Raw genomic sequence first — 71,757 nt, 5'->3', positions numbered from 1 at the left:
TTTAATAACTTGTCTCTGCTTCGGCAGATCCAGCACTCACATAGCAGCTATTAAAACTGAATTGCTTTCATTAATACGATTTCCACATTCCTTCTGTGCATGTATCCCTATGTCCTCTATAAACAAACACTGAGCTTTACCATAAGAACTGACAGCAGAAAAATATCCCCATTTTATAAGGTGTGACAGATGCAAGAGACTCGCAATGTTCGGGCTAGAACACATAATCAGGAGTGCTACCTCATGTTTCATCATACCATGTTCCTCCCATAGGCTGCCAGTATTTTGCTGAGACCCATGGCCTGAATATGTTACTGAGCAAAAAAGAGCAAAGCAGTTATGAAGCCAAGAACTCCAAAATGGCTCTTAAAACTGTGGCCACATTTTCAAGCAATTCTCCTCTTCGTAGTACCCATTCAGAAAAACTGTTGGCAATGGGCAGGCAGTTCTGCAAGCAGCCTGTGCAACTTCAAAAACCTGCCCTAAGAGATGGGGTCTATTCCTAATGTGGCACGGGACTAGAAATACTCTGTAATAGAAGGAACGACTGGCAGAGTGTTTATTGCTGCTAGTGATGAAGGAGGCAGAGGAAACCCACCTTGACTTTCAGATTCCATTTTGAATCTGCAGGACTGCACCTAGGGCTTTTTTTTTTAACCTGTAAATGAAGTGAAGCTGATCTGTAGTCACTGAAACAAACCTGGAATCTATAATGCTAACTATCTATCTAGCAAGATATAAATAATGAAATGCAAACTATTAATTTTCAAAAGAGAAGCATCCTTTAGGACGAATGTTCAATCATTCATTAAAACAAGAAAGGTAGAAGTGGGATCAGCTGGTATTAGTTATAAAGGATTAAATTGCCTGCAAAGTCAGATGCCCTTTAGAAAAGCATTTCTAGTTCCATCTGATTAAATAGGAGCTACGTTCTCTAACCTTCTTGCTCTAATGCCAATAGAGTTTGAAGCTGCCCCAAGGAATCTTTCTTCTAGAACTGCCCAGTGTAAGGCCTCAATCACTCTGGGAACTCAGGTCAGGACTCAGAAAAGCTTTTTTTTTTTTCTCTGTTACCTGAACGAGAGGTACTCTGATGAGTAAAGGCAGGGGGAGATGTCAAAGGTGGCATTTTATATTCAGTGTGTGTGAATATCTCAGAATGATACTGTGAGAATAGACCTTGATTATACCTAACGATCAAGTGAGATTATGTAAATTCAAACTAAACTATCTGCATTATTTTAAGAAGCCCCACGATGTAGGATGAAGGTACTGAATAACTAGGCTACAAACATAACCAAGTAAATTGAGTTATTACTTCCAGTGAGTAGAGATTCTGCAATACCATAACTACTACAGAGAGACGAACTGCAATCTTGATATAAAAGGTAATTTAGAATGTGGCTCATGTTGTAACATTGTCCTGGAAATAAGTTTAGAGCAGTTCCTAGTGCCAGGAGGAGTTGCTGCCTCTGCTGTAGATGTTATGTGACCCTGAATAAATTACTCAGACTTCCAGTTTATCAGCCTATACCATAAGGATGACATGCATCTCAAAGGTGTTTAAAGAATTAACTCCTTAATGTTTGTAAAATGATTTGAGATCCCTCTCTAGACGGTGCTGTAGAAGGGCAGACTTATTACTGCAGTCATTACGGCTTTCAATAGATTTTAACTATGATAAGGAAAGCTCCTGCAGGAATGCACTGCTAGGAAACTTAATGCAGCTGTTAATCCTGGAAGGCTCTGATTTGCAGAACTATGTCCAGAATGTGCAAAGAGTTGGGCTGTGAATAAAAATGACCTTTTACATTCTCAAGCTTTTACTACTGTAAAACTATGGAGCATCACATATATTTCAAGTATAAAAAGAGTATTCATGCTCCCAGATGGCCAGCAGGCCCCTCCACCAATTTGCCAGGCCCAGAAACGAGGCAAAAGGAGTTCTAATAAAGCAAAAAGGCTAACTGGCAAGCAGGGCTAAGGAAGGACCAAGAATTTGGAGTGTAGAGATCTTTGCAGAACAAGACTGGGATGCCTTAGCAGAGGAAGCATGTGTAACAGCTAGCAAAAGGTGAGAGGCCTCCATTTTCAGAAGCAATAAATTTAATGAAGATCCAAACTGACAATCTGAATATGCATCTATCTTCGCCTTTTCTCCTTCCTGCCTGTATCATTTCCTTGGGGAAGATTTCAGTTCTTGTTCACCTCTGTTGTGATTCCCTTGAAGTCTCAGCTGTTCCAGGGAAAGTAAATAGAGTTTAAAATTAATTATCAATTAAAATGAGGTTAATCAGCACCAGGCTTGTCATCTATTATCCTTGTAAGTGAGACAATCCTGTCCTCCTGCAAAACCCCTACAAGGAACAAGGCCAATAAGACTCAGCAACAAAGCCTGTTCCCTTGTGACCTTTGCTATGTTTAGGAAGAACAGCTAAAATAAGCTCTAATCCTCAGCCAGGCCAAACACTGTTGAGAACAACTATATTTAACCCTTTTGATGCACTGTGTATGCAAAGTGTCTGAACAGCAGAATGTGTTTATTGTCCTATACCGCTTGTTGCTATGTTAGTTAGCATTCACTGGATATGGCCTTCCTAGCATGGAAGGAGTTAACTTCTCCAAAGCCCTTAGCCACTACATCAGAACATGTCATACCCTGGATTTTTTGGTCCTAATGGGATATTCTGGCTTATACAATCATTTACACAAGGCCTTTGTTTCAAATGCCTTCCACATTTACTGTGGTGATCTCCCTATTCAGATGAAAAGGACTATGCAGGCAGCTTCCTAGAAAGCCAAAAAGTCTGAATACACTTACCTGCAATTTTGAATTGTTAAAGAAGGAAGAAATCTCACCACTGACACATGCAATCTATGAAATGTAACACTTTCCCAGACATATAGCAGATATATAGCATGCCTGGGCTCTGGCCTGCGCAAATGACTTATCTGCCTTTATATCCAAGAAATCTTTTAAGGAACAACTTAATTTTTACCTATCAGTTTCCATATCCATAAAGTGAGAAAGTATTTAGCAGGGTAAAAAAAAAAAATTTTGTATAATAAGGAGAAAATATCTATGAATGCAGGATATACCTGCGTCTCAGGATTCAGATTTACGCATATTTCTATTAACCAGGGGATAGGCACAGACATGTGACAGGATGCCTTGTGTAGTGCCAATGCTGCTTCAGAAGCACCCTTGTCTAATAATCCCCGTGAGTCCCCAAAGCTTTTCTTAGAATTTTATTGCTTGCTACAAATATGGAGAAGGAGACTTTCAGAGGCAGAAGTGAGAGTTGAAAGAACTCAAATCCTATTGAGTTGAAAAGACAACATGAGCACTTTGCTCCATTTTGCATGTTTAAAATCTCCCAGAATCGGTTTTGGACCTTGAACCTTTAACACTGCATTAGAAAAGAATGCTGATTTTTCTGAATCTGGGCATTGCCTGCTCTTCCTTGCATTCAAAACCATCAAACAGAACAGAAAGATACATGTCCCTTCTTTAGCGTCTCTTTGACCTTTATGTTCATCTGTTTTTTTCTGTTCCTATTTTAAAATAATTCAGTAGTGCGTGTGTGCATGCACTAAACTTTACTCTCAAAATATGTATTTAAAAAAAAAAAAACAAACAAACCACAAGAACAATTTGTTCCAATCTGCCTCTGCAAGTTGTTAAGGGGGAAGCTCAGCTGTCACTGCCCTAATGGGCTTTATGCAAAGAGCTTCCTGCCAAGAACTGCCACAGAGCTCCAGCCTTTGCCTTTGCTAAGGCTTCCTGTAGGTCCTCAAATAAATGGAGTTGATCTATATGATCTGGAGAACAGCATACCAGAGGATGCAAAAGCAATAGATTCCAAAACTGGAAAACCTTGATGCTCAGCTATGCAAAGGTGGACCTAGCCCCTATTTGTGAATAGGAGATGCTACAGAGAAGCCCCAAGGAACAGAGTACAAATGGAGAGGGTACACAAGAGACAGGGTATGCAAAGGATATGGAGTCAATTAACAGGATGGGAAAGCAACAAGTTCTCTAGATTCCTTCACTACAGTCCTTTGACCCTGATGTAAAGATGGCAGAGACAGAAAAGAAAGAAAGCAAATATGGTTGTGGTGAGGCTTCATGTGAGAACCAAACCTGTGTGAAGCCCCACATGAAAACATGTTTGCCTGCTGCAATTTCTTCTCTAGTGTGACATAGATACCCATATATGATTATTGTAAAATAGCTTTGTTGATTCGCTAAATTTCGTTAAAAGAAAACTTTTACTTAAGAGAAGCCTTGGCATGATAACATAGGGTTACACGGTAGGAAAGAAAAGAATTAGACTTTGCAGGGATTTACAGCAAGGAAATTCTGGAGAGCCCAGGGTATCAATGTCAATGGTTTCCCACAGGCAGGTTACTCAACTAACAGATTCCAGTCTAAGACCAGTTCACGGATGAGTTTTGCCTGGGCCTCAGTGGGACACATAAAGTATGTTGTTTCATGAATTTCTGCTGAAGATCCTCTATTTTTACAATTCTTTCACCGAGCAGCTGCTATCACGGCCAGTGGGCCCCACCTGGCTGTCTCACTGGAGCCAGAGCTGTACACTGCTTCTTTGTGGAGCAGGTCTTAGTAAAATTATGTGGTAAAAGTTAATTCGTTATCTCTCTTCTAGGAGAAGAGTGAGATATGGAAACAGGTCCATATTGTAGAGTAGTCTGCTCAATATCAGCGAACAGACATTACATTCTCTATCTTTTGGGCACCCAAAAGTGGACCTTAAAATCTGCCTTCAGAGGCAGACACATATAACCACCTTCTAAAGATCTCGGCTAACCACCACTGCTCTGGGAAACACAAGGGCTGGGATGCAGATGTGCACTCTTGGAATCCCACTGTGACTTGGATTTCTGTATCCAGTTACTGTCTCAACAAAGACATTTGTAAAATGAAGCTGTCTTCACCCTCCCCCTTCTCTCTTGCTGCATTACTGGTATCTATTTTTGGTCGGGGGTTTTTGTTGGTTTTTTTTTTTCAAGTGTTCCACTTAGAACATTTTGCTGTGTTCTTTGCCACAGTGCTTGAGACCTCTGTGCTCAGGATGCAAGCAGTGTGTACCTGGCTTCTTTCACGGAAAGCTGGAATCAGAAAGGGGTTCTCCTTGACTTACAAATTCCAATCTTTTAAGTCTTAGTGAACTGAGGAAAAGCAGGGGAGAAAACCCCTGCTGATCTGGATGCTTTCATTTTGTGTAATCTTTCATGCATACCAAATATTATATTGCTTTATTTATTCTAGTCTAGTTAAAAAGGTAATATTCCTACCCACCTATGCATGTGCACATGTACACAGAATACCGAAGATTTATACTAACAACTGTTCCTGAACAGAAACGGTCGGTTATACTTCAGCACCGGTACAATAGCATTTACAGTACAGACTGGATACACGTATTACTATTTTATAAGGAAAATCACACCTTTATTCAATCAGTTTTACACACAGAAAACCTCCATGCAGACAAAGCCCAGGGAGCAGAATGGAGTTGAGGGACTCCACTTGCTTGCTTGCCTACCCCCGCCCCGTCACCCTGGGATTTGCTCCTGGCTCCGGCTGTGAGGAGGTGTGGGATGCCCCCTAGTGATGCAATGTTCCTATCTTTGGAAATACGTTTTTGCTTCCCGTGTGGCTTTTGAGGTCTCTGGACAAACAGCAGCTCGTGGCCTAAGCAAGGCAAAGCAGTTAAAAGCATTAGTGATAATACCACCACATCCTCAGCCTTGGGGAAAAAGAGGCACTGTGCACATGTCACTTGGCTGTTGCGAGTCCTGCTTTTCTGACAGGACTGTGCGGACCAGGGTTGGCAGGCTGCAGAAGGAACCTTACACAGAGCACCTCTGTCAGAAGGAATGTCTCTGTGACACCTCGCAGGAAGAAGGGAGATTGAGGGAAGGGTGGCCTGCGTCCTCTTAACCTTTGGTTAATGACTGTCTCTGGCAGAAACTCTTGTCTGGGAAGGTGGATTTTAACGATGGGCCTCTAATGGGCAAGAATGTAAGAGCAGAAGAATTAGGTACAGGTAAGAAGGCTGTAGACAATATTACAAGAGAGAGGAAGCAGTGACCCAGTGCTTGAGTGGTCAGCGGGGCACAGGCTCTAACTTCAAATCAGTGTTTAGTCATTGGGGAATATATGTACACAAGGCTGTAATTTCTATTTGTTTATCGTGCCTCTAACTTCCATTAGACAGGTGATATTTACACACACTGACAACTGCCAGTCTAAGGACTTGGTTCATGTTGAAACCCATTGTTCCTACTTCTCATGAACCCCATGATCAGACCCTCCACCTGAGCCTGGAAAAGCAGTAGCAATTAGGACAAGCCTCTCATCATTCTGCAGGCACAGAATGCATACGACATTGATAGATAATGGAAAGTGAGTATGAAGCACACTCCAGAGACTTTTTGCAGCATACTGACATCTGTGAGGATGCTGTCATTTCCCAGCAGCTAAGCAGGTATTCTTCAACAGACTCCCCTAAGGATACTAAGGCACTCCCAAACTGAACTGTTGCTGTCAGTACCAACTTTAGTAAATCCTAATTTCTTCTAATTGTTAAGGATCACAGGGTACTTGCCATATTGGAAGTGTTTACTCAGATAAACCTGGCCAAATTAGAGTTAGTGTACCTATCTTCACGTTCAGCTGAATATTTTCTTTTCAAGAGGTTTTAGAGCAGCTTAGAAGAGCCAAGATCAAGGGGGATGGAGTGTGCCCTTGTATGACTGGATCAGCTCCATCGCAATTATTCGATTCCACAAGAGGTCACTAACAATCTGTGCCCTGCGCCTCTGCCAGGACGCAGCAGAGAGCGGCCGCTGCCTCCTCTTTGGCACCAGAAGAAGCATCATGGTGCCAGACACAAAACAGAAGATCACTTCCTGAAAGGCGAGCTATAGCCAAGTGTCCAGCTGCACTGCCTTCAAAATGTATGAAAAACATGTAGCATTAGAAAAGCACTGTGGAAGACGGCAATTAAAGCTCATCTACACACTAACTAGGATTAAGTCAGTTTTAAGATACTACAGCCAAAGGAGATAGGTACACACAGACTTGCATTGAAATAATTGTCAGAATAAATCAAAACAGATTTTGGTTAATTTAGTTTAAGGTGTAAGTAGACAAGCCCTGGCTTTTGGAACCACAGTAGAAGAAACAAATTAAACTTGCCTCCAAGTAAGATAAGCAGTAAATATTTTGATGTGCTCAGGGTCCCACTAAACTAGGAGATCTGAAATCCATCAAGCAAACTCTCTTACATCATACAAATAATAGCAAAAAACTTGGTGACATTCATCATTTTCTTTTAAAATGTCAAACAAGAGTGCAAGACTGATAGCCTGGCAATGCTGCTGCTGCTGTCAGCAACTCATTTAATCAATGGAGATGTTAATTCTAATAATGTCCTGGACTCCATTTAATTTTTATTACATCATTGTTTTTTCTCAGTCAAATTGTGCACTGCTCAAATAAGTGCTTTGTTTTACAAATAAGTGCTTTGTATTTGATATTGTCTTTCTCCATCTTGAACCTTCTTCTCTGCCACTTACACTTTTGCTTAGCTTACATATTATTTGGCTGAGATTTGAAAAGCTAAAGCTCCATCTGCTCTGATACTGAAGATCCAACGGTACATTTAATTTTGAATAGCCTTTTGCCCCAGATTCTTGGTTAAGATTCTGCCCATGGATAATATCCACAGCATGCTAGTTCCATTGTCACCTTCTTTCCCCTAGACATTGGTGCATTTCAGTGACACTATCAAATATGAAATACTGCTATTCTTGACACATCTTGTATTCTTGTTCTTTCAGGTCTTTTGATCCCTCACCATTTGCATAGCTTCCTTACTTTAACACCAATAATCCAAGCTAAACTACAGTGCAAGCCAATAGGGAAAATAGCTCCAGACCTTGGATAATAAGAAAAACTAAATTATTTGGTATCTTAGCCGCTCAGCAGCTTATATGAAAGCAAATAAAACAATGTTCCTCATTATCTGAAGCATATCAGGCAATTCCTTTCAGAAGACAAGTTGCGAATTATTTCTAGTGAAATGATAACTCTTCTTTAAGGGTCAGCAGCTCTTTTAGGGCCCTTCCCACCCCTCTCCACCCTCCATGAAATGGATTTTAAAACAGAAGATACAAAAATCCAATAATTTGTCTTGCTTGTATGAGTAAAATTATCCTCCAACATAAACACACAGATATGCTAAATGCAAGTTGAATGTGGCCAGAAGGGATGAAAAACAAAGAAAGAATTAAATTAAAAGCAAATGGAGAAATGGGAAACTAGCAAATGTAACTTTTAAAATAGCTCCTGTGGTGATTGCAGGTCTTCAAAACCACTTGAATACAGCCAGAATGTTTATCACCTCAGAAGAAGCAATCTTGTGAAATCCAGGTCTCGTAGTTTTTTAATAGCAGATTGCTGAGTTTTTTAAGTATCAGTTCAGTAATTAAAAGTCCAGTTGTTTTATATAGGAGCAGATTAAGAGATTTCCACACTTGCTGCTTTGCTTCTAAAGCCAGAAGAATGACAACACTGTCAAAAACAGGTGCTACTGCAACAATCTTCCTAGATTTCTCTTGGACTTAAAAATTTATATCTGTTTATGTTAATATTATGTTAATAATTTCTCAGTTTTGCTAAAGACACATAAAATTTATACGTGATTTCCCAACACACATGAATGTGTGGAAGTGATCCCAAGGCTGAAATTCTGTATAATTGCCTTTGCGGCAGAGTTCATCCTTCCTACTCAGGTACTGTAACTAATTTATTACATGTGTCTTATGTCTGAGTTTGTCAGCACTTAATTATATCCTAAAGAACTGGCTCGTCTGTCCTGACAAACTACTGCTCTCCATGTTGCTGTTCTTATTAGGACATGGAACACTTGTAGCTCAACATTATATAACCAGTAATGCAACAGCAGATCAGCTCAGGATGGACTGCAGCCTCCTGTAAGCCAGAGCTGTGTCATCTAAATAGAGCATGAGGTTTGGTCTCTGCAGCCACCTTCAGCATTCCCAAATAACAGTAGCAGCTGGGACCCAAACCTTCGGTTCAGGCAATCACTCAGTCAGCCAGGCAAACTCAGTCACCGATTGTCAGGCTGGAAATTGCATTCACGCAGGTACTTACATACATAGGCTCTCAGGTTTAAAACATTCAGTCTCACCAAAATTCATGTAATTTAAGGCCAGTATATACCTTTAAGTAGCTTTAACTGACCTTTTAAAATCAGACAGCTATATTTCAGCCACTCAGCTTGTGTTTGGCTAAAGCATGTCTCTCCAGAAAGGCTTGTAGTTTAGATTCATAACAAAGTGCCAGCTTTGGGATCTTGAGAATCAGTACAAGGCAACTTCATTTGAACAATGTTAAATTTTCAGTGGCTGCAACAATGCAGTTTAAAACATATGTGCCATTTTGCAGAATTATTCGGGTTTGTTTTATTTAAGCCTTAACAGTAACTATTTTACTTCACTTTTGGCAGAGTTTTGTACTATATGTAGAGATAGGGTCAGTCTGTTCATTACGAATGGTTCAGTTTAAATTAGACACAGTAAAGCACTCAGTCCAGGGCAGGACTACTTAAATTATTAATTGCTAAATATATTTTTCTCCCACTCACCCTTTTTTTTTTTTTTAAACATTTAGTACTTTAGTTTTTAACAGTGTCATGCCACTGCTGCTACAGACACCCCACTTTTCCATTTTCATAATAAACAGACCCAACCGTTGCTCGAAGAGCTGGTCCTGTAATGCCACATTTCCTGTGCCCCTCTCTTCCACGGAAGCATTGAGATTGTAGGGAGGATCTGTATGTTTGGGTTTGGATGCTGTGACTTACTGGGAAAAAAGAAAGTAGACATTGCTCCTTCATGTGAAATTCTCTAGGCAGGCCACATACATGCAAGAGCAGACAGAAGAATATGCTTTGTCACATAAACTTCTATACACACAGGAGCACTGAAACGTTGAATAGATCACACAGCCTGAAAGTGGCTTAGAGAAATCATTTCTGGATAGTTTAATGTCTATGCCAATAAAGCCATTGGTTGAGCTGGTCTTTTTAATGCTTTGTGTGCCTTGGAACACACTTTTACTACATGCAGTAGTGTATCTTTGAAGGCAGCAAAGCTTTTGGATTGGCACAGTTATAGTGCTGGGTGAATTGTAACATCCTGGAAAATCCCTTTTAAATGCCAGACTAGGACTTGGAATATATCCAAGCATTTGCAGCAGGCACAGCAAAACAGCTTTTGGAATTTAGCCTCCGTACTATGCAGACACTTAAAACGGTATAGACACGTTCAGTAAAGCTAAGAGCACTTGAAGTCAAGCAGCATAAAATAACCCGGGACACTGGATTAACTGGTGTAAGATTCTGTATGGGGAAATTATGTGCTTGCCTGCTGGGTGAACAGGGGAGGGGGAGACTGCTTAGGAAGCTAAGCCTCAGGTTCATAATAAACACACTTACAGCAATATCAATTCTTCCGCAGTGCCTGGATAGGGATTTCTGGAGGAAGACTTTTTAACTAGAAGTTCTAGCTGTTGGCAGGGACTAATGGTCTGAGTATCCCAAGTGCTAATTGATAATGAGAGCAGATCTCATTCCACAATGTGCTACTACTCATGCTAGCGAGAGCCCTCCTTTCTGGCTGCAGTCAGCTGGCCGTTCAACAGAGGAGCTGTTTCAGCTTCAAGCTGCCAGCTGGTAGGAAACTTACAGATGATCCCCTGCCATCAGCCATGGCCTGAGCAGGAACCTCTACAGCTATGAATGCATTTGGGATCTTCCCCAAAATCAGTAAGTCTGGAGCTAAACCTATAGCTACAGATCTCCAGATCCCTAAACCACATCTGGCTAGCTATAAGTAGCTCATTTTCTTTTAGGTGAAGAGCAGCTATAAAACATCAAGCCCAGTCCCTCAATTACCTTTCCAAAGTTAGATTGTTTACAGAAATTAAAATTAATCCTATTTTCTATTATATTTCTGGGTCCTGCAAATCAATGGTCAAGCTGTGGGCATTGCAAAGCAAGCTCAGTTTTTGTTAAGAGTAGCTATATACCTTTAAAGCATTCTTTGCCCTAGGAATGCCTCACCCTTGCTGTTACACACCGTGTTATGTCATCATTAGCTAGCTCAATGCTTTGAAGGGATATTGTCTGGTACACTTGGGCAACACTGGCAGGTTTTACTAGTGTCTCGCATGCTAGTTTTTATAAGTATTTCTGAATCTCAGTGTTTGAAGAATTGTCTTTGTAAGTGCTAAGTATGGGTTTATAACAAACAGTCTGAATTTATAGGACTACTACTACCATGCTTATTGCAATGCGAGTTTAGCGATAAGAATGTGTGCCCTGGTTTCTGACTCTTTCCTGATCTTCTGAAGCCACCTTTATTTGATGTTACCTTTGCAAGATGAAATAATATTAAAGTGTATCCACGTCCCTTACTTTTCTTTCCACCATCTACTCCTCAATGGGTACAGTAATATCTTTAGGCACATGCCAATCACTTCTCATGGGTTCCTTTTTGTGACCTAAGGTAGTCATTACAGATAATTTTCCAAGTGATCACAGAAAAACTTGCATTTCTTCTTTTCTTTGATTAGACTAAGAAATGCTAGAGAGACCTGGAAATATTTCAGAGAGTTTGCTTCTCTAGATGGCATAGATCATAGCTGTTTGGTGATTTGAGCCCTTCCCATGCTTACAACTTTAGTATAGCTCAGTGCCTGTTACCCTGGGGCACTGTTATCGCTGCTCATCTGAAATACTACCAAAAAAAGACAGACTGCTTTAAGCCAGGGTGGCACAAACTAATGGAAATGAGGAAGCCAAAAACTCTTTTACAGAGTTTTGAGAGCTTTGCTTAATACTTACTCACAAGTAGTAGAACACTAGTTATGAAGCCTTAGTGGTTTGTGACATTGGTACACAGATACATTTTTTGAAGCATGTATTTCAACATCCATGATAAAGTAACCTAAGAATAACACTACAGAAAAAAGGAAGTTATTACATAAGTGAAAGGACACTTCTCTGCTCACTAGAAGTTTTATACAAACTGTCTATGGAACATCTAGTATGATGCAAGCTTGTATTTAATGCAGTGTTAACTGATTTAGGGTTGCGTCTTGTGCAACTCTCATGTCCCTAAAAGGCTAAAATGCCAGGGTTTCAGCAGCACATAAAAGAAAAAGAGAAAAGCAAGTGTGGATGTGACAGTGTGGATGAGGAACTGATGACAAATTGAGCAATGTAAACCAGTTTTCTACTCTGTTCTAAAAAACTGAAAGTTCAGAGTCATCATCTCACCAGGAACAAATCTGTTTTCCCCAGCTCCTGGAAAAGCTTGTTTTCCTATATAATTCTAGAACAGCTGTATGCTACTAGGACAGTGAGATTCTGTGATCCTATAAAGGTGATGCCCAGTGGCTAAGGCATAACATAAGCCATGTTGAATATGAGGAAGAGACCTTGAGCTCTGCTAGTGAACCTGGGAAATCAACATAGTGAGGCAGTGAGATGCTCTGTCGGTAGATAAATGGCTGCTTTTTATACACAAGGCAGGAACTGAAGGTCACAAATGCACGTGTCAAACTTGCATTTGTTGCGATACGTCCTTTTGCCCACTTGCAACTTAAATTTTTGTGGCATTTATAGCTACTCAGGTGCCAAAAGCACTGGTAATGTAAAAGACGAGATAGTAGGCAGAACAATAATACTCTAATACACAGGTTGAGTAAGACAGAGACGAATCCCAGACTTAATAGGAAACCATAGGTCACAGAAGATGAAAATGAACACTTGATGTGGTGATACAGTGTCCATCTGTTCTCTTTCACTCTGTCCTATGTACAATGCTCCTAACTGTTTTGCTACAATTTCTGCTCACTGGGTAGACATCTTTTTGAATTAAATATTTGCACAGACTGCTCAATATTTCCTTAGAGGATATGGGAAGCTTGAAGTCCATCAGCATACTACATAGAAAATGCCTAGATTATTTTTGACTGCATGTAGTACTTGACATGTAGCCAAATGAAATTTCATCAACTGTAATAATGATTGTCCCAGTGATTTACTTATCTTTGCATGGACATTACAAGCTCCATAGCTTTTATCCACAAATTTTGAAAGCTTATGGTCCATTTTTTCCAGGTCATTAATAAATCTAAGATGTCAATCTCAACAGCAAACCCTAGAATGCTCAATTATTACTTTTGTTTCACTGCAAGATGCAGTCATTCCTAACAACTATTTTCCTTAATACTGCATTTTGTGTTGAAACCACACATTTAACCTCCTGTTCTAAGTGCTATCATTTAGGTGTTATCTTTGTGTCAAAACAGTGAAGATTCCAGACAATGTGTAAATTTATACTACAGAGTCCTCCTCAGTATTTGTTGAGGTTCTGGCTCCAAAAGATCATCTGAAGATGTGTTCACAAAAAAATACTGTTGGTCAAACTTGGAAATCATTCAAGAAAAAGAAAACCCTGATATACTGGGGTTTTTATCTAGCAAGGGAGGATTAGCAGGAAATTTTCTATGGAAAATAATATATTGAGTGGTCTGCTGTAGCATTCTTACATCAGAGTATCTTCATTGGCTGTGGTTAGAAATAGGATGTTTGCAATTGCTTATGTGACATGAAAACTCTAAACAACTCTCAGTGGCTGCTTAGCATTCCCTCCAAAACTTGTAAAGGAGCCCTGAGCTGAATGTCTGCTGGGGTCAGCCCATGCTGCGAAGTCAGAATTATGGACCTAGTTGGCCATGGAAGAGACAACCTTCCACACTGGCAGTCTCTCTTGGTTTTATGCCACTAGGCAGCCAGTTGACAAAGTTACTTTATGGGGTTTTGGGCTTTAACTGGAAGCATTTACTTTTGAAGTAACATAAAAGAAAGCCTCCAGAGTTTTTCCCCTTTCCCTCCAAGAGGATTTTTAGGTCCTGACTAGCATATACAAACAAAAGATGATTGATGAGAATATTCATCCTCTGCTGCTTGTTTCATTTACTAAGCACTTGGGAAGCAGAGAAAAAATGTAAACCAAAACCAATTCCTAATATTTCATGTGCGAGAGAGGAAAATTTTTCTGTAGAATGCTCTGATAGTCCTATAAAAATGTTATATCTGGAAAATAACAGCAGCTCTTTGGGAAAGGGATTTGTTGTTGAGGTGACTGACTTCCCAAATCCTTCCTCAGAGTTCATGATTCATATCTGTGAGCCCTCAGTCAGAAACGGAAGACATTCAGACAACTCATTACGATACTAGCACACCTCTAGCAGGATATTACCAAGGTGTTTCACGGAGCACTCTTCGTCCGTTGATGGCAGAGGTTAGCATATGCTGACAGACAGTACTTCACTTCTCTTTCTTCACATCACTAAGTAAGAGTTTCCCAGTGGGAACCTCTTGATACCTGATGCCATGAAGACACAAGTAAACGGTCAATTTTTATAACCAATTTATTTCTCTTATCATCATAAGCTGCCAATGCTGCCCCATGCACAGGTACTCTACAACTGCCCACTCACACAGAAGAGCAGCATCTACGGTGCAGTTTTTGCTGATGGACAGAGTTAACTACCTCAGCAACAGGACGAAATTAAAACTTATTTATGGCAAATACTATGTCATTCTGAAAGATGCAATCCTGTTTACTCTTACTGCACTGGCAGCCAAGCTCCAACTGCCCCAGATGGAGCAGATTAATGTTGATGCATTCCTCCTCTCTGAATGTCATTCACTGATCGTGGCTCTGCAGTCCAAAAGCTTCACTCGTAACTATCGAGTGTCAGAAATTATGGTATTTATTAAATCTCATTCTACATTTAAGATTGGTGATAGTTTAAAGAGTAGGATTATATATCTTACAAGGTCAAAGAGAGTCATAAAACAATACAATAAACAAGGCAGGCTGTGCTTATCTTGAATCATGTGTCACTGGGGAAAAAGTGTCCCCCAGAAGGGAAGAGCAAACCAAGTGTACGGAAGGCAGAATTGGAAAGACCACCGCAAAACAAGCATATTCCATTTTCCCTTTAGAGGCCTCCCATCTGGAACAGTACGGGAAAGAGGAACAGTTCATATTGTTTGTGGCCCATTGCTAGCTGCCATCTGCTGATCTACGCAGCTGTGTTTATAGCCTTCAAGGTAAAGCAGTCATCCATCTTTTCTCACAGCCTGCTCTTATTTCAGTGTACGCTGGTACATGAGAATATGAAATGTAGTGTCTACTCATCTGTGCTACAGTCAAGCAGAAGCCAAAGCCAAAACCACAGGATATCAAAGTGCAGCTGACCATTACATTAAGATGCTTGGATCTCTGTCAAAAAGCCGTTCGCTAGACTTACAGCTTTGAATCATGACAAAAAAAAAAAAAAAAAGACAGTTTACCCTAAAGTAGCTTCCTGCAACCAACAGAAAGTGGTTCTTGATGCAGGCCAGCAAATTGCTGCCTTTCCCAGTACTGCTCAAGCTGCTGAGGAGTTCCATAATCTAGCACAGTTAACCCCTTCTTCCTATGCAGGCAGTCCCTACATTTGTGATGTGCAATTGTTTGCTTCCCTCTGCCCAGAGCTAGCATTCTTCCAGCAATTCTTCCTGTGCACGAGTACTGACAGAGCATGTGGCCAGCTGTACAATTCCATTAGGCAAATGACAATGCTGATAATTAAAAGTGTTTATCAAGTAACCACAGAGGAAAAGGGCTCTCCTCCATGACCAAGCCACACTCTTCATCGTTGTGGGACTACATAATGTGCCTATCTGTTATGTTTCCTACAATTGTCTAGTAGTTATCCAAGACACTGGCTGACAGTCAGTATTTTTCTAGGATATGACTGATTTTCATAGGATGTTGACAAAATAAGGGGTCTGGCATTTGCGATTTGGCATTTAACATCTGGAAATTAGCTTTGAAAATCCAGCCTATTTCTCCCTCCTTTTCTAAAGAAATTGACTTTTGAAAGATGAGAGCTTCAGCTAGAAAAATAGAAGGGCATGCCTGTCCAGGTCATATGCAGAAAAGAAGTTTCTATGGGACCTACTGTAATGTTGGTGTTTTCTCAGATCTCTTTCGAGAAAAAAAGACAAAACTCCACAGAAAATCATAAATCAAGATGGCTTTTGAGTATCCACCAACAATGTAAAGCTTCAAAGGAAGGGAGAATAGAATGAAGTACTAAAATTCTGAAACTGTTTGACTTTCACACAGGAATATGTTATCACAGATTTTTCACTCATAACCACTTTCTATAAATGGAATTCAAGGGCAAAATGATGTGGAATTCATCTGAAAGGAAAAATTGGAGAGAAAAAACTGGGAGTGAGTTCAGAAATTTAAAAGCAAAGAAACCAAAGCAGGTCAACAAGCAGAGAAGTCCTGAGAGAGAGGGACCAGCTGGGGAGACTGGAAAACTTGTATCACATTTGTCCATATTGCTTGTGCAGCCTGAGCAGTAACACCATTCATTCCACCAGCGGAGTGACATAATCTTGTAATTGAGTAACCAGATGCCTTTGGAAGGAGATGATGTTTTACTTTACGTATCTATGAAGAACTAATTCCCATTTCTTTGATTAGCCTTAAGGTTCCAGCTGGGATTCAACCAGCTATTTCCTGGGGAATAAAATTCTAACCTACCAAGTGACTGTCAAGCACACAAAAAAGCTATCAGAGTGTAAAACCTATTATATTTCATCGAAATTATTTTCTCAAAAATTTCAAAACTAATTAACAACGTGCCAAAACCAAAACAAATTTAGTAATGCTTTTGATGACCCTGATAAGACTTTTCAAGACAATGTTATGGCCAACATTTTCCAGATATCCTGTCTCCCAGTTGCTAGCACTTTAAAAATAACAAAGATCTAGAATTGATTTTTATTGTAATGAAGTTATTTCACTCCTTTCTTGCTACAGATGTGATATGTTATTTCCTATATTAATTTTGAATTTTTTTAGGGCATAAGAACAGCGCCAACATCAGCATAACAACAAATAAGTGGGAACCAGCTAGGAAGAGATTTAGAGAGAAATTAGGAAAAGGTTCCCTAACCATCAGACAGATGAGGTTCTCTAACAGCTTTCCAGTTCTGCAGTGATGACAAAATGGCACAACTGCTTGTTAAAAGAAGTTAGTAAATTTACTGAAGACACTGTATTACCTTGACATCAGCTGCCTGAACTTGATGACATGGGTTCACATAGATAGAGCAAAAGACACCTGATGATTCTTCTTTACAGCCACACCATGGGTCTGATATTTGATCCTGGGCAACTCACTTAACTTTTGTATGGTTCCCTCTTTCACAGGGATCTTGGAGAGCTTCATTGGATAATACTATAAGCACTACATCCTCAAGTATAAGCAAGGTGGGAGAAAAAAAGATTTATTTACATGTATAAAGATCCTTGACTAGTGCTGACAGTTGTTAATTGCCACCTCTGTTATTTCCCCCCCCCATTAGAAAACATGGTCCTCAACAGAATTTAGTCAGAATTTATTGAATAATATTTTGAAGGGGGAGAGAGAGAAAAGGTGACAGAAAACGTTGCAGTCACTTGCAACTGTTAAAGTGTGTCTTGCTGGCAGCTTCATTTGCAGGAAAAATATAATCTCCAGTAAAAGTGATTTATCACAATGACACATCTCAATGCAGAGCTCAGCAAGAGCCACTTAATACACACACAAAAATGAGAATGAAAGGCAGAACACAGAAGAGAATAAAAAACCTGCATTTCTGATACCTTCAGAAATGACAGTCCTCTTCTCCTCCATTCCCCACAAAAAACGTAGCTTTCTCACCAGGCTCCCAGTCCAATCCTCTGTCAATTGCACATTATCCATTCATCTGAATTTTTTTCATTGAAAAGGACTTATTGTGGGTTTTTTTATTCAGAGTAAGTTAAAAAAAATTGTATCCTGTAAAAATTTTAAGCAAAAAAATACCAAATATTCTAAAGGTTTACATTTCTAACTAAACCAAAATAGAAATGTCTAGCTACCATTTTTCCCCCCAGAAATTAATATTCTTAAACCAAAACTGACTTTTTCTTTTAGCATTTTCATTTCATCAAAAAGCAATTTTCTTGGGGAAAAAAGGATAGAAAGCTTCTGATGAAACATTTTTACATAAAACAAATGAATTAGTAAGTCCTTACGAACTTCCTGGTTAACACTGTATTTGTCATGATAGCAATAACAGAATTTTGGTCTGTCTGTTCTAAAACCACAAGTTTTGCTCTCCCATGTAACAGCCAATTTTCATGAGGTGTTAGCAGAGGAGGACCAGACACAGCTGAAGAGGTCTGACGGCATGCAGAAGGCTGAGGCACGCCACAGCTCTGCACTCCTTCGCACACTATCTTCTGGTCACACTAGTCTAGTCAAGCTGTTCCCGTCTAAAGGCAGTGAGGGTAACAATGTACAAAAATTACTAACTTTTCCTCTTCTCAGCACCTAGCACTTGGACAGAAAGTACAATCTTTCCTTATGACATTGTCCAGGCTCACAAAAGATGACATTCCTAGTTTAGAGGGCAGCACAGTTAATGCAGTATATATGTCCCGATTCAGTGACCTGCTTAGTGCACAGACAGGACTGTTAGAGTGCTAAAATGAACCAGAAGCATGAGACGAAAACATACTCACAGCTTCTTTCCCCTCTGTGAAGGAGTTCATTAAAATATTTTTCAATGCAAGATGAAAACTGGCCAGATGACAACTCAGATTTAAGGCACCAGATACTGTCAAGGTTTCTTAAGAGGAAAAAAACACAGGTGTAGCACTTACAAGCTCAGCGTCTTGCCAGCAACAAGATTCACTAGTGTCCAACTATCTGCTAAAGAATGGCTCCATTCACTCACCTGCAGCATAATCCTTACAACAAGGCCAGCTATTCAGTCTTGTGCCCTAAGCAAAACCCTACAAAGGAAGACAGTTTTATGTGGCATCGGTTGCTATGGGTATCAGTGCATCTTGCTTTTGAATTAGCTCAGGTGTGGTTTAAACAGTAGAAATAAGGTATGTTGTGGAATTTTAGAAAGCCTGAGGACACAGTTCCCTTCAGAGATCAAATTTACAGATGTTATATTCAACAGTATTTCCTAAAAAAGAATTCCTCAATAGGCACAAACTCTGTTACTAGTTGCATTGGGATAAAATTACAGTAATTCTACTACCTTAAAAGTTCTTCTCAATTTAAATCACCAAAAAGATAGAGATTTATGCAGCTTGGTTCCAGATTTTCAGTTCTGTCAAAAAAAGCTGGGGAAAGAATAAAAATAGCAGCAAAGCTATGCAGTGAACACTGTCTTTGTCTACTACTCTACAGAGTACCCTAGTACAAAACGACAGAACCAGCAATAAGCAATCGCAGAGCAGCAGAGTTTGTGGGAATTAAGTAAAACAAAGCACACTGATTAAACAAGGAAATCAGTGAAGTGTCAGAAAAAGCTGCTATTTGAATACTGCATAGTAAATACTTTTAATATAGTAATATAAATTTATTTCTTCAAATAAATCATAAGTGACCAATAGCAAAATAAAAATCAATGAAGACCTTAATGGTAAGCAACTGAAAATGACTGCAGTTGTATCTTTTGCTGCCTTGTATACAAAATACCAAAAGAATTGCCCAACAGATGCAAAAATAAACAAACTAACAAATGATTAAACAGCTCCCTGGCTGGGCTTTGTCTGCCAAATCTCTGCCTGGAGAGGACTTTTATGTCCATGTAATGAACCCTCAAAATTATGGACTTACAAAGGAAACAGCTGCTTAACCATAATGGTAATTACCCTGGTCAGATTGCAGAGCACCCAACCTTGAGGCTGTGGCTCAGGGCACCCATCTCGTGCAACACACAACCACACAAAGATGGAACTGAGTTAGTGTCATTGCACAGAGCTTGCAGCTGACTCATCTGTATTGTTTGTCACAAGACAGGTTGAGGAACAGGATGAAGCAGTGTGTTTGGCTGTGTGGCAGGCCCTCCCAGGAAGGATTAAAGGCTGAGAGCGTGCTCGATACGGGCCATGTGGCACCATCGTAAGGCGGTGGGGGATATCGGAAGTGACCCATTGTGGCCCAGCTCACACATCCTACAGCTTGTGGCAGTTTTTAGCCCACACTGAGAGTCAGTGGGGGCCAAGTTCTTCTCCCACTGACCTCTGAAGCTCACCGAAAAGCCACATTGAGACACCATCTTAGGCTTCAAAAGCAGAGAGGTACTCCCTAAATACCTGCAGTATTAAGGCTGAAATTATCATTATTGCACTTCTGTCATCCCAACGGCCTACGGACCTTAAAGCAACTCTGGGTGCACTGCTGTTCATTTTACTGATGGGTCTCATTGTTCTCCACAGAAGGCAGTGCAGGCCCATCTACTTCAGCAGCACTGGTTATTTGAAGAGAGAGCAGAGTGTGTCCTATCATAAGTACAATATGTCCTTCTCTAGCAATCATTATAGTTGGGGCAAACCTAGATAAAAACTAGTTGAGTGTCTTTCTCATGGTCATCTGGCAACTTGGGAGTGGTCAAGCCTAGAAAGCAGGAATCCTGACTCTTAGTTTTCCATTTAAGGCATCAGATACTGCCAAGGCTTCTTAAGAGGAAAAAACCACAAGTGTAGCACTTAAAAACTCAGCATCTTGCCAGCAACAAGATTCACTAGTGTCCACTTTTTTCTACCAGAAAAAAAACTGTTTCCCACAGGTGCCATTTTCCATATTTATCTTGATTGCCTATATAACTATGAATAGTCACAAATACAACACTCCTTAATCGACCAGCAGGTCAAGGGAGGTGACTGTCCCCCTCTACTCCGCTGTCGTGAGACCCCACCTGGAGTACTGCGTTCAGCTCTGGGGCCCCCAACATCAGAAGGACATGGACCTGTTGGAGCAAGTCCAGAGGAGGGCCACGAAGGTGATCAGAGGGCTGGAGCACCTCTCCTATGAGGACAGGCTGAGAGAGCTGGGGTCATTCAGCCTGGAGAAGAGAAGGCTCCAGGGAGACCTTCTAGCAGCCTTCCAGTACCTAAAGGGGGCCTACAAGAAAGCTGGAGAGGGGTTTTTTCAAAGGGCATGTCATGATAGGACAAGGGGTAATGGCTTTAAACTGAAAGAGGGTAGATTTAGATGAGATGCAGTGAAGAAGTTCTTCCCTGTGAGGGTGGTGAGGCACCGGAACAGGTTGCCCAGAGAGGCTGTGGATGCCCCCTCCCTGGCAGTGTTCAAGGCCAGGCTGGATGGGGCTTTGAGCAACCTGGTCTAGTGGCAGGTGTCCCTGCCCATGGCGGTGGGGTTGGAACTCGATGATCTTTAAGGTCCCTTCCAAGCCAAACCATTCTATGATTCTATGAAATTCTTCTTATGCTCATGTTATACAACAGATGGAGGCTGAGACTCCCATTACCACACATCCTGCCCTAAGTGGTGGAAGCCACCAAACTGAAATAGCCCAGTGCTCTGGCTTGCACAGAAATTATCATTTTTATACATGTGTACCTGAGATAAAATCATCAACTATTTATTCAGCAGCTGACAAAGGGTACCACTTGCTAACAACATCTGCCCTGTAATTCCACACTGGCATGACCATTTTTGGCTCAGTGATCTGCAGCGTTAACTGCACAGCACCACCTATGAAGTGCATCCACTGTGCGCAGAAGTGTTTATGTATAAACTGCTCATTCCAGCTAAAACAGTACTCAGGCTGTAAAAGTTGCTACAATACTCATATGCACAATAGAGCGCTTTTAAACGTGTCATCTGCCAAATACATTTTCTGACAGAAAGTGATTGCTGATATGATACTAGATAATTTCTGTATGAATGGAGTTAAGCATGGCTTGTAAGAGACCAGGACAGCAGTATTTCAAGAAGCAGACAACAGATTAGAGACAAGTGACAAGGCTGATCTCTGCAGCTGCAATTAACTGTCTTTCCTTCAGTCTCTCCTGCACAGTTCTAAGGAGGGCTACATTTTCCTCCTGCTGATGAAGGTTGATTAGCAGTCAGGTGGGGAGAGGCTCTGGGGATGGCATGACGCATTAATTAAATCACTTCTACCACCTAAGTGATGACACTTTGATTTATAGCAGAGCTCATTCAACTAGACACTAGCATTTCCTGGGCACCAAGATGAGGAAGGGCCAAGCTGGGAAGCAGGTGGGAGAAGAGGGGATGTGCACATAAAGGAAAAAGAACAAACTGTGAAGTAAATACCTGCAGCTGATAGAGACTATTTTCAAAACAGAGTATTTGGAGGAGCAGTAGGAATGACCATGAAACATGAGTTGAAAATTATTTCATTCACATTGCTTATACAGGGAATATTTCATTTTGTCTGCATCTACAAGAAAAGCTGCTTTAGGATAGAGTCTCATAAAAGTCTCTCAAATTAAACATAATATGAATTATTTCATAACGCACATTTCAACCTGACATACTCAGTTTGTGACTACAGACATGAGTCAGTGCTATCTTCAGGCACAACAGCAGCAATCTCAGAAAGAGAAGGTAGAAATCTCCAGAAGGCAGAACAGGACAGCAATCCAGGGGCCAATTTTAGATGCTATGCCCCAGCCCGCTCCTGCTGCATCATCTGACAAGACTGATGTCTCCTAAACACTGTGTTTCAATTTCTCCCTCTGCCAAAGGGCGATAATGTTATTTCACCAACCTTTGTAAAGGGTTACCTTTATCCAACTTTATCTGCTTTGTTTAGGATTTTGACATTTGAAAAGGCTAACTTAAAACAGTCTTCCTATTAGAAAGCTTCTCTTTTGGCGACAAGTCTACATATTCTTCCTTGTGAACTCTGTGGTAAAAATCACAAACCTGCACAAGGGAGAAAATAGTTCTACACCCTGGAATCCAAAATAGGTCAAAGCATGATTATCACTACAGTAATATTTCACTCCCTCTTCTGCGTCAACCATGCTTTGGTAATTCTTGGATTACTTTTTTCTTTGAAAGCCTAAAGCAAGCATTTTAGAACACTTAGGGTCTAAAACATTCCACTTACTAAAAAATACCACTGGCCTGTACAGTAAGACATATATTTTTGAAAGCAAAGGAGGTTTGTTTGCTCACAACGTTGTGTGGGGTGAACTTTTTTTTTTTTAAATAAAAGCTCTTTAAAATATATGCAAATTTTTAGCAAGAATAATTTTGGACCTCTTAAACTACACCAGGCTCAGTCTAGTTTCATACATGAAGAGGTAACATTTAAGGAAAACATCAAACAATAAGGTTGATTCAGAGGATGTATTCCTTTTAGTCAGTATTACTATCCTTCTAGTTAACCTGTGTTGCTACAGCAGACAGTGGCCTCAGAGAGGACTGAGACCACATCATGGTAGCTGCTTGTACGAAGATTAATAAAAAGAGAATTCTTATTCTCTAACCTTTCACTAACAAACAAAAAAAAAACCCACCACAAACAAACCACCTACTGATATGGCTTCCCTAGCAGTGACCAGTAGCAAAATAACTGCTCTTATTGTAAATCCAAATTCCGATCAGTAAAAGATCTCATGAGCCTCTTTGCTTGGCGCATGCATCATGTACACTTGTTTTATCTCATTAACTTTGCTTATCTAAATTATATTTCTTCTTTCAGCTCAAAGCCTTGCTGTGTCTTCTATAAACAATTTCCACCTCTCTCTCAATGCTTCATCTCATTTATAGGTGTGATTACTGTTACACTTGATAGTATCTTGAACTTTCCTAGCATAGCCCTGAGGACCTCCAAGTGCTTCATGGCTAATTTATTGTGAGAGTCAGATATGAGAAACCCTTTCCAGAAGCAGCAGCAACACAGAAATTTGGGTCATAAAGGAACTCTGTAGCAGACCAGTACATAGATCAGTGTTCAACCAATATCGTTCGTCCTTGTTAATGTTGTATAATGTATTTGGATTCTTTTGCATCATCAGCTCTTAATAACAAAAGACCTTATTTAACACTGAATTTGGTAGGTAGCTAGGTGGGGGTGGGGAAAAAAGCTAGCTCGCTTTTAAGAAGATCCACATGCATCTCCTTTCCATCTTTAGAATAAATTTCCAGAGAGGTGAGCAGAGGTTTAGCTGCATGACTCTCATTAATGTTAACTTTATTTCAGTAATGAGGTGAAACTACAATCACTGGAGCCAATACAATCAGAGTGATGAGACAGAAATCTGCTGCCGTAAATACTGCTGAAGAAGATGACATTGACAATACTGATAGGTAAGGAAAAATAGGTGTCAGTAGCAAAATGGTGCAGTGAGGGTAAAGACCTTGCCTTTAGGTATAGTAGTAACACTTAAAACTGACAGGAACTGTTGGACTGATGTGAATGCACTGACACTGGTCAGAGGACTGTCTGGCAAGATACGGAGCACGCCAATACTCAGCTCTGCTAGTTCCTAGCAAAAACTGAGGAAGTAGGGGGCTAACAGTCTTGTGCCCTTAAAAGTCATTTAGGAAAGATAAGGAGGATTAACGTAGCAGCAAAAAAGGAATGTTGAGATAAAAGAAAGCAGCAGGTGTAGAAAATCAAAAGCTACTGGTGACAGCCCCAGAAGACAATCCCAGTAATATATTGCACCAGAAAGACCTTATATAATGAAAAGTGCGAGAGCCATCATGCCATTGCACTCCATTACTTCAGCTAATAGAATGATCTGAACAGAACAAGGCTGGGAAGAATTCTATAGTAATTAGCAAACCTGTTAGTGCCTATTTTTCTTCTGCACAACACATGAACAAAAGAAAAGCAGACACAGCTATTAAGGGAAACTGACAGGAAGGAAAAGTGGGAAGACAGACAATGAGTTGGGTACCTCTGCAGAAATAAAAATAATAATTACATTTTCTATTACAAAACCAGTATATCAGGATTTTTAGCTTTGCGATAAAAAATACTGCAATACGCTACTAAATATATAGCACATAATCATCCACATCCAAGTACTACCAGTAGAGAAGGAAGAGAGGAAACATCATGTATACATCCACTCCGTACGACTCTTGCAACATTCAGTACCTCCGTAAAGCAGCTCAGTATAACTTTATCCAGATACCATAAACATAGGGTGGGGTTTCTTTTTAATCATGTGGAACTGATCCACTGCAAGCTGTTTGTACTGAATCCACGATTTTAACCTTATAGTTACAAACAAAGTGTATTTATAATGACATGAACAAGATGTGCCCTTTTCACTTGATTTCAGTATCTTACTGACCCTTTGAAGACTGGAGCGGAATTGCTCTGAAATTGCTGATGCTCAGCAGCAAATCTAGGTGGTAAACCCTCTCACTTTTTGGATTAAGACAAAACATATTTGGTTTTGCCATCCTGGCTTGCTGCATTGTCCCAGTCATTGTTATTGCAGATATCCAACCATAGCAAGAAGAGCCCTGATCAATACGTCTTTGTTGTGTAGACCTGAATTAACTACATCTCACTTCCCTTTGACAGCAACACAGATCACATGCAGCTGCTGCTTCCACTATGAGAAACAGGAATTCTGGAAAGCATATTCATTATCTGGCTGTTAAAAGCAACGGAGCATGCAAGCCTCACCCTGCCTAGGTTACCTGAGAAATCAACATCTCCGTTTGATTAAGTGACTGCCAGCTAGTCACCTTCTCACTCTAACCTTGATGTGGCAGGACTGTGACAAGTGCATATAGTGTAACATCACAAAATGTTTCACTGATGCTCACAAATAGATAGCTTAATTTGTTTTAAGAGCCTGGTCCCTTGCAGCATTTCCACTGCAAACTCTGGTTTTGAGGACAGAATATATCAGCTCTTTATACGGAACCTACCTGAAAGCCAGCTGGCAGGAAGCCAGGGAGAATCCTGATGAGGTCCAAAGCTCTCAGTCTTTACCCAACTTACAGCACTTAAATTCCAAAGGAATTCCACCACACCCACACACACCATTTTTTTAGTTGTAGGACTCAGGATCAGAAAAACTGACTTTATAAAAATTACAGCTCCTTAACAGATCTTCTGTAGCTGAGTATTACTTGTGTACCAAAAACAACCTGAATGAATTTCCATTTTATATACTGAAGCAACTATGTCCTTATAGGGTGAAGTTTGATTTTTATTTCACTCGTCTTGCAGAAATAACAGGGCTGTCAGTCGTCAACTCCCACAATGCTTTCATGGGTCTCATAATATTTGTTGCTTTTTTTCCAGTTGCAGCTGCTGGAGTAAGGTGGCTACATAGAAACCTCAGTTTTTACACAAGCAAGAAAAATGAAACCTCTGCAGTTGTAGAGAGGAGCTCAGAACTTCGAAACTTCATTAGTCCATCTTCAGATGATAAATAAGCACAGTTCTCACTTATTTTTAAATTTATTATGGTGTTAGGAGTGGACCTGGCTTGCGATTGCTGGACACTTAGAGTTAGAACCCTCAGCATTCAACACCGCTCTTTGGGTTCACGTATCACCAGTAAATAATCTCACTTCCAACTGCGAAGCTGTTATAAATAGGAATGTGCATGGTACAGATAGAACCCAGCTTGAAGTGACAAACTAGCAGGACAGGAAAAAAAGCACGTTGAACACTGAGAACTAGTCTTCCCAGGTTTCACTAAGCAAAGGAGGAGATCATTGTTTATGTATTTTTTTTAGAATTACTTTTCAGCATAGGGCTGGGTTTCCATACAGTGAGATGAAGGTTCATGAGCGCAACTCATCTGGGCTCTTTTTGAGATTAAAAAAAAGTTTTAAGTAACTACTCAAAAAAAAAGAGTTTAACTGATGCTGGTGCTATTTTGGCACTACAACAAATTCTAAATATAAACTTTTCACAATGAAAAATTGAGATCAGATAACACGTACACCTTTCTTTTTCATAAGTCATATTTCTCCCGCAAGCAAGCCTCATCTGCTGTCGGCAGCAAGCTAGGATATCGTAATTAGGACAAACGCTTTCTTCGGCAACCTAGAGGTTTTCAGTAACTTTCAAATAGATTTAGAACTCTTGTTGCTAAAAAAGTAAATGTATGCTTATCAAAGCAAAACCCATATATTTGAGATGCATTTGCCTAGCGGGATCCAGGTCCAAGACCTGAGTTCTTAGGGACAAACACAACATAAATGGGAAAATTCATGCTCTGCTTCCTAGCCCAGCTGACAGCACAAGTGCCAAGAAACACTAGTTTTCTCGCCTGAAACTCTGGATGAGTATGCCTTTTAACACACGCTGCAACCATGATAGTATGAAATTTCGCATAAATACTCAAAGCAAAGGTGGACTGCGACACTGGAAAGCTACAGCTAGCACCAGATTAAAGTGGGGGTGAAGAGAAATTCAGAAGGGGAGAAAAGAGTACAGAGATGCCCTCTTACCTCAAAAGCAAGGGGGAGTGCTACACTACCTCTCCCTACTTAGAAAAGCAACATGTCCTCTAGGAGGGAAAATTCCCACTATCCTATTTCAACCTTCAGTAACTACAGCTGAGACAGATCCAAGGCAAAGCAGGGGAAGGGAGAAAAGATATAGGGGCCTGAGGAGAGGGAAGGGGGGGGGGGGTGTGGAGAAAAAAGAGAAACCAGAGCAGTCAGTGAGCCGAGAGAAGAAAAATGAAAGCAGGTTTAGGGGTGGCGGGAGGTTAAAAAGCAGAACCACAGCGCTCTGCGGTGAGAGGCTGGGAAAAGGGAGGAGGAAAACAGGGCTCTGAGGGGCTGAACCGCTCCACTGTCCCACAGGGCGCGGAGGCGGCTGTGACCCCCGCCCCGCACAGCAAGCGGCCACAGTCTCCGAGTACCAGGGACAGACACAACAGGGCAGCAGAGAGGTTAAGACTTAATTACATGTTAAAATACGGCCTTGTGCATGTTTGTTTTAACCAAAAAAAAAAACCCAAAAAACAAAAACAAACCCGCAGCAGGCTTGTTCAGCTGTAGTCAGCCAGGGGAAGCTTCTAAGCGAGTGTAAAAAAAAAAACTACTACTGAAACAAAGCAGCACCTCGGCGTCGACACGCGTTAGAGCGGCGCCGACGCGCCTCGCCGTGAGACCTCAACTGCCGAGACGCAGCCTTACCTCGTTTTTCCCTGTCAGAGCCACCACCGAGGAGCCACCGGGCGGCACCGCCGCGCAGCAGGGGAGAGGACGCTCCAGCCGAAGGCCGCGGTCCGGACACGGTTATGGAGCTCAGTGAACGGCAGGAGACCCGTCCGAGAGCCTCGTCCCGGGGCCTGGTTCGTTACCACAGCGGCCGCCTCAGCTCACGGTTCCCCTCACCCCAGGCCGGGCAGCTAATGGAGGGCGGGGGGGAGGTAGCGTGAGGGGAAAAAGGCGGGAAACGGGGCCGAACAGGGAGGCGGCGCGGGGCGGGGGGGCCTCACCCTGCGCCCTGGTGCCAGCCCTCAGCGAGCCTCGGCCCTGGAGAAGTCGGCCCTGGAGAAGGTTCGGCGTCGATCGCAGAGCCGTCCCTTCACACCTCCGGAGCCTGCCTCGGAGGGAGGAGCCTTTTTCACTGCGTTGTCAGAGGGCAGCTCCCCTGTGGCATGAGGAGAGCCGCCATGACAGACCAGCACGCAGCAGCAGCTGGGCAAATCTCTCCAATTTCTCCCCCTCCTGTGAGGGTCAGGATATTGTTGTTGTTGTTATTATTATTATTTTAGTACAACAGTTGTCAATCAGGTTGCCCCAGTACCATGGCTATTTTCCCACATTAGCACCCATGACTGCCCAACAGGTTGAAAACCTAGGCAGCCCTCAAAGGTAAGTTTATTTTGTGGGTTTGGGTGGCCAGGCCAAAGGTGCAGGAGTCATTCCAGACAGACCGACCACACGTTTTCCTGGAGCAATGTAATAACTTCTGTACTTGCAGGTTTGCCTGCCTTTCTCCAAGTGAAATTCAGCTCTTAAGGGCCATCTGCCAGCCTCGCTCCACAGGGAGAAGACCAGCTTTTATCCAAATGCTGTGGTAACCTCTGCTGGCTGATCCTCGCTGTTACACCGGTTGAGACATGCTACTAAAAGTAAGCTTGTAGGCTGACACAAGAAGTTGAGCAGACAAAAAGACATCAGAAGAGGTATATTACATTTGCTTACTCATACTTCTGTATGCATTTGCTACTACAGAGGATTGGAGTTTTTTAATTTAATGTGTATTTTTAAGGCATCAGCGATTTAGATAAATTAGGACCCTGTTCATCCATGTATGAACATGTTTATTTCCTCAGATAGCACAACTTTTATGACTAAGCAGGTCTGTGTAGTTTGCAAATAATTTACATTTTTCAGTTTGAAGATGTGGATACAGCATACCCAGTATCATCTTATACAGCCGATTGATGCATGTTTATGCATATTATAACATCAATAGCTTAGGATACTACTTTTTTTTTGTTAAAACAAAGATGTCACACCTGTGACTTATACCCAACTTTATCCCACTTCTTCAAATGGTGATATTTCCTATCTGTGCAAGACAGGTGCTATTCATATCAATAGGTACATTAAAGGCTCCAGGTGAGGCCACAGTCAGAAGTCATAGGAACTACAAATGCAGAGTTGTCTTTTTGCTTTGAGTTTAAAATCTAAACAGATTTTGTGCAGAACAGGAACAGAATGCAGACAATTGATATACGATTCCCATTCACCTTGATTCCTATTAGTGTCTTACTCTAGGTGCATGCAGAGAGACAGAAAACATACAGGATACGTGAGAGCTGGATTTTATTGGAAGCTTCCATTAAATTGGCAAGAAATCAGGTGCTAGTCCTTATTTCAACCATTAATAGTAGAAACAGATTAATTGTAATCTCATCTACAGAAAACCTGACACTTGCTTCCCATTCCATTTGCAACTATAGCTTGTGGTCTTCTATCCCCTTAATTGAAATACATACTAGAAAAGCTTCTACGAGGCAAGCTTTTCAGCCAGAATTAATTTCTTAATTTTCTCTACTCTGCAACCTTGTGTTATTTTACCATAGGCGAAACAGCAGACCACAGCAACAAACATGCTTCAGTCTGAAGGCATCCTGAGAATTCTTGCTTAAGACCTATACTTCTAATCTACTAAGAACCATGATTTCTAAGAAAAATCTGTGGCCGTATGACTGCCTCAAAAATGGAAAACATCATGTAGACAATATGCATGTTGCTACAAGTCAGACCTTATTTGACCAAGAATATTAGATAGAACTGCCTGTTTAATTAGACACGGATCAAAAATAAAGAACTAAGTACTTTCCCATCATTCCCTGCAGGTTTTGAAGTTGGCATTTTTCCCCCTCTGCATATAGTTAGTTGTTTGCCTCGGGTTGTAAAGAAATGCAGAGGGCTGTTATTAAAGCACCAATAATTTGCTGAACTCCATCTTTTGCGGAACTTGCTGAGGTAGAAAATTCCTTTTCACCTCCTCCCCCACCTCTCTCCTTGACTAGAATAACTGAAGAACAAATATCACATTATGGTGCTAGGTAAAAGGATCTGGTGTGTTTGCAGCTTAAGTGACTAGCACAAGACAGAACAAATCCTAAAGCTCAAGCCTGTCCAGCTAAATGACAAGGGAAGTAAAAATAGCATTTGCTTTTTAAAAGCATATCAGAACAAAGACTCATGTTTAGGATTTGCTGTGCTTAGTGCTTTATATTCAGAAATTGACTCCTAGTACAGTTTGTTAGAAAGTTCGCCAAGCAATTAGAGCCTGAACACATACAGGAGACAGAGTGAAGAACTGCCACTACAATAAGTGAGATTCTGAGAATGCAGAAACCATGATCCCAACTCATCAACTGTTTAGGGTTGGCCTCGAGCCAGAAGCCTGCTTTTGCCTTTTCAGAACTCCAGCCCATCACAATAAGATTTTTTTATCCAATTCTTCATGTACCATCCCAATGGAGCAGTACAGCAGGTTCTTTCAAGGCCAGTGGCTCAAGTTTAAATTCAGCAAAGATGGCAGTTACTGCTTTGCCCTTCTGCCATAGATTACTGTTTCCAAATTGGTACAGCTAAATACTATACCTGTTCCTCATTAGATGTCAGCTGCTACCATTTTTCACTACCATTAATATTCTTGTAAACTACAGAAATCAAGGAGTACACAACCCATTCACTTATCCCCAGCATTGACCTCAGTGCAGATAAGCAGAGCTAGTGGCTGCATCAAGTGCTCTCATTAAATCTGCTGCCAAACACAAGTCAACAACCTGAGTCTCTTAGCTGACAAATAGAAAGGAGATGTCAGACAGCCACTGACAACCACAGAATCACCAGGCTTTTTTGCAAGAGGGATGGACATCACTTAAATCACACAAAAGTATTACCAGGAAGCACAGATTTGACATTTCTCACCGTATCTTCACAACATGAAGCAATCATTTGCATTCCTTTTCCCTGCTCAATCCACTTTTGCAATGGGCCAGATCTTTCTGTGCACCATTGAGAGAAGCATGCCCTTTTCTTAGATTGAAATGAAACAGATTTCCTGTTTGCCTCTACTTGCTTGCCTTTATTACACATATTCAAGTTAGCGTCCCTCTCGGCTCCACTGCATTCTTCAAACTTACGTTTTGGTACAGTTGCCTCGTAGTTCAAGGAAAGACATGAGAACAGGCAGTATTTTGTAACACAGATAAATTTTAATGATTTAACATATAGTATAGACAGTAGTTGAACAGCTCAACAACCAGGGAGGGAGGATGCAGTTTCTGTCCCATTGAATGGACAATAGTCACAACGCACTTCTGATCACATCCTGTTTTCCTAGGAGAGAACGGGGTCAGGAATTCCCACTAATGTTGTCTGAATTAGGTTGGTTCTTATGATTTCTTACAATTACTGCTTCAAGCAGTGGTATCACCTGCTAAGGAATTAATACCAAGCTGGAAAAGAAGCAAGAGCAAGCCATCAGTATCTTGATCTCGTCAGTCGTGGTGCAAAAACATGAAGTGCTGGAATACATCTCAGCAGGAATGATATAATAGACCAACCTGATGGCCTTCCCTGAGGAAAACAGTTATGAAGTGCTGGAACAGGGGTGAAGAATCTGTTTAACACTGAAAAGAGAAGTAACCTCTGCTACCCTCTGAAGACAGCAATTCACACTGCATTTTCACACTATCATGTCTGCTGCAGCAAGTTGCCATAGGATGGCAGCAAAGGGGAGACAGATTTTCAGCTGGATAAACTGCTAAAGCTGTTAAGCTTTTGGAAAAATAAGATTTTCAAGAGAATGTGCTGACAGAACCATTATCTCACTTGATGACTTCTGGGAAAGAACAATGAAAACAATGCAAGTGGATTTTATCAGATGGCTGGTAACACTACTTCTTGTTTATATCATATGTAATTGCAATAGCATTCTACAGATCTTTTGCACCAGGATATTCCACCACTGTGCTTGGTTTTTGGTTTGTTTGTTGTTTTTTTTTTTAAAGCCTCTGTAGATTTTTTTATTTCAGTCAGGGAATAGGAAGTATCAGTTTAAACAAGCGTTCACCAAGTCAAAATCATGGAGGAGATGGATGGGGTAAAAACAAGAGAAATGAGGCTCTGCATATAGAAAAGAACAGCCCAATTTTGTCTAGCGCTTGGACTTCACCCAGTGACTTGCAGGGGGAGCACAAACTTAGTCAGCATTTTACAGGTTCTCTACCCACCTTTTCTGTGTTGTGTGGCCTTAAGAGGGAGACAGTTTAAGTTGCAACTTTAGAGAGCTAGGAGAAATCGTGGGAGAACCAACCCTGTTCTAGTGCCATTCTGATCAGACCAAAATTCCAGAATAGCAAGTATGTCAAACAGCAAATCAAAAACATCATGACTGTTTAACTGAACTCATGCAACACAGTTGTCCTCAGAGGAAGGCTTGCGCCACGTTCTGACATTCTAATTACTTCATGCACAAGGACATCATTAAACTGAAATCCTAGAACAACTCCACCCTTTTGCCTCCTGCACAACCAGGAGTGAAGTACATTTGAATTACCAAGGCCTGAACAAGTTCAAGCAAACAGATCTTCAGTGCTCCCTGTCAGAAAGCGGACTAGCAGAGAGCTGTTTACAAGACTAAGACTCCTCTTCGAGGAAACTGTTGCAGAGTAACAAGGAAAGTGTTTACAGACAATAAACATCTCATCCTAGGCAGATCCCTGCTCTTCTCTCATGCTATGGGACTTCGACAGAATAACAACTCCATTGGAGTTCTGAATGCTTTAAACTCACTAAGAGGAACATAAGCACTATAGTGACGAATCCCAATACAATTCCTTTAGACTAAGGAGGAAAAACACCAACCAATTTTAGTCAGGATCTAAAATATCCTTTCTACCTGACATAACAAAACAGGGACTGAAAGGCATCAACAACTAGCTATGCAAAGCATCAATACTTTCAGCTAGTAATCCATATAAAATGAATAAATAATTCATAATTACATATGTAGTGTACACCATGCATGTCAAGAAGTGCTCCAGAGAGAGAAGGACAACAGGCATGCTTTACTCTCTAAAAGCAAAAATCCTCCAATTATTACTGTCTCTGGACTGCAGAGACACAATTGAACCACCATGTACAGCTGCAAAGCTACATTAGATATTTTTCCTATGACGTTTTATAGCCTAGATCAACTCCATGCATCCTAAAATTTAGAGGAAGTACTCAAAGAATGTACTAGTACTCTAGTACAGTACTAGTACTCTAAAGCAGGTGCATAACAAATAGAAGAAAGCAAGATTCAATCCCAGAGAACTTAAGTCCCTTGCTTACACTGTACACCTCTGGGGTTGTCCCCAGAAACAACATAAGCCATTTACACTGAGGCTCTCGTAAAGCAACAGCTGCTGTCTTGCTCTTTTGGATTCTAGTCTCCAGTTCCTTCCCTTTGTTGCTTAGATCATGCAGCTTTCAAACAGGCAGAAGCTCTGGGGGATATTCGCCATAGCAGTATTTTGCAATTGGATCTCTGTAGGTGTTTTCATGTTGCACGCTCTGTCAGGAAGAGGAGGAGAAGCTTTAACAATACACGCATATAGAAACAATACATCCCTTCACTGAGGGCCAAAACCCAGAGCATTTATATGTATGCAAAAAATTTCCCAAATTCTTCTACACATTAGAGTATCATCTGGAGTCAAACAACACTGCACTCCCAACATTTAAAAGACAGTTGCTATATTATAGCACTTTAATGTTGAACCATACCCAGAACCTCCTTTTCAGGAGACTACCCAAGTAGGTGGGAACAGATTAAATATTCAAAAAGAAATTATATATGCTTAGGCAGTATCGTCAAATGTCCTAAGCAAGCAAGGCATAATAAAGTTGCTACTTAAGATGTGTGCGTTTTCCTTGATAAAGGTAGAGTTCAGATACTATGGGTAAAAAACCACAACTTTGGAGACATTTGGAACTATGTCCTTTGTTTGCAATCCATCCCTATTGCTATATTAAATACTCAAGCTGCATGACATCTCCAACAGCACTTTCTAAGAGGGCTGAAGCTTGCTTAGACCAAAACTTCTAATAAAATCACATGGGTAACAGAAGTTCACCTCTGTTCTTAAAAAGCAAAAAAATTACAACATACTTTTTGAGTTACTATGCAGACGATTGTCAGCATATGGTATGTCTAAAAATGTACCATAAAGTAAATAGCATTCTGAAGCTATGGGGAACAACTCTCACGGTTCTCATCCTTACAAGATCTTCCCCAGAACTCATCCGAGATCTTCACCGGTCACTGAACTCAGCTAGTCTGTTTTCAGATAAGTACTTCTTTTCTAAACGGAGTGTACAACTCATCCTGCTCTAAATATGCACTCTGCCCTTCATTTACTGCTGATACTACTATTTCACCTTACAAATCAGAGGATTGCCTTCAGATTAGCTCTCAGCTGTAGCTTTTATGAAAATGCCCGTGTGCATGCAAGCACAACGGACTACTCATTCATAGGACCAAGCCCCATTCTCCAAGGGCACTTTTGGGGTATTTTTCCATTTTTGAACCTTGGACATGTTACTTGTGTCTTACCTGTGATGAAGTCCTACATTTCGCCAGGCACAACTCAAAGTGATCCTCCACTGCCATGAAGAGGTTTTGGAAAGCAATAGCTGCCCGGTTCAAGAAACGTTCCAGAAGATGTTGCTAAAGTGGTTAGCAAAAAAGAAGACAAAACACACACAAACACCATACTTCAACAAGGAGTAATCAAAGCCCACCTTAACCTACACAGCTCAAGTATTAGAGGAATAGTAAGCAACTCCACTTAGAATTTCTAGCAAGCACTGAAAAGTTAATGCATCACGGAACCCCAGCAGTAGGAAGAGAATCTAGAGAAGCTAACAGAATACAGGGAAGTGCTTATTGCAAAACTGATACTGGCTGGAATAGCTTTTCTGCAATCATTTCCCTTCAGCACATGCAATTCCCCTGAAGCTGAAACATTTTGCAAGGCTCCCAGTATTTCCTCTCAAAGGTGGGAAGGATGAATTTTTTTTAAAGCCTTATTTATAGCTTGCCATATGGTCCTTGCAGGCTTTCCTCATCCTTCCAAGAAAAGAAACTGTCCCCTCTAAGGAAGAAGCTCCTCACAAACAAGCACTTTTAGCCACAGAGGAACCTGAGCAGCTGAGAGCACCTGAAAAGCAGGAGAAAGTCTATGCACCTTGCTGGGCTGCAGGCAACAGGAAACACAGTACTCGTACACACTGCAGCAGCCATTGGGAAGGCAGCTGTCACAGCTGTACAGCTTTGTACTGGGCACGTTGACGTTACAACAGCCATTTACCAGTAGGTCCTTCCTCTCACAGATGTAGCCTGAAAAACAAAAACAGTAGTAACAACTGGCAAGACCTACTCCTTTGTACATTCTATAGAAATCTATAGTAAGAATCACATTACTTAAGAACAGGTTTATTTATCATTTAGTAGATTATGATCCCCCTCAATTTGACTTAAGTCCTAACTAGCAATTCTTTGAAATAACACTTGGACATAGAGCTGAGTTTCACAACAGCCTGGTGTTATCTGCACAACTACTAGGTACCTACTGTAATATGCTGTATATACAGTATGAGTATTTAAATGCAGAATATTTAAGTTCTGATTTCTTTTTGGCACAATTCATTGTTGTGATTGGAAGGGGAAAGGTGATTGCTGATGATTGTACCACAAAAACCTGACACGTTCTTTCAACTGGTCTATGGATAATTCTCTTCACAGTTCAATATGAAGAGACTTAGACTTATCCATGCAGGATAGCTGTAATATTCATTGTTGAGTGGAATCCTTAATAGTATAGAACCACAGTGTAAGTCCTTACAGAAACTGTACTACCACAGTGTTAAGACTGTGAAAGATACCTGTGATTTTAGAGACCTTAGTGAATCAGCAGTAAGCATAATTCAGGCAGTGCTAAATTTAACATTGATGCAAATCACAGAAGATGTGGTGTTTATTCTACAGCCTTGATATCTGGTCAAGAAAGGTCCAGTGCCCGAGCAACAAGCACACTGGGGAAGCATATGTTGCAGGGCAGGAAAGGCTCCACACGCTTAAAACAAGTGGTTAATTTGAGAACTTGCAAGAAACATCTTCGGGTTTACAAGGGTCAGATGAGCTTGTTAACTGTGCCTGAGCACTAATTATACTACTCCTGAGCTGCGTCCATACAAGGCCAATCAGATTTCCCTGATTACTCTCCCTAACATACCTGACAGTAGGAATACACTGCAGGGAGATACAAATAGCTCTGCAAGCAACCACACTAAATTGAGCAGGACTCAATGTTTGAGTTCCGTGCAAAGGTAACTGGAGTTCTTTGAATCTAAGGTGGTCCTGGAAACAGTACAGCCGCGCTCATAAAGTACTGTGCCCGGGTTGAGTCCAGCTGGACCCAAGCCTGCTGTGCACAGAATCAGATCAGCAGTGTCTGCAGCCACAGCAAAATTAATCCAGTCCGAGGATAAAATGCCAACAGCTGAGGTTGTGCAGCAAGAATGCCTTAATAAGGAGCAGTTGTTACTTGGAAGTGCCATCACCACTCAGACAGGCAAAGCAGCATTCAACACTGCAATACGCAGAATAAATTCTTAGTATCAAGTATACCCAGTTCATCTGTAATGAGGAGCTTCCCCTGCACAGAATTCCTGCACTGGTTACTCAGCTGACTGCTGTTTCCCGAACTGAACTTCACCTTCCACACGATCGGCTGCTCGTGCTCTTGCACTTGGAGGAGATTCCGATCTCTCACTGTCCTCTCTTCCTGCAAGGAAAGACAGTAATGCAACCAAACATACAAGTTCCTTCTGCCACTCCAATCCACGTGCTTTTCCCATAATTAAAAGTGCCTAGTAGTTGTACGCTCCACAGCACCGGAAACTCAAGCGTCAATGGACATACAACATACTATTTGCAGTAGCTTACTTTTTGCTATACACAGCATGAAAGCAACATAATCCAGTAAAACGGGGGTATGCAGATTCACCAAAGGATCAGCTAACACAGCTGAACTCGGTTACTACAACTACAAAAGTAGCATGTATTATATTAAATAACCACAGGTACACACATTTCTCTTTTGTAAGTTCTTTGCTAGTGGAATTACAGTTCACAAGAGCTATTACAACAGAATCAAGTCCCTTCGAGGTTTTCTTTCCCCAGTTTTGCTTCCAAATATTATTGCTGTCAAATGCAGTATCAGACGTGACTTTTTTTTTTAACTCTTGTCTTTATTTAATAATTATGATGTAATTCTTACGGCAACATATCCCGGGAGCTCAGTGACAGCACTTGAAGAACAAAAGTTAACCTGGGATAAGGGATGTTTTAATCCACCCCGCAGCGTGCCGGGACCGGGACCGGGACCGCACCTCCGGCCAGCGGGACGGGGGCTCCGGGGAGGGCACTGACCTGCTTGAACGTGCTGGTGAGGAAGTAGACGAGGGAGAGCCCGAAGACGACGCCGAGGACCCAGCGCTTCCTCAGCAGCCGCCGCCACAGCACCGCTCCCCAGGACACCATGGCGGCGCGGCGGGCGGCCCGGCCCCGGGGCCGCGGGCTGGGCCCTCAGCCCCCCGCCGCCGCGCTCGCCCGCCGCAGGGAGGGAGAGGAACGGCGGGGGCAGCGCTGATCGAGGACCGGCATCACCGGCGCCGGGGGAGGGAGAGAGGGAGGGAGGCAGGGAGGGGCGGAGGGAGGGAGCGAGCGCGGGCTGCGCCCGGCGGAGAGCCTCGGCGCCGCTGCCCCAGGCGCTGCCACCGGGCCCGGCCTGCCGCCCAGGGAGCGCGGCCCAACCGCTTCCGCCGGCCGAGGGGCGGGGGAGGCGGAAGCCGTGGATGTGCGTGCGCTGAGAGGGTGCGGCCGCGCCGGGCGAGGGCGGTGCCCGTCACCGCGGCCCGCACGGGTAGGTACGGGGGGCCGCGGCCTCCTGCGCCGGGCCGGGCCGGGCCGGGCTTGCTGCTGCCTAGAGCCGGCTTGCTCCCGCCCCCGCTGGGGCACTTCGCCACATACTCTGGCGGGAATCTCCTTCCCCGACCTAATTGGAAAAAAAAGGCCTCACCTCTGTCTCTCTCTCTGTGTACATATATATGGGTGCATGTATATAACTGTATTTATAGATATATATGTGTATATATGTGCATGTAGATAGAAATACATTTATGTATATATTTATTTATTTATTACACACACACACGTGTGTGCGTGTATACACAACAAAGGCAGAGTACAGCCCAGCAGGTGCCCAGGGAGTGCCTGTGCAGTGAGCAGGGCTGCAGGTACGAATCCCAGAGGAAAACAGCCTTGTTGGATCACGCACGCGTGCAGGGGTTGAAGCACTAAGGGTTCCTGCTCCTCTCTGTCTTTTCCCAAGGAGACGGAGAGGTGGAACTCACTGTGCTATGGTGAAAATGACTCTGTGCATGTGCTTTTTACAGATGCGCCTGTTTGTTTGAGCACTGTGATCCAGGTGCTTTACAATCATCCAGCTTGAAGGACCTGTGATGAGTGTGAAATTTGGACCATCTTGGATTATCTGAAGGACTCCATGTATGAGATGTCTGCACCCTCTTGAGCTTCCCTCTCTCCCACCATGGCACCTTGCACCTCTGATTAGACCTGTTGTTCAGGTACTGTTAAAAAATGTCCAAGTGTTGCAAGATGAAAACCCCTAATCTGGAAAAGGCAGGACCAATCAGTATTGAAGCTGAGTGCCTTTTGGAACAAAGTCCATTTAAATTCTATCTGATCTTAAATCTGTAGGACTCTGGGCAGAACAGATGATTACATCTCATGAAGTCCTGCATCTTCAGTACTTAGCATTCATGCATTGTCCCCTTCATGGCTGATGCCAAAAAAAAAAGTGTTTCCCAGTAGAGCTGCATGTCATTTTGGAACGTGATTTCACCCCACATTACAATCTAGTAGACTTCTAATGGTCTAGAAGCGAGTGAAGGATTTTCCAAGTTTCAGAGTTATCTCCACACTGACTCTAGCTCTCAGCTTGTAGCATGGGAAGATGGACAGATTTCTTTATAAGCAGTGACCCCAAAGTTGTTCACAGGTGGGACAGCTCTGCCTGCATGGGTCAGCCTGTCTTGGCCTTTTCATCATATCTTAATTACTGTTCTGGTTAAAAAGAGGATAATATTATATATTAAGTCAACAGAGATACTGTCAGGTTAGAATTAAATAACATTTACTGCAGGGAAAGCATAAAAGATTCCTGGAGTACTAAGTGTTGTTACTACAAATGCAGCTTTAAAAAATCTGGGAAAAAAAAACTTTAATATGTATTTTTTTGTGTATAAAACTTACAGATCCTTATAAAACGAATTTTGGCCCTGAAAACACAACACAAATTGAAACGTATAGCTAGAGATTAAAAAACTGCTGGGATTTACGAGATCAAAATTTGTAGTTAAGAGAGTGTTGGTAACTTAGGGTATCAGAAAACTTTGGTTAGAATTAGATTTCTGGTACTCATGATGGCTTCCTGCATCCTCTCCATAAAATGTGTTAAAAGCTGTGTTTTTCCTGCCATATATGATTATGCCAAATTTTATTTACATAGATATGTGTGTATTTATATTAACTGTCAAGGGGATGTCCAAAGTTGGCATCTCATTTTAAAACCTCCGTGTTCTTTGTCAGTGATAACTCAAATCCAGTGTTGTCTCAGTTCAGCCCACTTGATGGGGTTCTTCAAGACTAGATGCAACAAACCAAGAGTCTCTCTCTTTTACATAAATGTTAACTTTTTTTTTCCTCATCTTGTTACAAATCCAATAGAGTTACCTGTGTGATTTAACTGAAATACCCTTTCTTCTTTCACTGTTTTGTAACTTGTCTTCAGGGCTGGGCAAACTACATGTACTTTTACTGAAGGTATACATGGTAAACTCAAGTGTCTGTTTATGCACTGTGAACTGCATGATTTGGGCTTTATTAAGGGATAAAATTTGAATTTAATGCAATTTTGCATGGGCTAGTGGGTCACTGAAAGTAAAGAATATGAAAGAAAAGGTGAAAATATAGGGGGGAAAAAAATATTCCGTATTTTCTACTTCTCATCTTCCATACCTCTGCTTACAAACAGCTAGGAAATGTTCTCAGAGCCATTGTGCCTTTACAGAATACAGACACAGGGCTACACATTTATTTACATATATTCATGCAGTATGAAATGTTATAAATAATGTTATAACTTTTGATATTCAAAAGTATTTAGAGCCTTTTACATTTTATTCAGTAGCTATCGTAGTCTAGGGCTGAGAAGGATCAGACTTCAATATTTAAAGGATGTCTCTCTAAATCTTCTATGAAATGCCTGTGGGAACCTGGACAAATCACATGCAAAAATAGCCCATTCCTCAGGTTTTATATAACTAATATAACATTAAATAGTGTAAGACAATTTGCCAGGTACTCTGTGCTGTGGCTTGATGATGATTCTGTGTTCTTCTTTGCTTTTGAATTAACTTTATTTTAAAAAGGTGTAATGTGTTTGAAGTTGTTCCCTTAAAATTAGACACTTGAAAGCAGAGATTTAAATAACTAAATGAAGAACAACTCTCCTTGTTCTAGAAAAAGTTCCTGAAGTTAATACAATTTCAATGCCTTTTCATTTCCCACTCCAGACCTTACTTTATTTATGCTGACAATTCCAGAATGAGTGGAGCAGGAACATGTGATCTTTTGCATATATGCATGTTATTTATGACCATTGTGCAGAGTTTGCTAATGGCATTTTTGTGGTTTAAAAGGAATGGGTTGCTTGTTTAAAGAATATTGTCATGACCTGATTGTATTTTTTCATTAAAAATATTTATACATTTTCTTTTTTTCCTCCCTCTCAGTTTTGCGTTACAAAGCAAGTTTCTTCAGAAGAGGAAGAAGGGATTTCATTTCTAGAGAGTGTATGTCGATTCACATGTCACATTGAGAGCTACTCTTAGTTGTCCTCAAGTTCTTTATCAGAACACGTCATCACACAGCTGTACGCTTCTTGTGACTGCCACATACTGCAAAAGGGGATCTGACTAGTTCCTGCCCTGCTTGGAGACCTGTGTATGTGTGCTTCCATTTGCCAGTTGAAAGTTGTTTCTTCGCAAGTGTACTAAGAAACAAACGCCAGCTTGAGGTGCTATTTCAGAGAAGCAAATGATTTATGCCAGCCATGTCACTAGCTGAATGGGTTTCACAACCCTCTCACTCTGTGGGCCTTTGTTAGTAGTCACACTGGGAATTGTTGACCTGCAACGTTGATGTTGAGTGTGTTGTGTTTTAAGGTTTTGAGGAAAATGCAGAGACGGCATAGCAGCAACACTGACAACGTTCCTCCTGAAAGGTAGATCTTTTTCCTTCTTTTTTCCTCCATTTTCCTCTCCAGAGGGGAATGTTCTGATTTAAGTGTATGGTGTGTTTTAGAAGATGAAAGCTCAAAATTGAGAAAGGCATATCCTTCCTGTGCATGTAGTGTGCCCAGGCTTTCTGCTCAAGTTTAGAGTTTAGAGGCAGATTTACTTTTCTCCTTCATGTCTGTTATTGACTGCTACCAACTACAGTGTTTCAGGTTTCATGACGCAGTAGGGCACATATGGAGACAGTTGGCTTAGCATAGGCAGGACATTTTGGAGCTGTAGAAGAGCGATTCATGGCACAGTCCTGTGGGGATCCTGAGCACTATCAATCTGAAAGGATCGATCTGTATAAACAGAGGCTATTTATACTTCTGTTATTAAGGTGTTTAAAAAGTCTGCTGGCCCAAAGCTCCCAGCTACTATGACTTAGTATTTTATAAAGATTTGGGGTGATCCTTTACATCATCCCAGAATCTGTATCTAGCTTCAAGTATGTGAATATTTAGAAGCAGAATACCTCTAATTCATTTCTGTAATTATAACATCAGCAAGGGAGCCTTGCCACTGTTGTTGTTCTGGTACTAAATATTCCCTTGTGCTTTCCCAGGGTTAGAGCTTGACTTTTTTTTTTTTTTTTTAAAGAAGAAACTAATCTAATTACTCTAAGACAAAGATGGAACTAACGAATTTCATTGCTCTGGCTGAGCTGAGATTGTAAGTGAAAGATTCTTACTAAGTGTTTCTTAGTGGTTTTGCAAGTAGAGGTGAAGCTTGATGTCATCACCACTTCTAGCATGGTACCATTCTTAATTTCAGGGGAAAAAAAAGCCATCTTCAACTTTTTCTGCATGATGCTGCCCAAGCCTCAGTGCAGTCTGTGGGTTTTGTATCAGCAGGCAAGGCTGGGGCTTGAGAGGCACATAAGATGTTGTATGGGCCCTCTCATCTGCAATGTAGAGCTCTCTGAGTCTGTACAAACTTGTAAGGCACTTCAGGATCTGTTTGAATGGTTAAAATATATTCAGGATAGGTGTCTCTTATTGAGTGCAAGAGATAAGCAGAGTAATGTCAAATGGTTTTTGTAAATGCTTCTGGTTTTTAACAGGGTAAATACATATTGTCAGTAGCATAGGCTGAAGGTTTTCTAACTGTAGAATGAAATGCTGTTGCCACCAGTCTTCTCTTCTGTTAACTTGAGCAGACTCTCAATTTCATCCTTGTTTATTTGTTTTTAAATATGTCCCTGATTAATTCCTTCCTGCTGAAAGCATAGTCATGTGTCCTGGTAGTATTGTTCCAAACAATAGTTGTGTCTTTATCTGTAACACTGGGTTCCACCCAATTTGTTTGTTGTGTTCCAGACGTAAGTACTCTCACATTATGTCCCTGTCTTGTGTATACATCCCTGAACTGTAATGTTAGGTGTAAAATCCAAGATCTGGTTGATGAATATTTTGAACCAAAAAGAGGTGTGCAATGTCTTGTTGACTTGATTCCTTGCTGGAGCCTGTGGAGAGACATTGGGAATGGGGTGTAGCTATAAAAAGCCTTATTAGGAGTTTACTTAGTGGGAAGGTATGCCCAGAGAGGTTTGAAGCTATCTCCAGAGTGAGATGAAAGGCAGTGCTCTGTGCCCTGTAAGATGCCTGGGGAGGCTTTTGAACCCATGGGAGAGAGAGGGTTAAGGGCCCTGTATGTGCCTGCATGTGCTGTCTCAGCTTGTGACCACTATTTCTAAAGTTAGAGATCTCCAAGGATTAAAATCAAGAGAGACTGAAGCTCTGCAACATGCCTTATTTGTGGGCTTTGCCTCTTGCTGAGCTTTATTTATTGTTTACTCTCCTTTTGCAAGTTAGAGAGGTATTTGCTGTCTGCCAGGTGTTTACTGCCTGATGGTTGTTCTGTTACCTGTATTGTTCCCTGTCATCTAAACTTTACATGTATTCATTTCAGTACCACAGTATTGAGTTCAGATGAAGAAAGCCTATTTTCTTTTGGTATTAGGATGAAGATATTTAAGACTTTCTTTTTGGAATCTGGCTATAATCCAACAAGCTCGGGAAGAATCAGTGCCAGATCTAATTCTGTCCAGTGCCCAGTAATTTGGGTACATCCGTGTCCAATTTGCTGAGAACATCAAAATAAAACAATTTCTCTTGACCCATGAGCACATCCTTCACTTATAATATTTGTTGGGTCAGGGACACACAAGCAGCTCTCAACGCTTCTCTTCCCCAGTTGACTCTGTCTCTTGTTGGTGTTATTCATCAGTGGGCAGGTAGTGAGCATCCCTAAATAAAGACAGAAGATTTTGGGGATACGTCATTTCTTTGAGTTAGCTTGATTAATTTGTTTGTATATAATGTGACCTGTCTTGGTTGTGCTGTGTCACGTAACGTGGGGTTTTGTATGTTTTTCCTTAAATATTAAAATCATTATAGAAGATGTTGAATTTGGTATCAGATGTGTTATGTCTTTGGTTCCTCCAAAAGTAAAGGGGGTGTTTGGGAACTGTTCCTTAGATGAAGGAACTGGTGCATTTTGATCAGTTCTTTAGAAGTACTCTGATCTTACCTTAGGAGTCTGGTTACTGGCCTCTAGTTCTGCAACTGTGACTTTCCAACAGCAAGTAGAGGGAAAAGCATCTGTCATCTGGAGACCTACATATTCTGATAGTGTGTGAGGAACTCTTAAAGACTACAGTCAGGATTGGGCTAAAAGAGAAGTTCTGTGGCACTCATTTTTGTTTAATGACTTTTCTCTAATCTCCGTCCACTGCAGAAACCGGAGCCAAACAGTGAGTTCTGAAACCAGCGTGGATGAAAGTGGAGTTTTTGAAAGTCTGAAGGCTGAAGCTTCCTCACCACAACAGCTGTTCTCAGGCCTGGCAGGTATCCCGTCAGGCACCATCACAGCCACGCCATTCCAGTCAGGTTTGGTTCTGGGCTCTTCAGCAGGAGGGGGGGAAGTATTCATTCAGATGCCAGCCCCAAGGGAGGAAGGGACCAGTCGTACAGAAGGAGCCCCGTTTCACCACCGGCAATCGTCCCATCATTTCCACCATGGCCATCACCGGGGTTCATCTCTACTGCACATGGCAGGAGGGGACCGCCACGGGCATGCTGAGGAAGGCAGTGACGAACAAGCTGGAACTCCAGCCCCAGCTCTTTCAGAGTTAAAAGCTGTGATCGGTTGGCTGCAGAAGGGACTTCCCTTCATCTTGATCCTCCTGGCTAAAGTTTGTTTCCAGCACAAGCTTGGTAAGCATCTATCCTTTTTGGATACTAAGTGTATTAGAGAGTGGTTAGGATGTTTTATCATGCTGTGGTGTCTGATACATTTATCCATGTGACAGTGTCTAGAGGTAGTCGAGCATGAAGGGGACGTATTCAAATGCATGGGATAATGCATTTGATAAATTCACCCTGCTTTCAGTCCAAGCTGTTTTCATCTGTGTCAGTCCCATCTGTTTCCTGTCCTGACCTGTGGGAGACCAGTTCTGTTCCGTTTCCTAATCTCTCCTTGATATTCCTGTATGGGCTGAGGATGTTACCAAGGCTTCTCCCTCAGACCTCTCTCTAGGAGAGATGGGGAGAGCTTACATTAGTGACTAGCAAAGGCTTCTGTGTAGCACAGAAGGGTTCAGAGGGATGAGACACTTGTATAGCTGGAAGGATGGTAGTTGTGAAATCAAGCCAAACAGCATCAGCAGTTACATCTTACAGTCAAGATCTTCAGAGTTCCCTAAAGAATACGTCTATCCAGGTTTCATTAATGGTACCTGAGTATTTCAGTCCCTCAGTGGTCATGTAAAATCTATTCATCTAATCCTTCTCTTACTATGAAATTGTATGTGCAGCATGTCTGAGGATCCTTACTCATTCTGGGAGTAGTATGCTGAGACTATCATCACACGGAAGCCAGTAATACTTGAGTTTAGTCCACTTACAGCTCTGCCAGTATTCCCAAAACCAGGTATTCATTCATGTCTGCAACATCTTGCTCATTGGACCTGGTATCCTGTATGGTTTTGATAGCGTGCCCTGTCCTCCCTGAGCTGCTAGACTGCTATTGCAATACTATCATCTAGCTGAGTTCTGTTTGCACAATGCAGCCACAACTTGCAGCACTTCTGTTCTCCTTCAGCACAGAATCTGATATTAGGACAGTGTCTGTATTGGGCTGGGTGGCAAGTGCTCACTGCAGTAGCTTCGTTTTCATTTAGCTTGACTTTGAACTTCACACAAGTCCAGACTGCCCTGTTTTAGTCACCTATGTATTTTAATTCCCAGTGCATCCAGAATATCACCCAGGAAATTTTTTTCTAAGCTTGACATGCTGACATCAAATGGCTTAGGGCTGAAGATCCTCCTGCCAGCCTTATATACTTTGACAGTGTCTTTCCCTCCAGGGATTGCCGTGTGCATTGGTATGGCCAGCACATTCGCGTATGCCAACTCAACGCTCCGAGAACAGGTTGCTCTGAAGGTGAGTACAGCGTCTTACTCTCATGTTCCCAGGCAACATCGCTCTTTGTATACAAAACAATGTCTATGTTGGACCTTCTTTTGCAACGTAGGGCTCAATGCTGTTATATGCATATTTAGCAGATCTACGGCAAATCTGTAGATCTGTCAGAATCAGAGTACCGTGCCGTAATCCTCACTTCCTCTTCCTACTTCTGCCCATTGATGCTCTCCCACAGCTTCTGCCCTGCTTGTTTGTGAAAGTGTGGCATAATAAAAGAAAGAGAGGAAAGGTCAGGGATATTGTAATCTGCTTCTGGCTGTGCCACTGACTGGCAGCGCATCTTCAAGCACTTCTCTGCACCTTCGTTCCCCATTATGTACAGCAGAGGTGCTGAAACCTGTTTTAGTAGTTAATGACGAGATTTAATTTATTAGCATTTAGATAATGTTTTGAGATGTTCAGCTGAAGGATTTTGTAGATGTATTGCTTGTTAGTATCTTTATAATGCTCTGTTGATAATATACTTGGAATACAAAGAAACCAGCAGATCTTTTCAGGTCTTACAATCTTCAGTGTCAGCAGAATACTTCAACAGCACTAAAAGCACAAGACTAGAATTGCTTTTTTGTAAAAATTACGTGGGCGGCACAAGTGTATACTTAGATCTACCAGCAGCAGTGGAATAAATGAGATACAATGCTGAATGAACAGATAAACTGCACAATCGTGTAATAGATTGCTGTTGCCTTGCACTTTGCACCTCTGTCTTTCCAGCAGTGTGCCCCTTAATCCGCCTGCATTAAATCTCAACCTAACATCCCTGGCTGTTGAATAGCTACAAAGAGCTATTTTCTTAGTAAATCAGCTCACAAGAAAAATGCTGATTTTTTTCCTCCCAGGAGTAAAATTTACTTTCCAAAATTACACTGGGCCAAGACCCAGGACAAGATCTTCTTCTGTCCAGCTTCCATCTATAATGTTCCATGTGTTTTGAAATGCAAAATTTGCACTTCTTTTGACCTTTAATTATTTCTTCAATCAAAAATGCATGTTCTAGAACCTCCGTGCGTTCAGATAACATTCATATGTGCTGCATGTAGTGATGGGTTATGTTATATTTGATTTAGCTAAGCCTTCTTCTAAGTGACTTTGGATCTATTTGTAAAACACCCCTTTGATGAAGTGTCATTCCAAACAGGTGACAGCTCAGAATTGTAGGACAATATATGAAACTGACTTTTTTAAAATCTGCTTGTCAAACTGCATTTTAAGTATCAGGAGAATTGAGATGTCCCAGGAAAGATCCCAACTTTGAAAATTGCGTTCTGCAAGTAAGGCTGTCATTTTCACCAGCGTATTTCGATTAATTTCTCTGAAGTTACTTTATTTGAAAAGGCTAGCTGAGTGAGAGCCATTTCTGCTTGTGTTTATATATGTCTTTACCTCGCAGCCTATTTCTGAGTCTTAGTCCTATGTAAATAAACTAATTACTGAACATGTAGTTGCATATTTGTGTCCCCTGGGTAGGTCTCGCATTTTTCAGCAGTCAAAGGCTCAGTGCAACCCTTGAGACTTTGAATTTATCTTCTCTGTTTCTTTTTCTTGCTCAGGAGAAGAGATCAGTGTTGGTTGTCTTCTGGATCCTGGCCTTTCTCACTGGAAACACCTTGTACTTGCTTTACACATTCAGCTCTCAGCAGCTGTACAACAGGTGGGCAAAATTTACACTTTACATGATGGAAGCACATGATAATTGCCAGAGAGGAAAAGAGGGAAGCCCACTTTTCCCCACACTTTGGGAGGAAGTGTGCATACTTAAGGTATCTGCTGTCTTTGTTACATCTTTGTAATACCTTTCAATGGAGGAAAAGCATGTGTGCGTCACTTCTACCAGTGGACTATGCTCCTATCAATAAATGACATAACCAGGGTCTAAATGGGCCAGGGTGTGAAGGCATACTACAGTGTTGCTGCTTGAAACACGTACACTTGCAATTTTCTTATGTATCGAAGCAGGGTGGATACTTTTTTATAGTGGGACTTCTGAATTTCCATTTTGACCACTGTGACTGAACATAAAGAGCAGGTGTTGGAAGCAGATAAGAAATTGACCCACTGATTTTCCTCTTCCTATAACGTTTGCTTTTCTCTTCAGTCTGTCAAGCTTTGAGTCTATTACAGGAGATAAACTGGACATGAAACAGTAGTGTTTTACTTCAGTGTCCTCAGGGCTTGGAGGCATTTGGATCTGAGGTAATTAAGATAGCCTCCACTTTCAAATTCTGACTAAAGCGTTCTCAAATACAGAAAAGTTAGTACCCATGGATTTGGTTCAGTACTATCCCTGCTTATTATAAAGCAGGGATTAAATGACAGATAGGAAGCAAAGATACAGAACTTAAGCAAGGGGATGTTAGAATAAATAGGAAGAAATGGAGCAATAGCAAACCTAGTAACTTGAGAAAGTAGTTTTGATATTAGTAGCTAAAACCACAGGAATTATCTTCCCAATGAAAATTTTATTTGTCCCACTGAAGGGGACTTAGAACTTCAGACTGAAAATGCAATGTGTGTAACGTGCATCCATTGGGCTATGGCTAGATGTCTCTTGGGTATGTTTTTCTGTCATTTATTTCATTGCTTGCCTGCTTCTTCCCACCAATACTGTCTATGCAGTGGAAGAGTCAAGGTCTGCCCACAACCCTGGTATCCTTTGGAATTGCCCCTAATGTGTTTGGGTTTGATCATTGGAAAGCTGTGTATGTAAATGCTTCTAGAAAGGGGAGAGATGAGAAGGCTTGTATGTGTGGGTCCGAACGTGAGATGGCAAGCTGTGGGATACTCTGTATAGGGCTTGTGGGAGGGAATGGAAGAGAAGAAACAGGTATGGCAGAAAGGTGTGAAAGCATTAAGAAGAAATTTGTTTGCAGTACAGGGAAAGAGTGTGTCTCTAAGAAGAAGGTTAAGGTTAAAAGCATGAATGGGACTAGTTTAAAATAAAGGATAGGTCATCTAGAATAAAAGGGTTTCAGCAAATTGGGGCCATCCTACACACTGTTTAGGGCGTGGTTTATTAACAGCGAACAGACTGGGCAACAGATTCACTGAAAAGCCCTATTCCTGCGAGTGTTGTAGTGGTGCCTGCTGTGTCATGCTTGGGCTAGTGTATCTATTGCTGGCTGTGTGGGGACCTGTGACTATTCACAAGGCAGGCTTGTGAAATCAGAAACAGCTGATTTGGTTTTGTTTCTTTCTGGCTTATTTTTCATTTCCTGATTTATTTACTTTTTGCTTGTTTCTAGTGCATGAATAGTAGTAAAGTCTCTGATTCTGTTTCTGTTTTTAGGGTGTAATTTTACCTGTTGTGCTGTGCCAATGTTGTGAGTATTTTAAATTCATGTTCAGGCTTTTCATTCTGGGTTGGTTATTTTACTTTTGCATTTTTTTTTTGTTAAGTTTTTGCTTTCTACCGTGAGACTTTAGTAGGTAATATCCTGAAGACAAATCCTGGTTTTTCAGGCTGAGTAGGGTCCAGTCCTCATTGCTGCTCAGGTCAGTAGCTCCTGCCCGTTGCTATATGAAGTTCTGCTGTCCTGGACTCCCCTTCTTTAAAGAGCAAATGTTCAGCCCAGTCAATAACATTATGTAAGGGGCACTACTTTTTTGGATCTTTGGTTCAGGTAAGAGTTGCTAATTAACACAGCCCAGCTCTTGTTCTGCTTCAGACGGTGGCAAGCCACCGTCAGAGCATGACACACCTGAAGTTCTGACCTTTCTGCCATGTCTAATACAGTGCTTCCTTTGTCACCAGTTTGTTTCATATGCACAAGTAGCTTTAGAGACTGCTGCCCCTGCAGTAGTTCTACCTGTGGCAAGCTAGCCTCAGAGGACACAGTGGTCTTGACTTGGCCATGACTTCCCCAAGGAATCATAACTACTGCTGGCTTGGAGTTCAAAGCATAAGCTTTTACAATTGGATCGGATAGAGCAAGCCTGTGGACTAAAGGCGCTGTCATTAGACCATAGGCCCTTTTACAGTGTGGATTGCAGGTTATGGAGATTGCAGTCTTCCAAAACAGGTTTTGTAGATGTTTGGGTCCTGTTTTCTGATAGTGGGCAAACCTGCTGACCTCAGTAGAAATGGGCAAGAACAAAGTCAAGAGGCCCAGAGGAACCATGGGACTAATTTGCATGTCTTATTCCTATTGCCCTTGAAAACTTCACTGAAGTTCAGTGGAGTTTCTAGGCTTTCTCTAGCCAGCAGTGGATACAGCTGGTATCAAGAAGCTTAAGTGAGGTTCTTCTCATCGGTATTTGAGCCTTGGTGTCATGCCTTGCAGCCTTATATTTCTGAAACCCAACCTGGAGAGGCTGGACTTCTTCGACCTGATGTGGATTGTGGGGATTGCAGACTTTGTACTGAAGTACCTCACCATCGCATTGAAATGCCTAATTGTTGCCCTGCCTAAGATCATCCTAGCTGTCAAGTCAAAGGTAAGAGTCTCTTTTCTTCTTGATATACAGATGTTTGTCTTTGACAATCTGATACCTTCACAACATGTTTGCAGCATGAAATATGGGTGGAAGAATAAAGATAATAAAATCTCTGATAAAACTTTGACAGAAAGTCACCTGGGTAGTGAGTTTTGGGGTTTGAGCCATCGCAGACCTGAGAAAGGGTTTGGTAATACCAGCAAGTAATTAAAATCCAGAGAGAGAGGTAAGCATTGCTTAAGAAGAAATAGGTACTAGCAGTGAGATAACTGCTTTTCTGGTTGACTTTGTTCTAAGTCTTGTTTTCTGACTGATCTCTGTAAATAGATATTTCTGAAGCACAAATGTCTTCATTTAATGGAAATAAATTGAAAAAGTACTTGTCTCCTTGGCTTTCCACTTGGGTCAAAGAAGTAACAGTATTATGTTGAAGCTACTGACGCCACAAAAGACAGCACCAGTTCTAGCCATGGGTGAAGAAGTATTTTGACTAAATGGTTAACATACTTAAATGTTTATGAAATCATATGTAGACTAGGCCTAACTTTTGAAACTTTCTCACTACATTCTCTCTTGAAATATACCTTTTCAGATTTGTTTTTTTTACTCTTACAGATCGGTCATGCTGCCTCTTCCTCCACTTAGTAGTGTCTACATTTCAGTGGCAAACATATCAATTGTGTTATGTGCATTTGGTAAAGAAACTTTCTGGCAGCTGTGGGGATGAAAGACACTACGTAGATGCAAGATATTATCGTTAATCGCTGAAAGTCTCAGGCAGGGCACTTAAGGAGATATCTAAACTGGGAATAGTTTTGCTTACAAATGACATAGGTGGCAGGGGAGTTGAGCAGTTTGTTCCTGCACAGCAGGGCTATTTGAGATGGTTATTAATTTATTTCTGGCAATTGTCCAGCTTTTTTTTTTTCCTTCTCTTATTTTTATTTTATTTTGGGAGATTAATGTGCTAGGTCAGAGCATAATCCAGCCTGGGGAGGGAGGGAAAAGTGATGTGAATAGTCTTCCCAAGATAAATTGCAGTGTTGGAAAAGGTTCACAGCCTTTGCTTGCTTGTCTGAGAGCTATCCCAAGTACTCATTAATCCTTGTCGGGAGAGAAGAAAGAGAAGGGGTCTTTATTTGCAGCTACAGTGGGAGGCTGGTAAGATCACATCTGTCAAGGGCCTATAATGACTCAGAGCACAGATGCTTCATTTTTAATACCTTTTTCTGGATAGCAATATTTCTCACTTTTTTTTAAGTCCCTTTTTGTCTTAGGATGTTGTTGATAGTCTCACTGTCCCTTGACATCTGAGACTGCTGTTACCTACCACTATGGATCTGGATTTATTTTTATCGCCCTCTCTACACTGCATCCATTAAGCCAACCAGGGATGAGATCTGGTGTAACAAATTAAGCAAGATCAAACTAGGATGGGAGAGCTCCAAGAGAACCCCAGGATGCCATAGAAATTGTAATTGGTAACCACATAGCTGAGCTCTTTCCCTGAGCCTGATGACCCAGCTTACTTCTACAGGCCAGCACAATGCTACACGTCTTATTTTTCAGATGAGTTTTTTTTAAATGTAAGCTTTTTCTGAGTTAGAACAGTTCTATTGCACTTTAGGCACATTAACTTTGACGAAATTCTTATCAAGTTATTTGCTATCTGCTATCTTAATACTTGCCAGATACAACGTTACTCTCTTCCTCCCCATATGCAGTATTGTTTCACAACACAGTAGTGTTTCTGCTTGAAGCCTAGCTTATAGTTTATGAACTCTGGACAGCTGTCACTTAATGGTAGCAGGTAGCAAGCTGCTGGAGAAATACAAATTAAACTCAGAGTAGAGCTAGAAGATTTTTTTCAAGATATATATACTGAGAATTTTTCTGCCAATATAACTAGTCAGAACAGCAGCCTCTAGCTCCCCATAATGAAGGGCCTGAAGTGGAGATTGCTGCACTGTCAGGGAGAGTTCAGCACAGCTGTGAATGGGATAGAGGTATGTAGTCTTGAGCTTCCTTGCAGTACCTTCTTGCTGGCAGTCAGCAATAGATAAAACTTGCCCATGGATTGGATATCAGGGACTTTGATCATTCTGCACTCAACCTCTGAGCAGGCTATTCAGATTTTTCTCATTTTGGAAGTTCAAAGGCACTTCCAAAGCTAGTGTGGCTTTTCATGCTGCTCCTTGAGATTCTAGTCTTCTCTGAATACTATGTGGTTTTCACTGATGCTTGCATAGCCTTTCTAGTATGAGGCATCTCCTCTCAATGTCCTCTTTTTAAGTCTCTTACCTCTCCATATCCATTGTGATTGGAGCAAGATCAGATTCTTCTATTCCTTTTACACATCGAAGTCTTCATATTTCCCCTCAGTCTTCTCTGTGGACTGAACAACACCAATTTTTTGAGTCTTTTCTCAGAGATCGTTCGTTCCAGATCTTATTATTCTCTTCTGGACTGTCTTCAGTCCCCCCTGTTTTCCAGACCATTTCTCCAGTCTGTCAACATGAGTTTGGATTATAATCCTTCTTTCCAGTGTGTTTACAGCCTTTCCCAGTTTAGCGTCAACTGCACATGTGATAAGCTTACTCTGTTCCATCAAGATCATTAATGAAAATAGTGAATAGTACTAAACTCTGCTTACCTCAGTTAGATGCATCTTTTCATTTTAATAGTGAACACATTAAAAATTTGGGCTAGAGCACTCAGTTCTCCCAATCTAAAGTACCTGGGTCATGTGTTCCTAGTATGGCCCCATCACAGGAAGGGCAATGTTTGGTTTAAGTTGATATCAAGAACCATCTTGGATTTATAACATCAGTTTATGCTAACTGAGAAAAAGCAAACTAAAATTAAAAGGCAGAAAAAGAAGTTTGTCTTTGCAATCAGAATACAGAGGGCAGTAAATGTGATCACGAGTGCTTGAAGTGTGAAGCGTGAGGACTGCTACATTATCAGGATACAACTAGCCAGAGTTCTCGAGGCTTGAATAACTCAGAAATGGAATATCTGTGCAAGCAACCCCTCCAAAGAATGAGGGAAGACCGAAAATTTGACAAAATAATCCCAGACTTTCCCAGGTTCCAAACCAGCCTGGAAAACAGAGGTGCCAAGAGAGGCTGTGAGACTACAGTCAGGCTGGAAGGCAGACAAAGAAGAGCTTGTGAATAGGAGAGAAAAAGCCGAAAAAGGAAGGTAACTGCAACATCAGACTCCAATCTTAGGCCTCTGCGATCGGTGGGAGTTTGTGGGAGAAGGAGCATACCTGTGGCTAAAGATGTCCCTTCCTCCCCCATGAGCCGTGATGGGCACATCAAGCTGAGTACAAGTTTTAATAGCAGCTGGGCTCATAATTTCTTTGGAAGGGGGGCTTGGCTCCCACCCTGCATGCTGAAGGCTCTCCATTAAAAAAGGCAAATAAGATCATTTGGTTCAATATAAAATGAATTAAAGTAAATTAAACTGCAGGAGCCATGTGGCCTGCAGAAGCCTCCATTGTTGTACACACATAAATGGCAGCTTTTCATTTTCACTGCTAAGGAATGACAGCTTGAGGGGGGTGGAATTAAAAATAAGGAAATAAATAATAAAAAGACACAGTTGCCAAAGATTTCGTTTAGGAAATCCCAGGTGCCTGCAAGTCTCCCATCCCCTCCTCATGCTGTTGTCAGCAATCTAAGCTGGTATCACGGAGAATGGAGTGAAGCATGGGGGGGGAGGAGGGAGAAAGCAAAGCAAACCAAAAGGACTCGAAGAAACTGGTATCCCAGGTTCTTTTTTATATATATCCCTATCTCTATAGGGCAGAAAGATACCAAGGACACTTTTTTTCCCCCAACAGTCTTAATGGCTGGTATATAAGAAAGGACCTAAGTATGACTTTTCTTTACATGCTCAATACAGATGTGCAGCCAAGTTATAAGGGGCTGCATTTCCAGAAGGTTGAAAATTCAAAAGGAAAACACTAACATTTGTTTCTTGAAAACATAGCATGAAATTACTATTGAATAAATACTTGTTAGTTTTGTTTGAAAGCTGGATCTAGACATTGCAAATGAGGTTTTTTTGTGGCAAGACTGGCATTACTCATGTGAAGGTTTTTCTTTATGCTGTTTAAATGGTGTCAGTGGCAAGCGTACAAATACTAGCCCACACTAGCACTGTGGACTCCTCGCTGCATCTCTGAAAATATTTGCTTGGCTTTTTTTTGGTTGATTGGGTTTTTTGGTGCTTTTTTTTTTTTTTAAAGTACCATCTCATCAAATCTAGTTGGAGAGAACTTGGCCTGTATGTGGCAGCCATTCTTCACATAGTGTTGCACTTGGACTTTGGACCAGATACCTTTTTCAGGTGCATACCGTATTTCCTAGCATAGATGGTTACAGCTTTGCCATGTAAACTGGCACATTAAGCTTTCCATATTCCTTCTGAAGCTGCACCTTGGACATGAAAAAAATATCAGAATGTCTTTTGCACAAAGTAGTACGATTTGGATCATTCAACTGGAGCAAACTATCTAAAGGCAATGTATTGCAGTGTCAGCTGATCTGTGATAACTGTGTATTCTGTGAGTCTGAACCTAGTAAGACTTGATTTGGAGTAGCCCCAGTGCTCTTCCATGCTAATGAAGCACAAGCATGTCCACAGTTACTTTTGATATCAAGTCATCACCTCTTTCTGTCTCTGTGCACAGCCATGTATAATTAAACCATTATTGTAAGGAAGATGAGCACTTACCTTCTAATGATTAGAATTGTTCTGCAGCCTGCCTCCATCTTGTGTTAGAGCTCAGCTCCATGAGATACCATGGTCCAAGATCCTGGTGCACAGCCTTTCTCACTGGGCAGACTGACCCTTCCTCCATCACATGACTAGTTACACAAATGAGTTGCATGTGCAGAGGGTTTATGCTCCTTGAGCAACAAGCTCTTCTTGTACTAGGCATTCAAGTAGAACAACCCATGACATAGAACAAAGTCCATCCTTTTGCATCAAGGGAAAGAGGGCAAGTTGGAACAGTTTGCTGCTGCCAAAGCATTTTCTCTAGGCCACAGCCTCTTCCAGAAGGCTCACGTTAGGAGAGAAGGTGCCAGAGGGAAGTTGTGTTAATTGGGATGGTAATGGCAGCAGCCTTCTAATGTCCCTGCAGCCTCCTTCGTCGTGGGGCCAGATATTTGTCAGTCATTTAACATGAAGTTTGTATACATTTTTTTCGTGAAAAACAAGGTCTCTTGGAGCATTTGAGTCCTCTAGATGCTGATCAAAAAATACAGAAGCTTTAAAACAAGCACTGGGAGTGGGATGTATGTATGTACACGTAGATGACATGTTACAAAACACATCCAGGTAAAGATCTTCCTGTTCCTTGTCTGTGCTCTCTTGTACTGTGCGATATGCCAGTTAATCCTAGTCTTCTCTAATAGTGTGGCTAAAGTGGTGTTTCCAGATAGGTGATAGCCTATCCTCTCATTACCCTCTCCTTGAGTATCTTGGATGCTCTTTGGGGGAACTCACACAGAAATAGATTCACTCTTCTTGGACAACAGTCTGAGCTTTGATCCTCTAGAGCCACAGGAACTACGTGATGGTTCTGCAAAGACTTTTCCCTGTTGCAGCCTGGGACAGATGTGGTGTCCCAGAATCAGAAGTGTGGGATTTATTACTTATGAAATAAAAAGACTAAAGCATAGACTAGGTACTGAGGAACTGGGACTCTTTTCTGTCCTTCTCCCTAACACACTTTGAAAGTCACTGCTACTGAACTTTTTAAAGGAATCATTGCTTTTAGGTGCCTTCCAAGTTTAACTTTCCAGTTTAAGATATCCAAGATGTGACTTTCAGAAGTGCTGTGCACTAACTAAAAATCTCATTTTCCCCTCTAGTCCCACCTAGGAACTACTCCTCATTAGTCTTGCATGGATTTTCACCAGCATCCTCTGTGCCACAATCCTGTTTACTGCTCCTACCTAACACTTTCTTATATTGGCAATATGACCTGAAATCTCAGCAGAGCTTGCTCTCCTCTGATCCAAATTGCCAGCAGGTCTCAAAAGTTTTTTCTCACATCTTCCTGTTTCAGAATATGTCCTAATGCTGCTGGCAACAGAACAAGTGAGACTTGGAACTTCCCTTGAGTGCTAATCACAACTTACAGTTGCCTCATTGCAACTTCTCTCACATCCCATTTTAATTCTGCTGTGTAAAACCTTAGCATGCCTTTCTGTTTCCTTCTGTGGAGGCACACATGCACACTTATGCAAAGCCTTATGTCAAAAGGGACTACAAAGTCAATGCTCGCTTAGGCTATGTCAGAATTAGCATTGCTTCTGCAGCTGTAATTTGCCCCCTTTTGGTGTGTATATGTTGTGATTCAATTTTTAATTATGTGATTCCATGTTATTTTTCTGTAAGACTTCTTCTATTCATCACCAGCGTATACTGTGCCCCATGGATGAAGCAAGGTGAGGTATTGAAAGAAGCTGTTGTAGAAACTGGAAAGTGCATAGAGAACAAAGAGACCATTGGAAGAAGAAGAATGTTCTACAAGTTAAAGTTGAATGCTACACTGGAGAATTAAATTCCATCCTTTACTTTGCCAAATAATTCCTATGTGATTCTAGAAAAGTCATGTACAGCTGCAAACTGAAGTCAGTGGTTTAGCTTTTAATGGTAACGTGATCTATAAAATTAAGTGCTTTCTAAAAAGTCTAATCCCAGACATCTCAGCTTGGACACCAGAACAACGTTAACCTTAGTCTTCCCATGTCTCAAGTTTTCATTTAGAAAATGCAGAGAATAGCTGTCCCTTATGTCAGCCAGCACTGTGAAAATAAGGTGATTTTTTTAAAATCTTTTACTGTAGTGGTGATGTCATAAAGAGACTGAAGAAATTTTAGTATTTTGCTACTCTGAGCAGAGCTCAAATAGCATGAAGTGATAGGATGCAGATCTGCCATCAAGTAATGAGGATATAACAATACTAAAAAGTTACACACTTAATGAGTACCACTCACCCTCTGTGAAAAAATAGTATGTGTTCACATCATTACAGACTGTATAATACTGCAAGTACAGAAAGAAAATTGCAATTGTATGAAAATCCTAAATTCTGCTCTTTCAAAAGCAGCGCTTGATTTGAAGTATAAAAATGGTCTTTCTATGGGGTGAAGGAGGTAGAGGAAAATGGAGGGTTATACATGAGTCATTGACTTAGTTTTTAACAAAGCATTCTGGAAAAAAAATAGGAATCAAAATTTCACCATGTGGTATCACAAGGCTCATGAGCAGAGTTGCCTTATAGATCCACAGCACAGTCCTTTGCCACTTGTGCTAATGAAGTGTTTGATAACAGTAGTAGGCTGTCAGCTCTTACAGTAACTGACCCTACAGAGGAAGCAGGGTAAGCAGTGTACTTCTTACTTTTTAGTCAGGCTTAACTCCAACCTGTTCCAAGGGCTTGAGCAGAGCCTCTTTTCTGGTATCTGACTCTACCCTAATGAGGAGCTGTAACTTCAGGTTGTATCCTGTTCAATCTCTGCAGTCCAGCAAGGTAGATGCGCTTGCTCTGGAGGGCTGGCTCCTGCACAGTCCAGTCATGCATTGGGGCTGGCTCACAGGCTCACCAAAAATAGCTTTTGGTGATCTTAGAGCTGTTCAATCTCTATAAAGTATATTCAAGATTCCCAGATTTACATGGATTTTTATGAAATAGGAGAAGTCACCTAACAGAGGCAGGCCTTGCCTTATTTCAAACTGTTGTTCCAAGTCAGATGCACAGGAGAAATAATTGTATTTGGGCTTAATGTAACACACAATTCTTCCTAATCTTGATGAGAAATAGCTGAAATACTTTAGCTGAAGTTTTCAGACAACATACAGCTTGAGACAAAGATTTGGCTTTGAAAACTTCAACCTAGATAACCAAGATATAACAAAGCTGAAAAGTAGAAGACAGAAAGGTATATTGAGTGCGCTTACAAGTGATGGGTACCATCTGCAATAAGTTCCTGCTATCAGAAGGCTAAATTTTGCTCCTGAAGTTATAGGGAACAACCCTTGTTTTCCAAGCTTCTGGCTCAGAAGGAACACCCGCCTTCTGCTGCAGCCCTTTGCAGAATTACTTCTGATTTTCTAGGTGCTTTTCCTAGTTTAAAAAAGGGCTGGTGTGTTGCACTGAGATGCCTGACAAGACTTACATTTCTGAAAGCATTTACTGTAGCTCTAGTCCTCTTCTCAATGATGCTCAGCTGTCCTTGTATTGCTTCCCTCCTCCTAGCTGTAATCACTCTAAGCTTATCAGCTCTAAGCTCAAATGGTCAAGTGGGTGGTGTTAACAGGCTGGATGGAGAGATGCATCCATTTGAAACTTAACTTCACTCTTGTGAGGGTGTTAACAAGTATCTAGCTGCTAAGAAAACCTGATAACCTACAGTTACCATTGAAAACTTTTGAAACATTGAACATTTGAACGTTGAAAGATTTGCATTAGATAAAGGAATTATGAAAGCTTTGTAAAGGGTGAAGATTTTGTGGTTAGAAAACTGGAATTTGTCACTTGCTGCATGTTTTAGAGCCACGCTCTGCCACTTCCAATTCCGCAGCCTGTCTGGACCTCTAGGGCTGCCTGTGACCCATCTTTCCTTATGTCTTGCTGTGGGCTCTAGTGTTTTAGTGCCTCAAAAGCTTCTGTTGCAGAAGAATTTCAGCTTTGATGACCCAAATGCTGGATCCAGAAGTTCCATCTGATGCAATGAGAAAGTAAGCAGTGACCTGTCCCAGCCCAGCCTGCTAGGGAAGCAAGGCTGAATAAAAGATGAGTGTGAGCCTGGTGGGAGGAACAAGTCAGAGAAAGCAAACAGTTTGCTGCCTTCAGCTTGCTGGTAGCTTTCATCAGAGCTGGCTGAGGAGGGGGAGGCGGAGAACTGCCTGTGTGAAGGGAAGGAAGTGACAGCATAGTCATTAGCAGACTGCGACCCTCTGTCACAGGGGCTCCTGAAATAAACGATGATTGTATTGAAGCATGAGGCTGGATAGAGACCTCTGTGCTAATTTAATAAATTGCTTGCATTTAGGACCCCAGATTGTTGCTGTTACATTTTTGCTATGTGATGCCACTTGGGATTAACAAGGAGGAGGGGATGGGGGGAGAGGAAGAAAGCAGCTCAGGTCCGTTAGCAACCGCTGGTGTGACCTCACTCCTTGTCCCAGGGGGGATATGAGATCATGAGAATGCCAGAGCTCTCTGAAGGATTCGATTTGTTCGGTACAGCAGGATGGCCTGCCGAGTGATCTCATCTCTGAGACCCTAGGGAAGGGCGCTAGCTGCTGCTAGTCTTGTGGACTGCAGAGGACTTAATCCCCACTCCAAATCTCACCAATTAACGATTGGCCTGTGATGACATCACTGATGACAAAGCTAACTGGGACAACACAGCAAAATTCCAGGGGAATTTCCCCTTCTCCATGATCTTATCAAATAAAGGAATTTTGACATGTCAAAAACAAACCTTTCAGTCCAGATAATGTCATTACAGATTAAGGACAGTTCTGGGCTTACAGCTTGCCCTGACCTAGTGCCCTGTCACCAGTTCTCCCTTTTAAACAGTGTGGGACAGAACATAAACAGGTCCTCATTAAGACTGGGGGGCCCTAAATTAGATAGCCTTGTTTAGCCAGCTTCCCTAGTCTTAGGTGCTTTAAAATAGAAATTATGTGGTAATAAAAATCCATTTCAGTTTTTGCACCTCATGGTCATAGTAAGCCAGGAGGGAGTTTATGTTACCTTGCAGGTGTCCTTCAAGGAAGAAAAGCTTTCTAATTGGAGTAAACACCAGAATGGCAAGGACAGCTTTGGTGAAGGTTTACAAAGGATGTTGCCCATTCTTTGAGTCTCTTTTGAGAGAAGTGTTTAAACCAGCATGCTTCCTGCCTCCCCCCCTTTTCTTCCTTAAGGTCCTCAGGAAGGTTTGCTATCTTTGAGTTTAAAATGCCATGAGGGTTGTTTTTTTCAGCACCAGTCTTTTTATCTGTGTACTGTACAAGAGCCAACACGCACCTGAGTGGAAGGGGAAGGACGCTGGCAAATAGATAATTAATTTGATTCTTTGGGATGATCTAGAAAGTTGTCAGGAAGACCGATGTCACCTTACATTTAATCCCTCTACCTTCAGAAGGGGCATAAGATCAGAGAGACCTACCTTGCATTCCTTTTCTCATTATTAACAGTATCTACAATTTACATCATATTGATCCCTGTAAGTCTTAATCTCTGCTGCTAGCGTTCTGTAGCATTGTCCAGATATGCAATAAGGTGTATATCCATAACCTGCTCTAAGAGTTTAAGATTCGAAAGTGTAGAATAGCTGGGTAAGTGACAGAGCAAGAGAACACTATGAAACAATGAAGCGATAGTTATCCTTTCTAGGCGCCGAGTTAAATGGCTGCAAAGAAAGCTGCATCTCATGAATACTGGTCTTTGCACCATTTAGCAGAGTGCATAGGTGGACAGTGAACACAAGTCCTATGAGCTTCAAGGCCTGCACCTGTTAAGTGCTCTTCTTTTGACTTCCTGATAGTAATCATGTATCACTTGGTTGTTCTACAGGGAAAGTTTTATCTGGTTATTGAGGAGCTGAGCCAGCTGTTCCGCTCCCTTGTCCCCATCCAGCTATGGTATAAATACATCATGGGAGATGATCCATCCAGCAGCTACTTCCTAGGTGGGATCCTGATCATCCTCTATAGCCTCTGCAAGGCAAGTACCACCTCATTAATAACCTCTATGGGAGCTGTAGCAAGAGCAGAGAAGGAAGCACAGTTGAAGGGAACAAATATACCTTTTGATTGTTGCTATCACTACCCAGGAAGGGAAGCTGCAGCAGCTGGGGACACCATGTGCTTCAGTTGCCAAAAGCATTTTGCTTCACCAGTACGTGGGCATTGCTGAGCTAGAGGAAGATCTGTGACTGCTCATGTAGTGTTGCATCAGGCTTATGAAGTCATTGCTGCTTTCCAATACCTTTCTATAAAGGCTAGAGGAGAATGGGAGCAGAGTCTTGGGGGACCAGTACTGAAAGATGTTAGCTGTCTCCAGACTTCTAGATGCAACACTGAAAGGAAGGTTGCAGACAGTTAAGTGTTTCTCTCTAAGCCTTCCTCTGACTTCCAAGGCAGGGTAGGTACTCACACTCACAGTGCTGAATGCGGCAGGGAGGGAGAGGGTCATCCAAGTCCTGCCTAGATAAAACAGGTGGTTCTGGCCCCATTCTAGGTCCTGGGCTGGCTGATACAAGTCCAGGATCTCAGTGATGGACAAGAGTAATTAATGTTTCCTCAAAAATAAGAATGTTAAGAGCACAAAGTCTGCCTGTACAATTGTAAATGAATAGGTGTGACTTAGAAGAGTCCCAAGTCTGAGGTCTAGAACTGGTTGTATTTCTAATTGTGCGTATTGAACCCTGCCTAGGGGCAGAGCAGTAGCTGAAGCAAACAATGATATACCTGTGTTATCTATCCCTCTGAGAAAGGCCAAGTGAGTCAAGCTTGCTGCAGCCCTGATACTTGTCTCTGCCTAGGAGAAAGGGGCTATGGCTTTGCAGAAGCAGACTGAAGAACAGAGAAGAAGAATCTGAGCTGAAGACAACTCAAAGGGGCTAATGGATTGCTGAGCAATACTAAATCATACTATAGCTCTTACGTGAGATGTGGCTGCAGTTGCAGCTATACATTGTATAGGAATGGGGCAGTGCAACCCCTGCTGTCAAGGAATTTACAGTTTTTGTAAGCAAGATAGGCAGAGGAGGTCATGGGAAGTGAAGTGACTTGGTCACAGCAGGTCTGTGATCAAGCCAGAAACAGAGCAAACATGCCAGAAGAGAAGGCACATGAGACCAGTGTAGTTCCCTGCACACCCATCTGCTCTCTCAGCTGTATGTTTTCTGCTCTTTACTCTGTGCTGTGGGAGAGGATTGTTGCCCCTTTCAGAGATGTCATTGTCTGGATCCGCTCTAGACAACAGCATCCAACCCCTCCATGCCCTTCTGGCTTGTGAGGTCAAGTACACAGATCACAATTACAAGGACAGATTTCAAGTGATCTTTCTGGTGTCCCTTCTTGCAAAAGTTACTCAACACCTGGAAAAGGGATGCTTACCTGCAGTTCTACATACCATTTCTTACACCTGGAGAAGTCCTCATAGTGTGAGGAAGCAGTGGAGGCCATCTGCTCCTTGGAGGAAGGGGAGCCAAGCACAAAAACACAGCTGGCAGGGCAAGGGCCTCACCAGCCAGGGCCTAGCCCTGCAGCACCCAAACAAGGCAAGCAGGGCAGGCCTGGAGGCAATAGCCAGGTTTAAAGGGTCCAGATCTTCAGGTGGTGAGGCAGGTCCAAGGTAAAGCCAGAACATCAATCCACAGGTCAGGATCAGGTCTGGTGAAGGCAGCCAGGGTCAGACACAGTCTAACAATTGCAGAGCATAGCCATAGTAATGAGACAGGCTCAAGGTGAGAGTGGGAAGTCAGTCCATGTGCTGGGGTGTCCAGATCAGAGGGATCCATAGCAAGGCACAGGCATGGTTGTGGCTGAACTGGAAACCAGCACTTGCATAGCACAGCTCAGACATGAACTGAGGTCTCCCCAGGGCTGAGCTTAAATAGAGCTCCTGGGCCCATGGGCAGGGATTGTGGGTGGAGACCCCAGGTGAGGCTCGGCAGGGCCATGAAGGCCTATTAATGCACTCAGGGCCCTGGCACATAGGTGCAAGCAGTTCTTTATGGGTTAACTTGACATTTCTGTACTACAAAGCCTTTATAGGTAGCGTTGTGATGATCTAGATTGGAAAAGCAACCTCGTTTTGAAAAGTTCTGCCGATCTGTCATTTAGAAGCTCCATGAGGAGAGGACAGCTATTTACTGGCCTTGACTCCAACTTAGGACCAGGACTGTGGGGCGCACTTTTGTGAAAGTGCCTTGGCTACAGCCTGTGCCTTTAACATGCATGTTTCTTCCTTTAATTCATCTAGTTCATCAGAGGTGTAAATGGAGGGATAGGCCAGCTTAAGGGCGATAGGCCCAGGAACATGTCCCAGGTAATGGTGTGGCAACTACTTAGTTGCCACAGATGTGTCCAGGTTAGGATTAGACGTCTGCACGCTAGAGACTTTGCTTGGAAGTGAAAGAAAAGTGGGAGCACACTCTTCCAATACAGATCATGAAACACTAGGTGCGTGCATCCCATTTACAATCACAAGAGTTGCAGGTCTAATTCCTTGCCTGAGACACTGAAAATATACCCAAAGGAGTCCACATTAGCAAAGCCACAAACCACATTAGAAAAACCACAGAAGCCAATTTGGCACTCAGACCTTCTGTGCTCCTGGCAAAAATCCAGGGCTCAGCTAGGGCTGCATCCCCTTTCCCTCCACAAAGGGCAGGCTCGAATTTCAGAAGGTTGTATATAGTGCAGCTGATGGGAGCTGTCTTGGTGTCTCTGTCTGGACTGTATAAATGTGAACCTCTGATTTTGGCAAAGAAATCCCAGATGTTCATCAGTAAGAGCATCCAGGTCTTATTTTTTCCCTATCCTGAACAGAAGCACTCACTGTCTGTGAGCCCAATTGTTGCAATCATATTGCTAGAAAGATGACTGATGCAACATAGACTTCAGTGCATGGGGTGATAAATGGATGTTAGACTACTGAAACGTGCATCTTTTGGGGGTACAGGAAACTCCAGAGGAAAAAAAATGGAAGGGGGGAAATAACTGGGAGAGGAGGAGACATCAGAGCCAGAGCAAAGGCACTAGAAGTCACGCTATAAGCAAAGCAACCAGAGAAAGCTGTGAATTGGACTGTGCAAAAGAGCTGATCCCTATCCTTGTTAGGAGATAAAAAGCCTGTAGTAGTCGGCAGCCTCAAGTGCTGGTTGCTGACTGGAAGCATTACTGGAAGGACCCTGGGAGCCTTTTTACGTGCTGACTGGAAGCATTATTGGTGCCTTCATTTGATTCCACGTCTATTGCACGATGATCTCATTGGCATTCCCTGCAGTGAGCCCACTTAATCATGCTAACCAAAAAAAAATAGAAAGCCCACTCCAGGCATTCTGATGCCTTTGTACTGCTAGTCCAAGACAGCTCTGCGTATTCTGTATTACATCTTCCCCTGCCCTCCTAGCCGCTTCTCACTCAGACAGGTTGGAAATGGAAAGGTCCTGTTATGTCATCTGGCCCTTCTCCCGATTAATGCAGGGCTGTTCTTTGCACAATTGTTTCTTCATATCTTGTCTAGCTCATAGTGCCTTTTTCCCTGTGTTCTACCAGCAGATAGGGAAGATGAAGCTGGCATACTAGATGAGGTTTTCAAGCTGTTTTCCCTTTTATTAGGAGTACCGTGTCTTCACTTTAAGAATGCTGAGTATCTCCTCTCTTGCTCAGCCCCTTGATATTTGTAGGCAGTTTATCATCTTTTTCCCCCACTTTTGTACTGCTCAGCCAAGCTGTAAATATTTATGTCTTTTAGTCTCTTTTCAGAAAGCATTTTCTGCAGGCTCATTTTCTGCCCTTCTCTGAACTGCTTTTAGTCTTTAATGAGGAGCCCCGAATGAGCGCTGCTCTCCAGATGCAGTTACATCATGTTTGCTGTGCAGTAGAGGGAGGGGGGAAGAAAAGGACCTGGTGTTGCCCCTGCTGTTGGCCATCTTTGGGCGTCTGCAAAGTACCAAGGTGCTGGAAACTCACTCCCTTCCTGGCATTTGAAGTTTCTCACTCTTTAGGTGGATGGGAGCAACTCAGCCTCAGTCCTGCTTCTCATTCCTCAGGCCGTTCTTCTCTTGGTAGCATTTAATCACTGCACTCCACTAAATCACTCTCTGCAGCAGGACAGGCAATTCCCACTCCTTCTTTCATAATATCATCTGGGCCCTGAAGTGTCAAGGTGTGTGGCAGAGCCGCACAGCCCTGGAAATCCCCCTTTTCCCCAGAGGCTGAGGAAAGCTGTTTTCTGCCTCTTCCCTGTGAAAAGACTGCCCTTCCTTCCCTCTTTCTTAAGCTAGCCACAGTGTTTTCTAACCTCACTTCTGGGCTTCTCAGGTACTCGGTTCTCAGGGTGGGAATGGGTCCATTTTAGCCTTTTCTTACTTAGTGGGGCTGGGCAATTTACCCTACCACAACCCCCTGATGTCTGCTCCTCTTTCTGTCCTGTAAAGTCCCTGATTTGCAGTCCATAGTTACCAGAGCTTTTTTTGGCTACCCTTCTGCACTGTGCATTCACATTTATCACATATTTCATGATCACCATGAAATCTTTTTTAGCACCATTGTTACTTAGGATCTTTGTTCCCTCTGAGCATCCATTTGGAAACAGTTTCCTGAGTTTCTGGACTGTACACACACATGTGCATGCACACACACACACACATTTTGTGAAAAGTATCTAAAATGGAATGTCTTTATTGCAGTCTTTTGACATCTGTGGTCGTGTGGGAAGTGTCCGGAAGGCACTGAAGGTTCTTTGTACCCCACAGGTAAGTAGTCATACGTATTAGAGCAGTTTCATAGGTGGAACCTTGTTACTATTGAATGATGGAGTTGAAAACTGCTTAGTGTATCAGGAGCATAGAATAAAATAATTTGTTGTCCCATGGCTGGATAAGCTGGTATCTCTTGTCAGGGATGTTAGGACCCTTTTGTGATATCTGCCCTGTCCCAGCTATGGTAAGAGATTGTTGCTAGTCTGGCCTGTTTTGTCTGATTGGAAGCCCCGTGTAATATGGATTAATCCATTGAGGCCAAAACTGCAAGGAGCTGACAAAGCTTTGTAGTGCAGAGTGTGAAAAAGAGTTTAAATAGAAGTATGTAGTGTCTGATGTGCAGTGACATTAAAAGAGATCCTACAGTGCACAGAAAGTATCCCAGGCTTCGCATTATACAGTACTGATATTTAGATCTGTTGCAGTGAAATCCTGTGACTTATATTTTAAAATGGTAAAATCAAAGACTGTAGAGGAAAGGAACATAAGTTTGTTAGAGCTTGCCTTGCTTATTCTGTGGGCTTGGGCCGGTCATTTTTCCTCAGCATGTTTCCATTTCCCCTATTACTGTTACAATAGGAGAAGCAACATTTACCTTCCACATATTTAAAAAGAAAAGTGGGAAGCCTGTGGGTGCTGCTGCTGTTATTCTTTCCTCTATTGTCTAACTTGCTAATAATAATACCTCCCACTATCTAAACACCTCTGCAAATGATGCTGAATTAATCCTTTCAGCTCCCTGTTGAGCTCATTAAATTTCATTATCATTGCTCCACAAGTGGAGGCACTAAAAGATGGAGTCAGCTCGAGGGGAAAACAAAACAGAGAACACAGGGCTCCAGACTCCCTGTGTTCTGTGTGCTGGTGCCCAAATCTCCCTTCCCCATACACAGTGATGTAACACCGGTGTCCTTCCCAGGTCATGCAGGGAATCTGGGTGTGAAGAACAATGTCTTACGTATATGCTTAGCTACAAACCAGATTATCTTCAAACCCTTTGACATTGGGATTTTTTTCCATCTCTCCCTAACAGACCTACGGAGTTCGTGCTACCAGCCAGCAGTGCAGTGAGGCAGGCGATATCTGTGCCATTTGCCAAGCAGAATTCAGGGAACCTGTGATCCTTATGTGCCAGGTAAGACCCCAAACTTCGCACGTCAGGTTCCCCTGTTGGCATTCATTTGGTTAACTTCTGCTGCTGGGGAGAGGCACAGTTAGCCTAGGTACTTCTAAAATAATTCGCTGGGTCTTGATCTAGGTCCTAGTGGATATTTATTGCCCTCTTCCAGTAGTCAGTGGTTCATGATAGCTGAGCTGCTCTTCAGGGGCTGATCATAGCTATTGAGATGGAAGAGACCAGCCTTGTAGTCCAGGAACTGCCAGTTGGCAGTCCAGATCTTGGATCTAGAATGCAAGACGTTTTTATCTGACCCTTGGGGAGACTGGCTAGTCAACAGGCCAGCCGAATTACAGGCAAGTGCTATGAGAGGGGCATAGATCCAGAATGAGCCTGATAGGGTGCGTGAAGGCTGGTGCATCACTGTGTAATCATGGTCTGGCCTCTGAACACCTGGCCAGGAATAAAAGTAGTTCTGCATATCGACGTTGGTCACCGCTGCCAGTAACTGGGAATTGTCCTGTTTCTCATTTGGTAAACACTGGCGAAACCTAGAGCTTAAGAATCGCATGCTCTGAGTAATGCAGCAGTCCTAATCTGGTGCTGGCAAAACCCTTCGAACACACCACACTGCCATGGGTTCTGTTAATATATCAGAGGCCAGCTGAAGGCATTGCCTCGTGGCAAGACTGGTAATGCTTCCCCAAGATTTTCCTCTTCAGTTGCTTTTAACTCGGTCAAGCTCTGTCTGTTGGGGTTGAAATTCTGCATCCTGGAGGCTGTCTCTGGCTGATGTGTGGATGCGTGCAGGAAAACCTTAGGCAGAATGATTCAGCCATTTCTGGGAATGGAATTGGTGGGATATATGCTCTCTTCTGATATCAAAATAAAGCTCAAGAGCCTTTTTTTGGAAAGCTTTAACATTCCCATGCTTTGTAACAGGGTTATCAAATTAAAGCAAGTAGGTCACCTGTGCATCAAACATGCCTCTTACTATTCCTGTGAACATCTGTGCAGATGTTACCAGGCTGTAAGCCCCAGAGAAGCTGTCTTTGTATGTGCTTATCAGAGTTGAGATTTTGATGACTAACATTTCTTCTGACTCCACATGTGTTGAGGAGGTCTCAGCTTCTTACGGCTTCTCATACTCCCTTCTTGCCCTATTCCTGCTCTTCCAGTCTGGGGCTAGATGGGGTTGTGTGCTGGACAGCCATCCCCCCTGATAGGGACCAAGGCAGGCTGGAGGGAGAATCCTGTTGTGGCTCGGTGTAGAAATGAGAGGAGAAGGTAAGGGGTGAAAACTGACATTTACAGAGAGGGAGAAACTGGGACTGCGAAGCTACTGACTAGAACTGGGTGATGTGAGCAGAAAAAAGCAAATGCAATAAGGAGTAGGGGGAAGAAAGAGGGTTGTTTGAGCTAAGTAAAGACTTGTAAAATAACCCAGGGAATTGAGGATGGAAACGTGGTAGAGAAAACCCTCTCAGCTACTTTGTTAACCCAAATGTCATAGGCCTTTTTAATGTTTCTTTCTATTGCTATATTAAGAAACAGAGTAATATATCATTAGCTTTGGCAAACTGATGTACTAGTAATGCTGGGATTTATTTTTCATATCATGTGAGTACTGCTAATCGGCTGCATTGTCCACCTGAAATTGAATCATTAGTTGCTCCCGTGGCTGTCCTATTGAGTGTGCACACTTTGTGACAAGACTGGACCTCCTGCCCTCACGGTGATGATGCCCTTTTGTCTCCACAGCATGTGTTTTGTGAAGAATGCCTCTGCCTCTGGTTTGACAGGGAGAAGACCTGTCCTCTGTGTCGTTCTGTCACAGTAGAAACCCTGCGTTGCTGGAAAGATGGCACCACCTCTGCTCATTTCCAGGTGTATTAAAACCAATACGTACCAACAAATGGAGTAACATGTGCTGAGAGAAGAAAAAGCCGGAAAATCTGGTCATCCCATGCCCCTGTTTAGTTGCTTGTGGATTTGTTGTCTTAGTCTTTCTTCCAGCTCTGTTTCTCCAGGAGCCAACAGAACAACAATTGTTACCAGCCAGAAACTTTATCCTCAAAGGCAGGAAAGATGTGTTTTATGTTACGGCAAACTCTATGTCTAAGCTAGAGCCAAGATGTTTTCTTGAACTTACATGGTTATAAACTGCCTGGGAGGTTTCCTTTTTTCCTGTCCTTTTAGTATAGATAAATATTGTGCGTATAAGGAAAGTGTACTGTGAATTGCTTGTGCATAACCTGGTATACTAGAAAAAAGCTGTCTTCCTCTGGCTCAAACCACTGGTGAGATTCTTCATGTTACAAGGCCCTAGCTTCCCTGAACCTTTAACTTCATAGTATTACACTGTTGCTGTTATATTACCTTTGAGAACTCTTCCAAAACAGTGCTTCAGAACCTCATGCCCAACGTTTATTTGGGGTTGGAGAAACGTAATTTCCCAGCAGCCGTGTTTTTGCAATTGATTCCACAAATTGCACATGTTGTCACCTTAATGAAATGTCAAGGAACTTGGGAAAGACCATGCTAGTGTAGCTGGAAATGACACTGGCTTTTCCTGGGAATGTGTTTCCTCTTTAATTTTCATGATCAGACTTTCTGATTTCCTAGCATATGGGGAGAACAGCGGGAGGCAGGGAGAGATTAAAGTCAAGTTTGATTTTTCTAGGTGAAAAGTTAAGGTCCTAACCAAGAGCATCTCACAAATTCAGGTATCTCTGCAATATGCTCCTCAGCGCAGCCACTTGAGGCAAAGCTTACTGGCTTTAAAAACCAGTGCCACTCAGCATCCAGAACCTGCCTGGGTCCAAAACCAGAAAAAACGTGCTCACGCAGCAGTGAGCCCGTACAGCACTGTTGATACCACAAATGCTGGGGCATCAGGATACAGGGCCCACTGGAGAGACTGGGTTTAGTGAGGCTTACTAGCTTGAGGGCAGAATTACACCGAAGCAGCTGCATTGCTGCAGGAGCCAGCCTGGTTTATACAGAAGCTGGATAATCCACCTGTGATGGTGGAGACTCGATTCTAACACCTCTGCTTCAGAAAAAGCTCTTCGAGGAGATACCTTGTATTGTTAAGAGGAGAATTAACATACTTTATATTGCTGCAATTTCCATCTCTGCTGAGGGTGCTGCAGGGGCGCTTGCATGCAAATGGAGTTGCTGCTTGTTCGCTGGAGCTCTCTCTTTCGCTAAACAACCTCTGCTTTTTGCTGCGCGCCCAGAGAAATTGCCTCATTAGGCAATTGTGGCATCTTCCGTGCTCATTACTATGGAAATGGCCGTAAGGTTACAATCCCACTTGAGTGGATAATCAGGAAGAACTGTACCTGGGGGAAATGAGCCTATGTGTATGTACTGACTGCCGCCTTCCCCTCCTGCTGTGAAACTCCACAGGGAGAAGAATTAAAGCAAACAGGAGCTAATGGTAACAGGATTAAGGCTCAACATTTCTTTGGAAATAATAGTTCAGTATGGCTAGAGGAGAAACGATGAGAGGCAGAGGCTGAGCAGGGAAGATAGTCCAAATCTGGCTTGAGAGGTACAGGGAAGTAGAGGAGGAAAAGCTTTACTTTCCAAAACAAAGTGATTTGATTCTTGTCAAATGGATCCCATGAAACTGGAGAACTAAGCCAAGGAATCCAGTGGCTCTTTCCAATGGGAATAGCCTTTTTGGGATGGGGGAAGAGAAGCAAGGTTTTCAGTGGGCATAACAATGTTGTTATGTACGATAGTCTGGTATATTCACCAGGAAAAGGGAAAATTACTGATTCTGTGGGCAGGCAATTTATGAAAGGTTTCAGCATCAGTTTTCAGTGCAATGCCAATTAGTTAAAGAGTTGGTGGTATCTGCTTTCAAGATGTTTGAAAAGCCACTTCTAATTTTGATTTTTTTCCTAAATGCTCCTGGAACATGTATTTGGAGAAGTGTACGAAAAGGTCAATATGAGCCTAACACTACAGAGAGCATTTGATACACTGTGTCAAAATTACTGGTTTTTATTTGGTGATAAGGCAGGCAGGCAATCAAAGGGAAAGTACGGGGAATATTTTTTGCCATTGTTATAGTCCTTCTTTTTCTTTGCCTTTTTTTTTTCTTTATGGAATGATCTTTCCCAGTTGTCAGTGTAAGAAAGAGGGCACTATCATCATCATATACTTGAAACACTTTGCTGCAGCCCAGGGACTCGGAA

At 42.0% G+C, this 71,757-nt stretch overlaps 2 protein-coding genes across 4 annotated transcripts; one reads left to right on the top strand and one right to left on the bottom strand.

Moving 5' to 3' along the window:
* Positions 1–31,654: 31,654 nt before the first annotated feature.
* SPRING1 (SREBF pathway regulator in golgi 1) lies at positions 31,655–38,093 on the bottom strand. 3 transcript variants are annotated; one of them, XM_050906530.1, is made up of 5 exons: positions 37,983–38,093; positions 37,179–37,335; positions 35,737–35,888; positions 35,103–35,216; positions 31,655–34,060 (listed from the first exon to the last, which is right to left on the bottom strand). In XM_050906530.1, exons 1-5 carry the CDS (start codon positions 38,091–38,093, stop codon positions 33,977–33,979), a joined length of 618 nt encoding a protein of 205 aa, XP_050762487.1. In that variant the 3' UTR covers positions 31,655–33,976. The 3 variants fall into 3 exon arrangements, with proteins under 3 accessions (XP_050762487.1, XP_050762488.1, XP_050762489.1); XM_050906531.1 differs by lacking the exons at positions 35,737–35,888; positions 37,179–37,335; XM_050906532.1 differs by lacking the exons at positions 35,103–35,216; positions 35,737–35,888; positions 37,179–37,335.
* Positions 38,094–41,625: 3,532 nt separating this feature from the next.
* RNFT2 (ring finger protein, transmembrane 2) lies at positions 41,626–71,378 on the top strand. Its single transcript, XM_050906931.1, has 9 exons — positions 41,626–41,919; positions 44,714–45,192; positions 46,344–46,420; positions 48,013–48,113; positions 50,743–50,896; positions 61,509–61,658; positions 66,358–66,423; positions 67,463–67,564; positions 69,308–71,378. Exons 1-9 carry the CDS (start codon positions 41,837–41,839, stop codon positions 69,440–69,442), a joined length of 1,347 nt encoding a protein of 448 aa, XP_050762888.1. The 5' UTR covers positions 41,626–41,836; the 3' UTR covers positions 69,443–71,378.
* Positions 71,379–71,757: the final 379 nt, after the last annotated feature.

The sequence above is a fragment of the Gymnogyps californianus genome, chromosome 16 (genome assembly GCF_018139145.2).
Source record: "Gymnogyps californianus isolate 813 chromosome 16, ASM1813914v2, whole genome shotgun sequence".
In the NCBI taxonomy this organism is placed as follows: Eukaryota; Metazoa; Chordata; class Aves; order Accipitriformes; family Cathartidae; genus Gymnogyps; species Gymnogyps californianus.
This window is presented reverse-complemented; position numbering and strand designations above follow the sequence as displayed.

Bases quoted from the DNA above. Each gene is read 5' to 3' on its own strand.
- SPRING1 (XM_050906530.1), bottom strand. From the start codon at position 38,093: ATGGTGTCCTGGGGAGCGGTGCTGTGGCGGCGGCTGCTGAGGAAGCGC. The intron at 37,336-37,982 runs GTCAGTGCCCTC...CTTTCCTTGCAG, and splicing joins TCACCAGCACGTTCAAGCAG to GAAGAGAGGACAGTGAGAGA. The intron at 34,061-35,102 runs GTAAGACACAAG...TCTTCCTGACAG, and splicing joins AATGTAGGACTTCATCACAG to AGCGTGCAACATGAAAACAC.
- RNFT2 (XM_050906931.1), top strand. From the start codon at position 41,837: ATGTTGAGTGTGTTGTGTTTTAAGGTTTTGAGGAAAATGCAGAGACGG. The intron at 61,659-66,357 runs GCAAGTACCACC...TCTTTATTGCAG, and splicing joins TCCTCTATAGCCTCTGCAAG to TCTTTTGACATCTGTGGTCG. The intron at 66,424-67,462 runs GTAAGTAGTCAT...TCTCCCTAACAG, and splicing joins AGGTTCTTTGTACCCCACAG to ACCTACGGAGTTCGTGCTAC.